General features: G+C 35.2%; 2 protein-coding genes and 1 non-coding gene across 14 annotated transcripts in view; 1 reads left to right on the top strand and 2 right to left on the bottom strand.

The window, feature by feature from the left end:
- Positions 1-1,045, top strand: part of LOC108465534 (uncharacterized) — an 8,434-nt gene extending 7,389 nt beyond the window's left edge. For all 12 annotated transcript variants that reach the window (XM_017765879.2, XM_017765877.2, XM_053023788.1 and 9 more), the window contains 3 exons: positions 35-175; positions 247-428; positions 794-1,045. In XM_017765879.2, coding sequence (XP_017621368.1) covers positions 35-175; positions 247-428; positions 794-860 — 390 coding nt within the window. In that variant the 3' untranslated portion in view covers positions 861-1,045. The remainder of the gene's footprint in view (positions 1-34; positions 176-246; positions 429-793) is intronic.
- A 21,235-nt stretch (positions 1,046-22,280) lies between these two features.
- On the bottom strand, positions 22,281-25,937 carry LOC108478848 (uncharacterized). The gene is made up of 7 exons (XM_017781303.2): positions 25,392-25,937; positions 24,985-25,039; positions 23,983-24,057; positions 23,581-23,672; positions 23,095-23,176; positions 22,701-22,784; positions 22,281-22,570 (listed from the first exon to the last, which is right to left on the bottom strand). Exons 1-7 carry the CDS (start codon positions 25,709-25,711, stop codon positions 22,448-22,450), a joined length of 831 nt encoding a protein of 276 aa, XP_017636792.1. The 5' UTR covers positions 25,712-25,937; the 3' UTR covers positions 22,281-22,447.
- A 20,661-nt stretch (positions 25,938-46,598) lies between these two features.
- Positions 46,599-46,705, bottom strand: LOC128287633 (small nucleolar RNA R71). The gene has a single exon (XR_008278332.1). It is a non-coding gene; the product is annotated as a small nucleolar RNA R71 (small nucleolar RNA).
- Between the last annotated feature and the right edge of the window lie 25,384 nt (positions 46,706-72,089).

Below are 72,089 nucleotides of genomic sequence, written 5' to 3' on the forward strand. Positions count from 1 at the left end.
GCTTGATTAACTATGATTTGTTTGTATTTTGCAGAAGCACCCTGCGGTAACACCTGCTAGTTACCCTCAAGTTCAGGCACCCATAGTGAATAATCCTGCCTTCTGGGAACGCATAAGCATGGATGGATATGGCACTGGCACTGATACACTGTTTGTTGCATTTTATTATCAACAGGTAAAATAAGTTAATCTCTCTCTCTTAGTACAGCTGTTGGTGAGTTCTCCAACATGTCAGAATTTGTGCAGAACACTTATCAACAATATCTAGCTGCAAAGGAGCTGAAGAAGCAATCTTGGAGATACCATAGAAAATACAACACATGGTTTCAGCGGCATGAGGAACCAAAAATTGCTACTGATGAATTTGAACAGGGAACCTATGTATACTTTGATTTTCACGTGGCAAATGATGACCACCAACATGGATGGTAAGTCAGCTAAGAATTACACCTTCTTTTTAATTAATCAACTCTATCCCTGGCTAGTTTACTTTCGTTCCCTTTCATCTGTTTTATTTGAACTTGGTTGTGTTTTGGATACGGGTATATATCTTGCAAAGGTATGTTCCGTTTTTTCCTAATGTCTTCATATATTTCGGAGGATTCTTCAAGGTTCATATCTTCCCATGTTCATATATGCATCTGACATAATTGTCGGATACTGAACACGTATTGTTGCAACATAATGTTTTGTTGTGCATTTTCACTTCATTTTATGATAGCAAATTGTTAAATTTCTTTTTATTTATTTTATATGCATATATGAAAAACATATAATGTGTCATGTTTTTCAGGTGTCAGAGAATCAAGACTGAGTTCATCTTTGAGTATAACTATCTGGAAGATGAACTTATAGTATAGGAGACTTATAGGTGCGTAAGGCTATACAACTCTAATCTGCTGTGTTTTGCTTTGTATATATAAATACTGTTTAACATCCATTGAATTTCATTGGAACTAGCGTCAGTCTGGGGGCACATGTGAAATACAAAGATCAAAGATGATATTTAAACCTCTGATTTAGAATTATTATTTTATGATGTCTATTCCTGACTTTCATTATTATTATTATTATTATTATTATTATTATTATTATTATTTTAATTATCCATTACTAATTTTCTTGCAAATGAGTCGTCCAAGTATAAATTGAATCTGTTATTTTATGGGGGTTAGGGATTTAAATGAGACTTGATTTCGTGTCGCTTGGGGTAATTGAATTATTGAGTCTGAATTAAGTGTTTTAGTGTCTGGTTTTTGAGTAAATTGCCTGATTTTTTTTAATTAGCATTTAAATATTATAGTTGAGGAAAAAATCTTAAGTCTCGTTGGTTGGTGTTGTTTATGTTGGTTCAAATCTCTGAATTTGCAATATGATATTATAGGTGCGCTAGTAAACTTGGAACCCAGAATATTGTACTAATTGTATTTTTCTATGTCGGTCATGTGAATATAAATATGGAATGTTGTATTTATAAAAAATAAAAAGTAAAACATATTATACGAAGACTGAGTTATCGTGTTACTCGATTTAATCTGTCATGGTGTTTTATCATTTTGTATTTATTAGAACATTATATTTAGAGTGTGTTTAGCACCGAGAAGCGAAAAATAATATTAAATGTATAGTTTTTCAAATCAAATCAATTGGCTTTAAGCAAAATAAAGTAGTCATTTTCAAAATTTCGGTTTAAATTTATAAATGTGTTTTTTTATTTATATTAGCTATAAAATAAAAATATTATTTATTTAAATTAAATTTGACACAATTTATATTAATTATTTAAAAAATAAAATTTATATTTCATATATGATAATATTAACAATGAGTTACTATAAATTATACTATATTTTATTATAGTTTTTAAGTAGAATATTTATTAATATTAATATTGTAATAATATGAAATCGTGACAATAATACAAAAGACTTGAAAATAATGATGTTTCGCATTTAGTTGTTTCATTACTTATGAAATTGATATTAATTTATGAGTTATGTTTATATGTAATGTTAATATTTAAAATATGTTTTAAGAGTAATGTTTGTATACGCACGGTAATGTAAGAGTTGTGAACCAACCTCTAAATTCATTCCCATGCTGTACGTTGGTTGGTCGTCATAGCTTTTTTGTTTCCAAACCACCATATTCTTGCTATGCCAAATACCTCATAACATCTCCAAAACAAGCCTTTTTTAGCCATCTTGTTGATCAGCCAAAGTCCTATGAACAAGCTCATCAATTGACATAACATCTAGTGCTAAACCAAGTTCCTGCCACAAAGGAATCGCAAAAGGGAAATATATAAAGATATGATCCAAATCCTTGTTAGTTTAATGATATCTCGGACAAAGAGGGCCAATATTTGTTCCCACGAGTCAAAAGCTGACTAATACAAGGCACAAAACAACAGAATAATTTCCTTAAAAAAAAAATTGATTTTTGCCAGAAGAACCTTGTTCCAAAAGGATTGCCAAGGACCATTGATGTGAAATTTGTAATGTTGGTGAAAAAACAAAAAAGCTACTTGATAACTCGATTTAACAGAATAATGATCATTAGAATTAAAGTGCCACATAAAAACATCCTTTGTTCAGAACCAACTCACAGGCATGCACAAAATTCTCTTAACATCATACAATGCAAACAACCCTTTCACCAACTCTTTAACCCTCGTTCCTTCAATAGGGAGAAAGAAATCACAAAAGCGTAGACTATCATGTCCATCAAAAGGAGCAGTGTTAACAAAAAAAAAATCATCATTAACCTAAGGATTGTGAAAGACACTAATAACATTTCCATTTCCAATTTGCTATCTAGTACCTTCGAGAATCATTGTATTAGCCTTATGAATACCCTTCCAAATAAAAGAGGGAGATGCACCCTCCATTGAATCAAGAAACCCACATAGTGGGAAAGATTTAGCTTTGAAAATCCTACACAAAAGAGAAAACAATACAGATTACAAAATCTCATCCCACCAAATTTCTTTGAAACACAAAGCCTGTCCCCTGATGATCAATGAGCTCTCCTCTGCCCTTCACTAGATCCCCACCAAAATGAATTCATCATCTTTTGCAAGTCGTCGCAAGAAATGTAAGGAAGCAAAAAAAAAAAAAAAAAACTCATACTATACACTGGAATAGCCTGAGCTATAGTTTTGATCACCACATCCTTTCCCACTCTAGAAAGTAGCTTGTTTAACACCCTATTACCCTATCACCAAGTCCAAGTTACAAGGTGCCACATTCGTTGCTGAAGCAACTATTGTCAATTTACATTTATTTTCAAACCGTTAAACATTCAAATATAACTAAAACAAGTATATAAGACGAAACATAATCATCTATGGGTCTTATACGAGCTTACAAAAGCTCTTATGCTTGCCTGAAGTCGAAAAAGGACGTAATTGTAAAGATTCTAAAATTTTGGGTTGATAACGTGACGTCAGGGTTTCCTTTTCGCGACGCAATATATTGTCTTGCCTCGTCCTGACGTTAAGAGCCCGTCATCTCAATGTGAATTTTTTTAGTGCTTGTCATGACCTTGAGCAGCAACGTCGCCACCTATAATTTTGCTCTATTTCTCGTCGTGATGTCAAAGGTTCCATGTCGCGATGTGACTCACTATTTTCACAAGAATCAACCTGGAACAAGTTTAAAGGGACCTAAAATTTCACAAAAATATTTCATACAACCAATTCACCTATTCCCCAATAACATATGATTCAAAACACACCAAAACGATACAATGAATTAAATTTAAACTACTAAGATTCCAAGTTGGACAATTTCTATAATAACTCAATTTCTAGTGGTGTCAAAAAATATAGTTTCAGGACGCTATTTCAGTAAATCGAGTTTGTAATTATTAAATAAAATTATTTATAAAATTATTATGTAGATGAATTGAATTTTGGATAAATAATTTTTCCAAACTAGTGATTAATTAAGGTTTAGGGACTAAATTATAAAGTTCAAATTGTTATAGATTTTTAATTAGGAAATGACTTGGGGATTTAAATTGCAATTAAACAAAGGTTTAAAATAACAATTAGACCATTTTAAAGTGGGTAACGGTGGACGATGTGTTAATAGTAGATTAACTAAACAATTGTTAATTTATTTAACATAAACTAAGATTAATTACTCTTAAGCTTGGTATAAAAGAAAAATTAAAAGGGAAAGTCGTCATCTTTCTTTCTCTTTCAATCTATCCAAATAAAGAAACAAGAAGAGAACACCATTTTCGTGAGGTTCAAGCTTTAATCAACAAATTGGTTAGTGCAATTAAGTCATTTTCTTATAATTTGTATATTTTTGAGGTCATGGGAGCTTGATTTAGCTAGTCCATATACCAATTTGTAAAAATATATAAGTTTTAGGAAGTTTCCATTGTTGATTTCTTGAAGTTCTAAGTGTTAAATTTATAGATTTTAAGCTTAGATGAGAAAAAAGACTAAATTGTAACACTTAATTGATAGTTTCGGACATCAGAGGCTTAAATAATTGACTGAAAAAATGAGAAATAGGAGGTCCCTAATGAGTAATAGTGAAATCAGAATTCAATTTGGAGCTTTAAATTTAAAGTTAAGTTGTCCTAGTTTTAGGGACTAAATTGAATAAATTAAAAAATTTGTACAAATTGATAGTTGATTGTAAATTGGCTGATTATTGATAACACCATACGCCTTTTTTTTTTTTTTAAATCCATAGCTAATATTGACCCAGATTTGTTGCGAGGGAAAGGAAAATCCAAAGCCGTTAATGAATAGCTCGGAATTTCTAGTTTGTAATTCTATGATTTGGGAACCATTTAATTGTTGCATATTTATATCATTATGGATTTGAAGGTGACTTCATGATTTCTTGAGCTGAAATGATTTGATTTAGATTGAATATTGAAGTAGGGGGTTAAATTGAATAGAATAGAAAATTTCATGACTTGCTTGAAATATGCAATTGGTATGAAAATTGAGCTAGTATGTTATAATATGTGTTGAATTGATAATTTGATGGTTAATTTAGCATTTTAAAGTATAAATATAATGAAATTGGAATTTAGTTACCCTATTAGCTGTTCGGACTTTGTTGGATATAGTTGGCATGTCATAGGATCAGAGTACTGGGTAAAACCATTATTGTCAAGCAATCTGGGGTGGTAGATGTGATGCTTTGAGTCATTGTTTTCGGTTGATCTGAGGTGAAAAATTGATTAAGTTGAGAAAACCATTGTTGTTGGGCAATTCGGAATGGTATTATATATATCATTATAATGTCATCGTTGTTGAGCAACCTGGGGTGACGGATTCATGTATCCGTACTAGGCTTGTGTTTGGTTAATAAGGTTAAAAATACAAGAATTTGTTAAATAGTAACGAAATGAAATGTGATGAAAATATGAAATGTGATACTATTCAATTTGAGTTGAAAACAAGCCTTAGGGGCTAAATATGTATGAAAGAGCTACCAGGCTCGGAAATGTTTGAAATGTTAAAGTGAAATGGGACTTATGAATTTAATTGTGATACTAATAAATGGATAAGTGTCCATTATTCATGAATGGATGTGGAAATTAACTAAATGCTAATAAATTGAAGGTTATATAAGAAGATAATATGTATATACAAAGAGTTGGTGTGCTATTATGAATATAAGCATGAATATATAAAAGTGAAAGTATTTTTCATGAGTTATATTATGAGTTGAGCATATGAATTTGAATTTATTTATTTATATTGATTTGAATTGTAGAATTACTATTGAGCAAATTGCTCAGCGAGCAATGTGTTTTCCATGTGCTTGTTAGGACCAGTATGTGATCCCGAACAATTGGCTTCAGCATCCAAAAACGACCCTAGACTCAACTATGTTTGTGAATTTTCTTTCTTAATTGCCTTGTACCTAATGTGTGTCAATCCTAATATCAAATTATGTTAAAATCCTCTTTTGATCTAAGAATGTTGGTGTGTATATATATTGATTAGTTGAGTTGTTTAGTTGTACGTAAATGGCTAATAGCTATGGTTGAAATGGTATAAATTCTAGAAATACTAATGGTTCTAGTGAAATTAAGTGTGAATGTTTAAGTTGATTAAATGTAATTAGTTGCTAGGTTATAAATGATAAGGTATTAGCTTAGTTAGGTAAATGTTGAAATGTTGCCCATTATAACTAACCATAAGGTATAGGAGTGTATGTAATTATGCCTTGGGAAAAAAGAGAGCGGGCTTTGGTGTACTAGAATTATAGAAACAGTATGTGACATCGTGACGTCAAACGTATGTCGTCCTGATGAGAAATGACCTATAATGTCATGGTGGGACGAGGAACCCCGTCGTCTCGACGAGGACAATACAACAAGTGATGTCATGACGTCAAGTGGCCTGACGTTGTGATGTGACAAACTATTTGGTTGACATCACGACTTGAAAACTATGATGTCACGACATCAACCCTGTATTTTGAAATTTTTTACATTTCAGTCCTAATTCGATCTCTGGCTAACTTGAGAGCTTTCATAAACTTGTATAAGACCCGAGATTGATTGTTATTTTATTGTTTACTTATAATTCTTTTGTTAGTATGCTTGATGATGTGAATTAGTATTAAATTTTATCATAGTTGCTATGGTAATTAATATGGCACCTTATAGCTCGGGTCTGACAATCGGGTTGGGTATCGGGTGTTACATTCAATACAAAACCAACTTAAACCCTAGGTACATGCCATTTACAATCGAAAGGGTACTTTAGAATATTTGTTGAGTTGTAAAGGACCATCTAGATGCTGGCTTTAAATCCCAGGGATTTGAAAGATATCTAAACCTACACATGGAGAAAACAAACCGTACACTGAGTAATAAGCTCAGCGGTACATTTATAATTCAAAGCATAAACATATAATATAACATTAATATTGAGCTTTAGCACATTCAAACATATATGTACCCAAAATTCAGTAAAAAATATATATCAAATGGTCAATTATAGTTCGTTATCTATCCATATATACATATGCATGACAACATGTCATTAGCCAACCAATTCAACAATATTCTTATATGCTCAATTCTAATTTGATTACTAATTCTCAATCATACAATATGATTAAGTATTAAACAGAAACACTTATATAACCATGTCATTTAATTCAATTTTGGAGTCTACGAACTCATCTATATTCGTTCTGGCCCCCATGCCTCGTTTTGACAAATTTACGAATTGGATCACGAACTTCTTCAAAATACAAAACATATCAATTATACCATTAATTTAATAACATTACCAATTCCATTTTCAACATTATAATAATACTTATCATTTATAACTCCTATTAACTTGACTCAGATCCAGACGGATACTTGGATCATCCAACCAACACACCAAACTAGTACAGAAGTGCATCCTAGCGAACAAAACGCATATCTAGCACACAAAGTGCATCTTGGCGCAAAAGCGCATAATCCCATACTGAATTCAATCCTATGATATGCCAACTATATCTGACTTAGCCCAACTAGTTAATAGTGTAGTGCTTCAAAATAAGGCATAGGAGTTTTAGGGGTATTTTAGGAATTTTGGCCCATATAAGCTTTGAATTTTGTAAGGTTGGTAATCGATAATGTTTTCAACTATGGCTTCTCAACTGTCAAATCAATTTTTGAAAAAGTTTTCTAGAAACCTTCAATTTTAGAAGAATGACTAATTTGTAACAAAGACACAATAGTAGGCATTTATGTTGCAGTTTCACCATTTTGTAAAATTGAACCTATTTCTTCCCCATCAACATGTTTTCCCGTTAGTTTCTTTTTCCCTTCATTGTGCTTGACGCTCCTTTCCATTCCTTTGATCTTTAACTCTTTTTTTTCCCAAACCACAATACATTGATTTCCTATCGTTCCTAAGTCATTTACAGTAAAAAAATCCTAAGAAAAAACCCAAAACTCCATAGATTTCATCTTCTCCTTCAAATGTGGGTTTTTCAAATTTACGTCGAAAGACGTTCATTCTTTCAAAAAAGGTAATCATTCATGTATCCATTGGTTTTTAATGTTATTTAGACTTTAAAATTGAATTATTAGCCTTCAAATCGCATGTTTTAAATAAAAGCTAGAAATCGAACCATTAATGGTGGATTTTAGGATTTTGAGACAAAACTTGGTTTCAAAGTGTTTTTCAATTTGTTTTAGCATGACTAGAAGGTTTTTAAAATTATCTCAAAGTTTTGTTATGGATTTCATATGTTTTAATGGATTTTGTGAAAATTGCCTAAAAGATGTCAAAAAATCTCGATACCATGAATTGAGTAGATTTGTCTAGTTTGAAGGTTGCGAATTAGGCGTAGATGATTAATTAGATGAATGGAACTAATTTTAGGTAAAAATATTGAGTATGGACCGAGATACTAGAATTTAAAGTTTATTATGTTAATAGTTTAAGTTATATTGGAACTTAGCTTGAGCTTGTGTTTTAGTTGGTTTGAGTGGATTATTGGTTGATATTTGACTATGGTTGTTGTATGGTTTATATGTGCAAAGCTTCGAATTTGTTGGAGCTTGCTATGAGCTAGGGAAGCATTAGTTGAGCTTTTAATTTTTCGACAAAAGCTTAAAATAGTCAGTGTATGGAATTGCTACTCGTAAACATGAGTCATGTGTTATTTGGGAATTTAGATGTAGCCTAAACCCCTACTCTAAGTTCCGAGTGTAAGTTTTCTTGAATCTATAATTATCTTGTAGATATATGTTGTGCATGAAATATGATCAGTGAATATGGTAATTATTGTGTAAAGTGCAATTATATACATGAAATGAATGTGTAATACATGTAATATGACTATGCTAGTGCTTTGCAAAAGATGCTAATATGCATTGATAATGCACAGATAATCGGTAAGTAATATGTGTTGTTTTCAGATATTTTGGCGTTGTGATCTTGGAACCACTGGATATAGTTGACATGCCATAGGATTTGAGTACTCATTTATATGTTTAGTGGTTTGGGCGTTGAGGCCCTGGGACATGTTGGAGGGATAAAGGAATGAGAGCTAAGCTCCATTTAACGGGACATGCGAGGGGAAATAAGGAGAGTTTTAGCTAAATGCTTCACTTTTGGGACATGTTTAACTCCATGAGTCTATATGGTAAAATAGAGATCCGTGTATCCAATGTGTGATGAAAGAGCTCACTATATGTTTCATAGTCCAAGTGACATCTTATCATATTTTATGTAATCGTGTAGAATATGTTCTATGATTGAATGAGTATGTATGCATTGTGAGAATAAACCATTAGATGATGCATGATTTAATACTATATGTTGTTAAACTTAAGAATAAATTACTTGTGATTAAATTATTGGTTGTGTTGCATGATGTTATGTTTGCGTTGTGGAAATTCCTTACATTCACTAAGCTTGTTGAAGCTCACCCACTTATTTCAAAATATGCAGATTAGTGACATCATGGTGTGGGCAGTGTGGTTATCGAGGGAGTGATCCAAGGAAGACTGGTTGTTTATCATAGGTGTTCTATTATGTATATTCGTATTGGGGAAATAGGCAATGTGGTAGAATTATTTTGGGTTATTGATGTTTAAACATTTTGATTTGGCTTGTCAGAATTTCATGTTATTTTTATGTTAGAATTTTTAAACATTGATGTTGGCATAACAATTCTTGCTTGGATTATTGGACACTTTGGACTGATAAATTTAGCCATAGCATGATGAAATAAACAAAGTACTTGATGAATGTTGCTTACGAATTATTGGAAATGAATTATTTTCTCTTCTATGTTGCATTTTTAGCTTTAGTAGCATAGGTATCGATAGTTGGCTTTGAAAGTTGATACCTCTTTGTATTAAAACATACTAGAAAATAGAATAGGGATTTGTTATCGACACCTTATCTCAAGTATCGATACTCGGGACTAAAGTATCAATAATTTATAGCAAGTACCAATAATTTTTAATAATTGGGGTTTTTGGCCGAAAAATAATAAGCTACTTTGGTATTATTTTTCCAAGTGGTATTGATACCATCGAAGAAAATATAGATACCTTAATGTTAGTATCGATACCTACAAGCAATTTTATGAATTTTTTTTCTAAATAGCCCTTACACATGATTCTAACTGTAAGAAAGACCGATTAACGAATGATTTGCATGTAAGAATGTTAATTAACTAATTGGATGACTTAAAACTTATACAGGTTAACAAAGGAAGATCGATTTACTTGGATCTAGTTTCTTGTTTGATGTACATGAGACGAGACAGTGGTGTGGCATCCCGTATTTGGGTTTGGCGACCAGGCTGGGTATAGGTGCTACAAATAGGGTATTAATATCCAATTCCATTACAATTTGGTACACATATCATCTTTCAATCATACACACTATTACATTTCAATTCTGTAACATAACATATATATATTTCATGTCATTCAATATATATTCTCACTCAATTCCATAACATATATCATATTCCAAACAATTCATGCTATTTTCTATTTTATTTAATTTAGTCCTTTACACCGAGAACTCATATTTAAGCTTAATCCAACAATTGATATCATTATTGTATACTTACCTTGTTAGTTCCATAAGCAAGTAACATGAAAATGCAAGCAATTTATACGAATTTAAATTATAAATGTACAAACCAAAATTTTTGGCTACTCATTGATCACTTTCATTTTTCCCTCTCGATGATTCAGTGTTATCGTTAGTTATGAATAATCATAAAACGCATCCCATTGTCAGACTTTAATCGAAACAAAATCAAATATCAGTTTCTACAAAATTTTTAAACTATTCAATTCAGTCCCTATAACTGAGACAAGCATAACTTCCAATTTAAAGCCTCTGATGAAAATACGATATCACCAAAGCCCATTAGAGACTCTATATTTTCTACCCCTACCAATAATTCATGAAAATTTTTCATTTTATTCAATTTGGTCCCTAATGTATGGAACTAACACTTAAGCTTTACAATTTAGTCATTTTCACATACTAAGCTTAATTTTTGACAATTTAACACCAAAATCATTCAATTCTCTATCATGGAAAATTTCTAAAACTTTAATTTTTTTGCAAATTCATACGCGAGTTAGCTAAATCATGCTTCCATGATTCAGTTTCCATAAAAATCAAAGAAAAATGGCTAGGGACTTGAAATTAAAGCCAAAAAGCTCAAAACCCTTGGTTATGGCGTCAAGCTCTTCTTCCTTTCTCAAATCGATTGAAAGAGATGTCATTCTCTTTCTTTGCACTAAAAATTAACTTATACACTTGGATTAATTTATAATCTAGCTTAACTAACCTAAATTTAATTAATTAAATCTTATCTTACTTAAGTTAATGGTCCCCTAATCATACTGTCCACTTATATGACATTTAAAATGGTATAATTGCTATTTTGAACCTTTGGTTAATTGCAATTTAAGTTCCTAAGCCATTTACTAATTAAAAATCTATAGCGATTAAACTTTACAATTTAGTCTCTGGGCCATGATTAACCACAATTTTGACTAAATTGGCTATCTAAAATCCAATTCAACAATACACTAACTCCATAAATGTCTCTATTAAATATTTACAAACTTGGTTTATAAAAATAAGGGCCTGAAATTGCCTTTTTTGATATCATTGGAAACTGGGTCATTACAACTTGTTTTCCCAACTCAAAATTTGCTTAGTCAAGCATTCCTTGATAAAAGAAAAAACTTGCTTTTTTGTTCCGACTAGTTAAAGATGGTAGACCCAAATACCTCCCATGATTAAGAGGCATGGTAACTCCAAGAACAACAAAAGCTATATACCTTAGCTATTGTTTAGTGCTAAAACTAAGCATGAAACCGGATTTACTGAAATTAATGGTCTACCTAGAAACTTCCTTGTATAAATTAAGACATTCTTAACCACTTTAGCCTCAGAGTCACCAGCCTAAAAGAAAAGAAAATTATCATTAGTAAAAAGCAAATGGGACACTGTCAGACTACCTTGACACACAGAAACTCCATGCAAAGCCCCTCTCAACTCAACCTTACGTAACAAATAACTAAGGCCTTTAGTATATAAAATAAGCAAAAATACGGAAAGCAAATCCCCCTGAAAAAGACCTTTATGAGGAATGATAGGCCCAAGCTCATTGCTAATAAAAAAAATAACATAACTGATCGAAGAAACATAAAGCATCATCCAATTCACCCAACGAGAATAAAAACCCATGCGCTCCATAATGAATATTAAGAAAGACCAGTCCACCCTGTCATAGGCTTTGTTGATATCAATTTTCAATGCTGCTTCTCCCATAGAGCCTTGACTTTTATTCTTCATATGATGAATAAGCTCGAATGCAACCATCACATTATTCGTTATAAGGCACCCTAGCACAAAAGCAAATTGTGACTAAAAAATAAGATTGGGCAAGATGAACTTCATCCGGTTTGCCAACACATCCACCAGTAACTTATACACCACATTACATAAAGCAATTGGTCTAAGGTATTTCATAGAAGAAGGCTTTTGCATCTTAGGAGTCAAAAAAATTATCGCATCATTAATGGTAATAAAAAATTCACCACAATTAAGCCAATCACAACAATCTTTGAAAACATCCTTATCTAAAATATGCTAACGTTCATGAAAGAATGCAACATTCATGTCTTCTGGTCTTGGAGCCTTATTAGAATGCATCTCAAACAACACACTTTTAAACTCCCCCAAATCAAAAGGATAAAGCAGAGTATCATTATCAGAATTAGAAACCCAAGACTTGAAACTACAAAGACTTGAAAACCCATAGCCACATAAGTAGAGTACAAAAAATTGAAATAATCTAAAACAATTGCTTGCATACCCATTCATCTATACACTACCTCTTTCATTTTTATAAAATAATGAAATGTGATTGATACATTTGCCCTTATTAGCTTGCACATGAAAAACTTTTGAGTTGGCATCTTCATGATGCATCCAGAGGATCTTAGCACGTGCCTCCAAAACACTTCTTCTCAAGCTAACAACATACCTAGCTCAAAACGAAGATGAGAAACATCATCATCAACTCCTTCAAGGTCCCTTTTACATAAAAGATATTCCTTTACATCTTTAATTCTTTTTTGAAAATTACTATTTAAAGACGCCTTCTTACTTGTAAGACAAGCTGCACAAGTATTAAGCTGACTAGTAAGGGAACCATCAACATCAATTGCCAACACTTCCTTAATAACATTGTAAAATCCAGATTTACTAAACCAAGTATTTTTCAAATGTGAACCTATGGATTTTAAGCTTTTGAAAAGTCTTATGCGCCACTACCTTCATTGGTGTGGGGATAAAAATGAACTTATGAAAAATTAACGAATGTTTCAAGGCGTGTATCAATGCCACTTTCTTTAAGGTTCTATTCACCCCACCAATATTAGGGTATGCAAAAGAGTTATTGGAAAATGAATCTCGGGGATATAATAAAGCCCATTGACTGTCTATGTTTTTCATTGACGAAAACAGTCCATTAAGCACTGAACGAAGCATAGCAAGGATATCAATTTCGATAAAGAATTTTTGTAGTAATTCTTTATAGAACAATTTAGGAATATAAAAGATGGCTGGAGAGTAGAAAGAATATTTGTTTCTATGTTTTTGAGTGTGTCATACAATGACATTTCACTCCTATTTATAGGAGTTCTCATGTCTCTTCATAGGAACACAACTATCTAGATGGATAGTCACATATTTTAATGATAAACATAATTATTCAATAGATGTATCCTTGAATAATCATGATTCATTATTAATAATAAAGTGATATAATTTTTGAATTTAAGAGACATAATTCATCACTATGAAATGTGATAACTCTTGGTTAATAACCAAGCAATGTAACATTTGGTTACTTATAGCTTTTCATTTGCAACTATTGGAACACTGTATATATTTTGGAAATGTTGCAACAATCCCTCCCCATTTTCAAAATATTCTAGATTTTGATAATGTTGAAAATCAATTGCATAAAAGAAGGTGTCTTACGATTGAACATTCAGTTAGTGAATACATGTTAAAGTTAATCAAAATTGCATGGTAGATTATGCTCTGAAGCAACTTTTCCATTTGATTAATTGAACACATCCCACACAATGATTTCAACAATAGTCAAGGTAGAGTATCAAGGGACACTATTGTGGCCATGTGTCTGTAACCTCTTTTCATGAGTGCTGTCAGAGCCAAACCTTTGAGCTCCACGAAGCGGCCATACTTCTACTCATATAGTTAAATCCCATCAAGAGTGTTAGATCTAGTGCCTTAAGTGTAGTATTTTTTTTAAGTACACTTATAATTTTTTCAAACAAATTGGTTAATAAAATTATTCATGAATTAAATTACTAATTTGTATAATTTTCCTCATGTGGTTTTTGTATGCAAAGGAAATTAGAAGCAAATGTTACTCATTGGTTGTTTAATGTTTAAACTAATATTAAGCAGTATTATATAGTCGGATCGTAATACGAAAAGAGAACTTATATTATTAGACGAACCTAAACATGCCCTTAGTCTAATTGAAAATGAGCAAACCGATTGAAAGATTAATATGCTGTGTATCAAGTCCATTTGGGGAGATGTTTTGTCTTGGTCATCTGAGTGGATGACTCCCAAAAGATGAAGACATAGATGTGACTGACTGGACTGATAGTACATCAGATTGGACCTAAAAAAACCAAAGATGAATAGATCCTAAATCTGTTTATGGATTTATTGGGGAGATGTTTTGTCTTTGTCATCTGAGTGGATGACTCCCAAAAGATGAAGACATAGATGTGACTGACTGGACTGATAGTACATCAGATTGGACCTAACAAAACCAAAGATGAATAGATCCTAAATCTGTTTATGGATTTATTCACTTGTTATGTTCATAGTGTGCCATACCTAAATCTTGAGTGGATGATGAATTATGTATGCGTGACACGTACACTTTGATGTAAGTAAAAACCTAAGTTCCAATAGATAAGGAATCGAAAGCTGGTGCGTTGGGTGTATGACTTCTATAGTATGTAGCGTCATTCATAATAGTGGAGTTCATAACATGAGACATGGGTAAATGATAGCCTATCATTGGCATTACATGGTTGATGAAAAGTAAACGTGCATACGGGTCATTCGTCTTTGTGATGAATAACTTGATTACTATTTGATAGTTATTGACTTTTCATGAAGAAAGATGTAATTATTACCATGAGATAAAATAATATCATATTTAGAGAATGAATATTATCCCAAAGATATTAAGGATATCCTATAAGGGCCATACTTAAGACAAGGTCATTGGACGAACACTGATCAAGTTGCTTTCGTAATGGTATGCCATTGGGTAGAGCTCAATCACAATACTATACTGGACTGACTTTTGTAACAGTCCGTTTTTCAGTGGTGTCAAAAATAGTGGTTTTAGGATCACAAATTCGACGAGTAAATTTGTATAATTAGTATTTAAATTATATGAGTCTATAATAATTTTTATAATGAATTTTGATTTGAGGATTTTAACTAATTGAATTAAAAGTTAGAATAAGTGGTTCGGTTCAAAAGGCAAGAGGTTATTGAAAATGAGGTATTAGGACATCGTTTTCGTAATTTAAGATCGTAAATTTTTTTATTAAATATTTGTAGGTCATATTATATGTGAATTAAAGTTTGGTCGGTAATTTTGATGATTTATTACTTAATTACGGTAAAATGATAAAATTGTAAAAGAGGTAAAAGTTAATTGTTTTTATTTAAAATAGTAAAGGGACCAAAATGGTAATTAAACCATGGTTAAAAAGTCCAAGCAGTTGTGGATATTATTAAATCCACTAACTTTTGGGATATTTGCTCATTTAGTCCTAATTAGTTTAAGATTAAATTGAAATTAAGCTTGTCTAGTTAAAATTTAAAATAATTGAAGGACTAATTGTGCAATCAAACCCTCCTTGATTGGTAATTATACCATTTGAATAGATAATGGATGGTTTGCAAGGCTAATTTCATGAAATTTTATTGAAATTGTAAAGTTATAATAGTAAATTATGAAATTAAGTAAAATGTAATTAAAACAAAAACCAAAATGGCTATCATCTTTTTATTTCTTCCTTTAAAAGCCGATTCCACCATTGTTGAAAAGAGAAACCTTCGTCCAAGCTAGGTTTCGTCGATTGAGTAGGTAAATCTTGCCCATTTTTAGTAATTTTTATGTTTTTGAGCTCGTATTAGCTTAATCTAGCTGACTCCGGGACTAATTTATAAAACTTTCAAATGTTATGGATTGTGCCATTGATGAATTTGAGTTGTTCTTAAAGTTTTATGGTAGAATATTAAGCTTGGTTGCTAAATAGGACTATTTTGTAAAGTAGTTTTTGTTGAATTTAATGTTTAACGACTAAAATGTGAAAATAGTAAAAGTAAAAGGACTTGATGTTAAATAACAGTAAATATGGGCTGTAGTGAAGTGTTATATTATTTGATTGACTTCAATTTTAGTTAAATTTGGTTAAATTACAAGATTGGGGCTTAAGAACTAAATTGTATAAAAGTAAAATATTGGGGGCAATTTCATAAAAAAATTAAAAGGACTTAATTGTATAAATTAAGTTAATTTTGTTGTTGGAATTAGTAAATTGAATGAATTTTTTATTTTAGATCAAGAACGAGTGGAAAACTGAGAAAAGAGAAAAATACCAAATAGTCCTTGGACCTTTGTCATTGCTGCAATTTAGTTAGGTAAGTTCGTTCGATTTAGCTTTAATACATTTATAAATCTATATGAACCTAATTGCATAATGTTGGATTATATTGATGTGTGTAATTGAAATTGGAAATAATGAATTGAAATAGTGCAAATCACTGATTGAGATATTCTGAGTCGTTACTGCAAATCAATTCTGTAAGTTCATACGATTATTTATACTTCTAATGATTTTTATATTCTATGTTGATATAATTTTATTAAATATTATATTGTATAATAGTATGATCTTGAAGAAAAATGAGATACTAATTCTATTGAAAGTATGCTCAATCGAGCCATACCCACTGATTCTACCCACTGATTCTACTGAAAGTATGCTCAATTGAGTCATACCCATTGATTCTACTAAAAGTATGCTCAAACGAGCAATACGTGAGTCATATCTATTGATTCTACTAAAAGTATGCTCAAACGAGCAATATGTATTGAATATACTGAATTTGCTCAAACGAGCAATGCCTACTGAATATACTGAATGAGCTCAAAAGAGAAATGTCTATTGATTATACTAAATGTTTGCTTAAACGAACATTATCCACTGATCATATTGAATAGGATCTTATGTACCGATGATCGGAAACAAACATTGAAATACTGCACTGAATATCAAACATTCGACAAAGGTTGAGGTTCACGGGAAATTCATTGTTTTATTACAAGTTGATTATTATGTTTAAATTAGAAAGGTTTATTAATTAATCAAACGAACTTACTAAGCTTTATGCAAGCTTACTTGTATTTTGTTTATTCTTGTAGATTACATTTTGTGAACTCAGAAGGTCGGATCAACATGAGAAATCACACTATTTGGGAATCTTGGTAGACCTTGATTTTGGTTTGGGTTATATGGCATGTAATATGACCTTTTTGGATATGTAGTATTAGTACTTGGTTTGTGTAAGTTTATACTTTTAACTTGTGATGATATGTTTGAATAACCTATTGAAAATGCATGTTTTACTTTATTTGAATTTGTTGGTAAAAGATTATCTATAATGATACTAAGTTGAGTTACGATATGAAATGAAGAGAATGTAGACGTTGATATGTAAATTATGTCTTGTATATGCAATTATGGAAGTGATATGTTATGAAATATTGTGGTGTCAATGATGGCACATTGGTTAGGCACTTAGGTCTATTGTATTTTCATGAATTGATTGTTATTAGAGGTGTTTAATGAATTATGAGATTGAATGATTGAATATGCTTTAGGTACCTAAGCAGATGGATGAAAATGAGCATGATTTAGGTAAACTTTGGGCACACACAGCTTGAGACATGGGCTATCACACGGTTGTGTGTCACACACGAAAAACACACACGGGCTTGTGTTCTGAGCGTGTTTAGGTGCAATATCCACATGGGAAGACACATGGCCTGCGACACGGCTGTGTGATTTAGCATTGAATATTACACGGGCTAGCATACAGCTAACGACACGACTATGTAGTGTCTTTTCAAAAGGTGCAGGGCTTGGCACAATAGTAGAGACACGACCATGTCCTTGCACCACACGGTTTGGTAGCGCCACATGGCAGTGTGACCCCTGTTTTGAAAATTTTCAAATTTTCCCTAAATGTTTTAATTTATTTTGATTTGGTCCTTGAATGTTTGTAACTTATTTTTAGGGCTTTGAAGGCTCGATTTAGGGCCCATAAGTGTATATTTTCTCTGATTTGAACTTGTAAAAAAATATTGTTAATTATTTAGTGATCTTGATGCTATTGTTACTGAATATTTTGAAATGTACAGTAATACTCCATAACCCTAGTCTAGCAACAAAAGTGGTTATGGGTGTTACAACTTCATGACTAGTTAAGTTTATAATTAATAAGCAAAAAGCTGGAACTTAATTATAAATCATTTGCCTTAATTGCATATGTCCAATCGGTCCCTCCGCTAGCTCATTGATTCCAGAAATGAATTGCATATTGAATTAAATGAACATAAATGAATAAAAATGGTAAAATAGATAAATGGGAAACATTTGGAAATGATTATGGTTTTTTTCCAAAATGAAAATAAAAATGGAGAAATAGAGTCATTTGGAAATAAATGTGGTTTTCTCCAAAATAAAAATAAAAATAAAAAGACTTGAAAATTAATTTATGGTTTTCAATTAAATGAAGTTCGAAATAGAAATAAATCATATGATCATAGTGAACCATTGAATATTTAAATATTAAATATATTTTCTCATAGATTCTTTTCTTGTAAAGTCGTTATGATTTTAATGAAATTAGAATTGGGTTGAGAAAATTATTTAATTGAAAAAAAGTTGAGATGTTTACTTTGGGAAATAGAAAAATAAATATCAGGTTGGATCGAGTTATAAAGTATTAGGTTAAAAGTTTAAGAAGTACTTGTAATTGAACCCGATATGAGAGAGACCCAAAATACCCCTAATGGTAAAAGGAGAGATGACAAACCCTAGTATTATTAACTAGGGTTGCTGCCCCCTATATTCCTAGATAGAGTAGGAGTTCCTTTTTTTTAGTTGAAATAAACTTTGACAAATAAACAATGGTTCTACATCCTCTCCTTATAAATAAATGACACCAGTAGCGATATTTACCAAATTTTAAGATAATGTTGTTTTGCCCAAAAATAGAGAACATTTATTCTCAGCCATTAAGTCTATTTTTCGAAATAACAATTTTTGTCAGTTTCTATTGAGAAAAGGTTTTTCATTTTCACACTTAAGAAATAAAACTATTTCTGGTTCTGTGTTTGATTCTAATTGTTTGAGCCCACACTCGAAGCAGTTCGTGGTGTGAGGATAGCAGAGAAGGTCATTCGATTAAAAGTCAGAAATGATAAGGATCCATCTAGTTGAAAACACATGTGCAATTTTGGTAAAGGGTTTATTAATATAAATATCACAAACTGTAATGACTCAAAAGTCAGTGGTGTCGAAATCAGTGGTTTTGAAATCCCATTTTCGATGTTTGAGTTCGTAAAATATTATTATTTAATATTTATGAGGTTAGTATGAAGTTTAATTAAAGTTTGGTTCTTCAATTTTGTTAATTGGATAGTTAGTTAAGGTACAAGTGATTCACCCCTACAGTCAATGTTATTGAAAAAAGAGGTATCGTAATCTCGTTTCTATAAACTGAGCCCATGAATATTTATATTAAATAATTTAAGTGAATTGAATTTTGGATAGCCAATTATGTTGAATTAGTGTTTAATTAAGGTTTAAGGACTAGATTATGAAACTGGTAAAGTTCAATTGCTAAAGATTCTTTAATTAAAAAAATAGACAAGGGACTTAAGTGGCAATTAAACCATTATATTAATAACAGTGGATGGTAGTAGATAGATTAGTGATGATTAATAGTATAAATTTTAATTAATTAAATAAACCATAAAATAAAAATAAAAATTAAACAAATAGTAAGTTAAGTATAATGGGGAGAAAGAGAAAATCATTTTTCTCATCTTCTCCATGCAGCCATACCACCATATGAGAGCTTCAAGCACTTGGCCCTAAGATTTTGAGATTTTAAAGTTTCTGTTGGTTAGTATAATTTAGTTATTTTCTTGTAATTTTTATGTTTTTGAGATCGTGAGAGCTTAATCTAGCTAACCCATGTCTTAGTTTGTTAAGCTGTTAAAACTTTGAAAGTTTCTATAGTTGAGAATTAAAAGATTTAGGTGTTAAATTGATAGATTTTAAGCTTAGAGGTGAAAAATGACTAGTTTGTAAAGTTTAATTGCTAGTTTTTGAATATAGGAACTAAAGTGCATAAATTTCAAAATTGGTATAATATTTATGTAATTATTGAAAATAGAGGGCTGTATAAGGATGTAATTGAGATCGATTTTGAAATCGAAGCATCAAATTTGAAAGTTATGGAAAATTCAATTTTAGGGACTAAATTGAATAAAATGAAAAAATTTAAGGGCATCTAGACAATAAAATTGAAATGATATATACACATAATAAGATGATATAAGATATGTGGAATTGATAAATTAAATTGAATAATTGTATGGATTGGAAATTAGACTAAATAAAAAATAATCGGAGAAAAAATAAAATTGTTGAATAGTCTTTAAAGTTTTGACTTGTTTGTTGATTTAACTAGATAAGTTCACATGGTATGATTATATTTAAATTGTTGCATATTTAAATTGTGGAGTCAATCACCTTGCTATCATTGAACTGGTCTCCAAGCAATCTAATGTTGTTGACCACTGCTGTTATTCTATTTGCATATTGTTTCACTATTTTAGCCTCCCTCATCTTCAAGTTCTCAAAATCTCTTCTAAGATTAATAAGTTGTTGCTGCTTGGTCTTGTCTGAACCTTGAAACTCCTCTTTTAGTTTATCCCAAGCTTCTTTGGGAGTCTCACAGACCATAATCTTGGTGAATATCACATTTGAAATACCACTTTGTATGCACGACATTGCCTTGTACTTCTTAGCATGATCATCACTATGCTGTCTAATTTGTGCTATGGTAGGATTCGCCCTCAACGGTGGTGACTCAATATTGACATTCACTACCTCCCACAAGTCAAAAGCATGAAAGTAGGTTTTCATCTTTACTACCTAAATATGGTAGTTTTCACCATTGAACACAGGTGGTAGAGGAGGTGAAAAAACTTGCTGAAGACATTCTTGTAGAAACACAAAAAAAATGGTCCTCAAAGATCAATGGCTCTTGATACCAATTGTTGGTGTTATGAACAAATAAAGAAAGCAAAACAGTGAATTAGCAATCCAATTTGACTTGCTATTTCTTCGACTCATTTTTTTCAAATATAAGTAATACAATATATATTAGTTGATTCATGACAAAACTCAACTAATCCCACTAATACAATCTTGAAAATATAAAAACTTAACTTGTACATAACCTAAATATGTCATTCATCACCTAAATACGTAAAAATCCTACCAACTAAGATTGATTTTATCAAACACGCGTAACATAACTTATGCACCATGCATCAAAATATTTTCATGGATTTGCGAATACAATCCGCAAGCATTCTCTGCAGATATACTTCGCATGTGTTCAATTTGCCAAGCTCTTCGTAGCTTATGTGCCCACAAACTTGTTCTTACTTGGACAATCTGCTAAGCTTTTCGTGTATGAAGAATCTGCCAAAATTCTTGCACTTGAGTTGTTCACCAAACAGTTCGTATATTGACAGTCCGTGAGACTGTTCACCAAATAATTGTTCGTCAAGTGATTCGCATTTGGATTATTCACTATTTGTGCGAGTTGTTGCATGGTTGGCCATCTCACAACACATTTGTTAGGTGCATAATGTGACAAATACAAAAACAAAATTTACACACACACACAAAAAAAAAAAAAACTATAATAGTGAAGAAAAACGAAAGAAAAATAGAGAATGATCATCAAATTTATTTAGTCATCTGTTCAATTTCTATGGATAACTAGTTTAGAGGATCGTGTTCGGCCTTAAAAACATTGCCAAAGAAAATCCCAAAAGAAGAAGACGCAATTTAGAAGTGATCATTGATTTGGAAATGTACCGTACGAAATATAAGAGAATGTACAGCAATCGGTATGTATGGACCTATGTTACTCTTGATTATTGTTTTTTGACGAAAACATATCTGTATCCAACATTTACATCCAAATCTAAGTAACATAGGTAGAAATGAATGTCTAAGGATCAGTAGTGGGGAAGAGATATTGACGCCATTCTTCAGGTGTGCCATTTCTCTTCCTCAACATCCTCATTGCTGAGCTTGTTAAGGGTATGGCAAGTATGTCATAATCCTTTGGGGCCTGAAACCAACCGAATCAAAGATAAACTTAAATCGTCATCATCAACGTAAAGTACATGTACGAAACTTATGTCCTGGACATATATTTGTATCCGATATTCAGGCTCAAATCCAAATAATAATAAAAATACCTTAGGGACCTTAATCAGCTTCATATTTGCTTCCACCAGAGTTTTCTGACCTTTCTTTGAATTGCATTTGGCACAAGCGGTGACCTGGAACCAGGGAGACAAGGAAAAGAAAGAAACTATCAACATTGTGAATTAAGGGTGGTTAGAACCATGAAATCTTAAAACTCTCTTTTGATACAGTCCAAGTGGCATAGAGGAGAAGATATGTTGCTCAGATTCTTTGTTTTACCCGTATCCAATGCACATGCAGACATGGTAATGAGAACATGAAAGTTTTAGGGAAAAAAAAATCAAACAAACCCATAGCCGTGTTTGACAAGCACACCCGAATTCAAGTAACACAGACAGACAAGAAGAATAACTGGAGTACTCTAGAAATACCGAGTCAACTTACCAGATTTTCCCATTTCCATTCCCCTCCTCTTGCAACTGGCAGAACATGATCTATGGTCAAGTCATCACGAGCTGAACAATACCTTTTTCACAAAAACCAAAAACCTCTTTGTAAGATCCTTTGAAGGCCAACACATAATCGCTATTCAACTGAATTCTAATAAAAATAGCATATAATGCGCCGTTACTCTTCCTTTTTGTTTGAAATATCTGCATCCGACATATATCTGGATATAGGTTTTAAGATATACCCTTCTAAGAATTCTTTAAAAGATATTGAAAATATGCTGCATCAGACATATATCCATATCCAACATTTACACCTGAGCCCAAGTAAGAGATTTCAGGTACAAGTACTTAGTTTACAGGACAAACTGTGATATAAAAGAAGATTGTATGATTGTATCGTGTCCTATCCTATTTATTTACATCATTAGGTTGACTTATGAACACTTTACGACAAAATGAAAATTGTGAACGAACTTACTGACAAGTGAAATTGTCCCTAAATAGAACATTTTTGCGGCTAAGATTGGATCTGATTCTTCTTCTCTTAACAACTTGCAATAGATGGGGAACCTGGGAGAGGAATATTGAGGTTACAAAAGAAAAAGCATTAAACAAATAGGTTTGTAAGTAGAGTAACAAGAACTATGTTGCTTTGGTTCTTTGCTTTCTTGGAGTATTCGTGTTGGACATCCAAGTAAAACACAGATAAAAACATAGTATAAAAATAGACTTTTAAAGATATTTCAAATATATGAAAAAAGTTCAAAAAATAAAATTAGAACACATTTGAGTTGGACACGAATGTCCGACACTAGTATGTAACTCCCAAGTGACATAAAACAAGGAATGCAAAAGAAAAATTGAAAGACAGATTTCATACCCTTAACACCGCTGGTATGTATAAGCATCCACTTGGGGAATTTACAGTCTGATCATAATATTCTAGAACATCAGCCTGGATTAAAAAAAGAAAAGAGGCAGCAATGCAAAGGAACTTAAATGTTGGTAACAATGTAAGGTCTCATCTGAGCCAACGCATACATCAAAGAGACAAAACAAGATGATCAAAAGGTATTACTTCATAAGTGATTGATCAAGAAACTGGTAAGAAGGTAAAATTACCTATATTACTTAGACTCGGATGTATGCAGGATATGGATGTGTTTGAAATGTGTTTTTTTTTTTCTATGTTTTTCATATATTTGCAATAGATTAATCCAAACACATTTTAGGTTCATACATATTTTTTTAATTTTAAAAAATATTTATATTATTTTAATTTAATATTTAATAATTATTTTAATTTATTAAAAATTTATATAGTCATATTAACATTATTTTAATGTTTACATTAAAGTAGTATTATATATTTAGTATAGGTTTATATTAAGTTATAAATTACATAATTTATAAAGATAACATAATATAAATTATTGTAAACTTAAAACTGGTTGGGTCGGGTGGAGCTCGAACCTTAAATGTTTAAACCCGAACTCAACTCATATTTTAAACAGACCTAATATTTTTATCCAAACTCTCTCAAATTTCAGACAGATTTTTAGACCTAGACGTATAGTCCAACTTTTGAACAAATCTAGCTATAACACTTCGATAAATCTCTGAATACATAAAACCGCTAAAGATTTTAAATAATATAAGAATTATCTAAAATCTAAATTAACCTGACACCATACATTTCAAAACACTAGTGCTCCCATACAACGACATGGTAAAAAGAAGGACTCCATAATCAAGGATTATGGTTAAAATTTTGGATAATTTTCAGTTTTCTAGATTTGATTTTTCCTCAACCTTGGTAAACAACTTCAGAAGTTGCATTCAAATATCTAAAATCGAAGGTGAGAATCCACACTTATCCAACCTTTTCCATGAACTCCAAACATATAGCTCGCCTCCAGCACACAACATTGACTGGCCTGGCATTGAGTGACACTAGTCAGATCTTATCCAAATTTATCAAGGAGAACTCATATTTCGCATTGAAAAAAAATAAAAGAAAAAGAAAAAAATGCTGATAATGATGATTAGAGAAAAATTGAATATTGTCAAATAAGAAAACGAGTACATGGTTTGGTTATGGTTCATAATATTGAAAGAATCAAACAAGAATATCGTATTGTATTTGTATTGCAAACATACATATCCAGTTGAGATACCCATAGTTCAAATGATTCTAAACAAACACCCAATTGAAATAACAAAAGAAAGGATAAAAATAAAACAAGGAAAGATGGGTAAATTAAGAAGTTTTTCATATATATATTTGACCTGTAAGAGATATCCAAAACAAGACCTCTGAAAGAAGCCAAATCATCAGTCTCAAACTCACTATCATAGTCCTCTTCATCACAAGTTCCTTCATCATTCACATTCAGACTTGCCTTTGCATAAAATTGGCTGCCTTTCTTCATACTAGAAGAAGAAAAGTAGAGCCTCCCAGTAGTACTTTTATGAACTCGAAGGGATTTTAGCTTACCAGAAGCACCAAAAACATTGCTAATAAGATTGTAATGAAAAGGGTCTTTGGGTTCCACACCATCCCCCTGAAAGAGCAGCTTCAAACGCCCTTGTGGTGTGAATTGAGTCATTAATTCAACCCAAGATTTCGTTTTAGCTCTCGACGAAATCTGCTTTATGGTAAGTTTAATGTAGTTGCTTTTGGTGGTGTTTCAGTATTGCGAATTACAAAGAGAGAAAAGAAAGCAAGGAACCGTGTTTGTTTCTTGGAAGAAAGAAAAGGCTGATTTTCATGGAAACAAACCGTTGCCACAAAAATAATTCGGCATGTGCTCCCGCTTCGCAGCCAATATCTTCTTCATAATCAGTTTAAATGACAATTTTACCCTCTTTTCCTTCCATTTCATTCCATTTCATTATATGCAGAAGAAATAAATATAAAAAGTATATGTCAACTTTCATTTTACCCGATTTTATTATATTATCAAATCAATTTTATTTTACAAGAATAATTATATTAATTTAATATAAAAATAAATAAATAAATTTATTTATTTAAATATGTATAATTAAATAAAATCAAAATTTTATATATACATATTAATTATAATATAAATTTTATATATATAATTACACCAAATAAATATTTATATATCAAATTGTATACTAAAATGAAGTTAATGTATAAATTTAATATTAATCCTATGTAGAATAAGTAAATAAAACTTGAAATTTCAAGAAGCAAGTGTATGACAGTTATCATGTTTTAAATTGAAACTCAATTTTTTGCACTGTCTGGGGGTTGACTAGATGACAATGGATTCTGCCATTCGCAGAGTTGTTTTCCTAATCTTTTGGGACTGTTGTTTTCCTGTTCTTCATCAAATTGGATTATTGATGAAGATGAGATAAGGGACTTCATTTCAGCGCACTTTATAACTTTTTCTTTTTTGAATTATCACACAAGTATGGATAATTGAGCGGAGGAATGCATCGAATGTGTGATATCTATGGATATGAATGAATGATTCAAACAAGAAATTTTAGAAGAGGAAATCGATGCAACTATTTTCAATCTGGGTGCAATGCGGCCCTTGGCCTGGATGGGTACTCTCGACATTTTTCTTTTTATCATACTTTCTGAGAAGAGATCAAGGTAAAGTATTTCTTGGTACTAGCAAACTACTGAGGAGGGTTAACTCCACCAACATTATTGTATTTCCTAAAACTCCTTGTGCAAAGGGTATTAACCAATTCTTCCTGATAGGTTGGTGCAATTTTGCTTACAAAATAACAACAAATATCATGTGAAATCATATTAAAATCTTTTTGAAAGTTATAATTTCCCTAGCTCAGGCTGTTGGATTAAATTCCTCAATTATGGGCACATATGTATAATGTATAATGCTATTATAAAGTGTGATGTAAAATTAAGTGACCAATTATGTCATAAGTATCATAGGTATTAAAGTGTTATAGAAATAATATGTAAATACCATAAGTTGTATTTATAATTTGATGATGAGCTAAATTATAAATACCCAAAAATGATTTAACAATTAGTTATTTAAAGAGGTAGTGGTCCCAAAAAAATAGGGTTATTTTGTATATCCCATCAGAGAGTTATACAAAAAAAGAAAAATTATTTTTTTGGAAGATAAAAAATCGTAAAATGTAAAAATTTTGAAGAATCGATGGGTTCAGGTACGTTTCCGCATCTAGTTTTGTTTCTTAATTTATTCTTGATGATTTTACATGACAAATCTTAATTTAATAAAGTTTTATATTAGATATTGGTTTTACGATTTTAACAAGTGATATTCGAGTCTCGTCATATCGAATCATTGGATTTGATTAATTTTTTTGAAATAATTAATTCATGAAATTTCATGGGTTTATATTAATTTTTTTAAATCTTTATTATCTTGGATTTATATTTAAAGTTTTAGGGTTTGAAAAAATATATAATATTAGTTGACCGAATCATCACGTGGAATTCAAGAATTTAGTTTGAAATTCATTCTTGATTGGGTCCTGTGTTTCAATTTCTATTTGCAAATCTAGTGTTTCAATTTCTACTAAAAAATCCTATATGGCATTTAGTTAATAAAAAGAAAAATAAAAATAAAAGAAGTTGACAGTATACAAATCGATTCATATATATAATATATATTAAATATATAATATATAATATATGCATGTTATGACTGACTCAATGTATGAGATACCTACTTAGTTCATATATATGTTTCGATTATTTATACATATATAATATATGCATCTTTTGATGGGTTGAATTTATATTGTTTTAGAAAATTATATAAATATAAAAATATATATATACGATTATTTTTAATTTGATTGAAAGATAAAATTAAGAAAAATATTTTAAAACAAATAAATTTAGATTTTTACTTTGGGTTTGGGTTTGAGTTTTAATTAAAGATGTCTAATATTTTAAGTAGATTAGTTGAAACAAAGTGATGTTTTTATGTAGATTAGTTTATTTAAAATATCAAGATGATTTTATATTTTTTGTGATTTATGTGTTTATTAATTGACCCAAAGGTAAGTTAATATTTGACAGAATTTTAACATCTGTGGTGATAAATGTGTGACAATTATAAGGTATTTTATGTGAATAATAAGTTAGTCTAAAGATTAATTAATTATTTGACATAATTTATTGTCAATGTTTGATTGCTACAACAAGAGTATCGCTTACTGTTAATAGTACTGTCCAAAGACTTAATATTAATGTTGTGTTTGATATCTTGAGATGGGATTAGCCATTATTTTGAATTTATTGTTTACTTATGAATATGATGTGAGCTTGTTTTTATTTATTTTGTTTTATATTCAGTTAGTTCATCTTCTGTTGCCACAATATTTGCTAATATAAATTCTATACCCATGCTTAATGAGACCAATTTTAAGGAATGGAAAAGACACTTATAGTGCTTAGCTGTATAGACATAGACCTTGCACTAAGGGAAGAACAACCTTACTTCTCATTGTGAAAAGCACCCCTGATATTAAAAGAGATTTTGAGAGGTGAGATCATTTAAATCGCATGAGTCTAATGATTATAAAATACAAACATTCTAGAAACCTTTAAGTGCACAGAATCTGAAAAGATTACTTAGGCCAAGGGTTTCCTTGACAAAATTGAGAAACGTTTTGCTAAAAATGATAAGGTTGAGATGACATCACTTCTGACTTTTTTGATGTCTATAAAGTATAAGGGTTAAGAAAACGTGAGGAAGTACATTATGGAAATGTTCTATAACACCCCAAAAATTAGGACTAGAAATTTCGAGGGTATTTTAAGAATTTTAGCTTATATGTACTTGGAATTTCGTAAGGTTGGTAATTGATAATGTTTTCGACAATGGCTATTAGGAAATTAAGTCAAATTTTGAAATGAGTTTTCAATACCTTTAATTTTGAAAATAGGACTGATTTGTAAAAGATTCAAAATTAAGAGTTTTTATGAAGAAATTTACCTAGAATTTTAAATTCAACCTAAAAACCCCATTGTCTAAATTGATTTCACGATGGTTTATTCCCCATAGTTGTTCTTACCATCCCTTCTACTCTACCAACACTCCCAATTGGTTTTTTACTTCCAAATCCTAATCCCTTTTGATTTCAAACATCCTTTGAACCATAAATCTCAATTAGAACCAAGAAAAACACCAAGAAATCTCACTAATCTCATCATCTTTTTCACGAGTGAGTTTGCTCGAGTTTGCATCAAAGCTCGTATTTCTTTCATTGAAGGTAACCATTCGTCATTCTAATAGTTTTAAATGATATCTATTCTCTTAAACTGAATTCTTAGCCCATAAAATGCAAGTTTAAAAAAAAGTCAAAAATTTGGTTGTTAATGGTGGATTTCAGGATTGTGGATTAAAATGTGGTTTCAATGTAACACCCCCAAACTGCACCCGTCGTTGAAACAGGGTTTAAGAGTATTACCAGAATATTCAGAACATTTTTCCATTAATCTACGTAATTTACTATTCATTTACTGAGATAATCCATAACGTCCCTTGATTGGGCCCTCGAGGTCCAATACGAGCTTTAGAATCGATTCGGGACTTAATCAGGACATTTAAGAATTTTTCGAGAAATTTTAAAATTTTTCCAAGGTGTAGAGCTCACACGCCCGTGTGGTCTATGGGACACGCCTGTGTTGGAGGCCGTGTTCGACCCCGTGTAACTCTATGACTTACACACACGGCCATGCCACACGCCCGTGTGGTTAATTAATTTAATTTAAAATTAGGTGCAGGTTTCACACAGCCAAGACACACGCCCGTGTTCTAGGTTGTGTGGCACACATGGCTGAGACACGCGCCCGTGTCTCTGCTCATGTGCCCAATTCTGAGCATTCTGTTTCTCAAAATTAAGGTGCAGGGGACACACGGCCTAACCACATGCCCATGTTACTATGCCGTGTGTCACATACGGTCTAGACACACGCCCATGTGGAAAAAATGAAGCCATTTCTAGCTTCATTTCTCACCCAAAATTTCACCCAAGACCTGCACTTGAAACACATATCCAAAACCAACCAATTCAAGCATTCAAATTGGGCAATCATCATCATTCAACAAGGCATACCATTACATACATAGGTGTTTATAAACTTACCTTGGATTAACTTAGGCAATAGCAACCTTTGATAACATATTCATAACATAACACATGTGTATATGTATAACATAATAATCTACTTAGTAATACCAAAATGAACCATTACTAGCCATTCCAATGGCTAGGTTACAAAATAACATTTCAAGCCACTATTGGCCAAGTTATCTTATACATGCCATTATACCAAAATAATTTTACTAAATATACCCAAAATGACTAGTTGATAGTGTGACGATACTCTAACGATCTCCAACCCTCACGAGCTTCTGAGCACTACAAAATAGGAGAAAAATAAATGGAGTAAGCATTACATGCTTAGTAAGTTTGTATAACGGAAACTAAACTTACCAATCTTGCTTATTAAATCTAGGCACACAATGTTATGTTTCCATCCATTTGGCTAAATTGCCTGATCACATACATTCAATCAAACATGTTAGTCACCAAAACCTTCATATCAAACAAGTAACATAGATGAGCTCATCAAGCAATATTCCTTCAAGTCATTATCATTTCATCTCAAGATTTTCATGCCATGTCTAGAGTTATATGTCCGTTGACTCATTGAGTTCTGATGGATGCTCAAGTAGTACACTTGAAGTGTACGATTCAATAATCCATCAATTCCTTATTCAAGGGTTCCCCTTAGGGAACTTAACCAAGAAACACTCTCTCGAGCCACATATCGTATAACATGATTATCAGTCCAGGCTAAATCCTTTACACAAAGTAAGCTCAGAGGAGCTCGATTAGGATTACCAGTCTAGGGTAAACCCTAATCATAACATATGCTCGAGAGGTATTATATAGGAATTACCCATCCGGACTAAATTCTTTATATAACAAGGTCAGTGGGATTACTCGTCTGAGCTAAATCCCGTCTGCAACAAATGCAGTACTTTATTAATTTCGGGAAAGCACATAAAATCATCAGAATTCAACATTCAATCGGGACTTAACCCCTTTATCACCATTTCAAACATGTATCAAATTTTCCATCATAGTATACAAGTAAAGCACATCAATGTAAATCACGTTACATACAAACACAACCTTGAATTAACAAAATTACATGCTCGATTAAGTTATACGAACTTACCTCGACACTTGTTCGGGTAAAAAGTCTACTAATCTGAAACCTTTTCTTTTCCCCGATCTAACCTCGAATTAGTGTTGTCCGGATCTATATAAAGAATTTAACTATCAATTTCACACATTTCATATTTAAATGGACTCAATTTACATCCTAGGTAAAATTACCATTTTGCCCCTAACTTTTCCACAAATTCTGATTGTCCCTAAGCCTGGAAAATGAAGCTTGTGCAAATTACTCCTTATTCCAAGCCTAACCAAAGCCCTATTACAAACTTTCCAGCTGTATTCATAAAATTTCAGAATTTTTCATCAAATTTTACAACTTTTCATTTTAGTCCCTAAATCATGTTTTCATAAAAAATCACTTTGTAAAAGTTGTTTATCTATCAATAATCTTTCATTTTCTACCATAAATTTCTAATTTCCAGCATATATATCCATGACCCATTTTCATACCTTGGTAACTTTTCAAATTAATCCATCAAATAGAGAGATTATGTAACACCCCAAACCCGGCCTAGAAGTTATGGCCGAATCTGTGATGTCACATTGGAGTGTTTTTCGAAACAATAATTGATGAAAAATATGTTCTTGATAAATGCTTCTTTAGATTCATGAAAAAAAATTAGGAGGCCTTGTTCATTGTGAAAACTCAAGTTGTTAGGTAAAATATTATTTAGACCAGTTTATTACTAACTTTAAAACCGTATTTGTTATAAAAGCTTTTAAAACGTGTTGTGTGAGTGTGATGTTTTCAGAAAACATTTTTTTATATTTTCACGGAAATCAGTGTCTTATTACTAATAGGTGTAATATAAAAATAGGATAATTAAATCTCCCAAATTAAGTAAAAATTAAATCGGCCTTATTACATAATAAAAACCCAATATAAAAATATTTATTATATATAAAAAAATAACTAGGTTGAGTGGCAACCTCTGAGTCCTTTGTCGCCTTGATCCGTCTAAGCTTGGGGATCTCCTGCACAGATGACAGATGGGTGAGGTTACGAAAACTCAGTGTGTGAAAACCCAAAATAACAAACAATCAGAGTAATGCAAACTAGGCCTAAGTCCTTTTTATTTCGGTTAGGAGCATTAACCTCTTTTCAGTAACAGTAACAGTCTGGGCCTTAGCCCATTTCAGTGATGAAAGCAGTTTGGGCCTTAGCCCATATCAGTACAGTATGCAGACAAAGAATCCTACCCAGTCCATCCGCTACACACCAACTCTGCACCAGCCCTACACACCATGTGGGGATAAAATCGACCCATCCAGCCCTATACACCAAAACGTACTGTATTCGGTAATAAATAGTATTTGCACTACCAGTAATAGGCTTATAGCCTTACAGTACACTTCCTCCAAAACATATATCCCACCCTATGTAAAGCAACATAATATCATAGGTGCATGCAGAAATGTCATGCTCAAAAACAGTCATACATAATACAGGGGTATTTCAGCCAATTTACCTCACAGAGGTATATAGGGGTCATTTCATTAGTATAGGGTTTAAGTATACTTACCGACCTAACAGTAAGTCCACAGTCAATTTAGGCGACCCGCGCGACCTTAATAGTCAAACAGTGATAATGGGCCTTCATCCCATATTGCGGCCCACGTGGGCCCACAGTCTCATATGGCCCATTTAGCCCAGAAATGGCTTTAATCGTGTGGTTTACACAGGCTAGCCCACGATCTAAAACACTTTGTGTGATTTCTTCGAGTGGGCCTGCAAGCCTATTGGGCCTACATAACTCGGTTCGACCCAAAATGGCCCAATATTGTTTCGGCTCATGAAGTCGCTCATGGCCATCTTATCAATAACACGGCCTCGTTTTACCACTTGGCTGGCCACATGGGCAGTCGCTTGCCCGTGTGGTGTTGAAAATGCACTCTTCGATTTTGTGGCTTTTCAGCCTTTGTAGTTTCACATCCAAAGGCAGTGTTTCACACACCTGTTTGCAAAAAGTGCCAAAATCCCACGAGTGCCAAACCTTTATTCATTCAAGATCGTTCCATTAGTCGCTTATCAATAGGGTAAAACACCCTCTTTTTCAATACATAACTTAACTAATATTAAAACTTTCCTTGACTTAAATGAGTGACCTAGCCCACTTGAATCGCTAACAGGAGTTGATTTCCAAGACCCTTAGCAAAGCCTGCACAACCATCCATTTTGGTTACAACCACCACACATGTAATCCTCCTAAACCAAAGAATGACTTATCAGAATGTAGACTAAGAATGAAGGATAACAGTATTCAGCCTACCATAGTACACACTACAATCGAGGCACGCGAAGCCACGGACACCCTCCTGACAGTAACCGATAGAGAAAAGAAGAGATTAGAGAGGAAGACTATTATAGTACAGAAAAGAAAGAGACAGCACAGCCGTGAACCTGCACATAGATGACAACTATAGCAAGATTTTGCTATAGCCAAGAATTCGACAACCCCCAAAAAAGAAACCCAATTACCTTAGTCAAAGCAGAAGAAGATTCGGCTACAAGAGAAAAGATATTCGACTAGCCAAGTAAGGGAACTAGCACAATTGAAAGGAGAGGAAGAGATGGAATAACCATAAATGCTGAAGCTATTCGGCTAAAAGGTAATGTTGAAGCCAGGGAGAGGAAGGAAAGAGGATATTCGGCCAAGGCAAAAATAGAGTGAAGGGAAAAGAAAGGATGAAAAGAAGTAAAGAAGCACTTACTCAAAATCAAAACAAAGGCTAGGGTAATAGGCCTATTTGACAAACTTGAAAAGGAAAAAGAAAGAACCTAAGCACACTACCGAAAGATGCAAGAAAAGAAAAATAAGGCTTGAATTTAGAAACGAAAAGTGAAAAGCATCACAATTTGCAAAAACCCAAAATGTAATGACCACTTTTCACCCATAGTCGAATTCTTGAGAGTCAATGCCCTATTCGGCCAAAAATCCTCTTGTAACACCCTAAAAATCCCGAAATCCAAAAATCTCGAAATCTTGAATTTTTCTTTTTGTGCTTAATAATTCCGGTTTAGTGCTAATTACACAAAGCTAGGTCTTGGTCAAGGTTTGAGTTTGAATTAAGGGGTAGAAGAAATTATAAGTTAATTATTAAAGGAATCAGGGTTGGCAAGTAGTTGGGCTTTTAAATAAAGATAGGGGAAAATAGCAGCAAAGAGCCTAGTATAGGAGTGGCTAAGTGACGCCACTTAGAGTGTAGGGAGGTGGCGTTAATAGTTAGCAAGGAGTTCCAAGGTTCGAATCCTAGCTTAGTGTTTTTAGTAGTTTAATTTTGACTTTCCAGAAGGATGGAATTGGCATGAAAGTGGACTTCAAGGGAAGTGTTCAGGAGAGAAAATTAAGGAAAGGATCAAGGGGTTATCAGGGAGAAAAATAATGAGATGAGAAGGGAGAAGTGATAGAGCCGAATGGGGAATTGGGCATGGGAAAATTTGGCTATAAGGCTTATAAATAGGTGCTGAATGCTAGGGTATAAAGCTAATGACCGAATTTCCTTCACCCTGTTACCAGAAACTCTTTTCTCTAAAAGCCGAAAACCCTCTGCCTTTCTTGTCTTTTTCTCCTTCCTTGTGCCAAATTTTATTCTTCTTCTACCTCATTGTTGACTTTTCTTTCTTTTTCTTTAGAGCCGAATAACTCTCTTTTACTATACAAATCGCACGGGTAGAAACCTTCTTGGCCGAATACTCTTGGTGCCATCAGTAACCTTTCTAATTGGTCAAGCCTAGTGTAAGTGCTTTGTTCTCATAATCGGGTTTTGCTAAGTATTGAGTATACATCCCCTCACTTCTTCTAATCTGTTTTGGGTAGGAATAGGTAACGAATCTCAGTCCTTGGATCTCTATCGATTTGCTCCTCCGGTGAGAGACTTTAGTAAGTGCTCTTGATCTTGGTTGGCCGAATGTTCATAGTTAAGGTAAGGGGACTTTTGTTGGATATGAGTCATCTATTATTCCGATTTAATAGTTAAGATTAATATAGATCTAAGGAGTACGTGATTAAGGAGAAGCTATTTGGGATTTGTGTTCAAGGTAATGTTAAGGTAAGATTCTAGCTTTTGGTAAAGTATTCGATAAGTATGTAAGATTAATCTTTGAGTGATATCAATTGTAGGTTTGGGCTAAGGTGATCGCATCATGCTTGCTTACTAGGTGTGTACATACACTGCATACACAATGAATCGGCAAAAGCCGAAATGCTGAAAAGCCGAAAAGTCGAAAGTCGAAAGGCCGAAAAGCTGAAAGTTGGGCTACGATAGTCACACGAGTGCGCGAACACTCGTGGAGAGGAAACCGATAGGTTACCTGAGGCCCACGGGTGATTCTGTGGACTTGGGTTGAGAATTGGCAAAATGGGCCAGAATAGGCTAAATGGGCCTAATGGGCTGTTGGGCCCATAATAGGCAAAGATTGATAAGTGAAGCTATGTGTTAGAAAATTTGTATGTGAGCATGAGTATAATATGATTTGGGCCTAATGGGCCATATGAAGGTCAATTGGGCCTAGTAGGCCATAAGAATATTAACTAGGCTAGATAGGCCATTTGAATAAGATTGGGCCTAGTTGGTTATATACATGTATGTAGGGGTATTGGGCCTAGTATATGATGACTACATAAAAATTAATTAATTAATTGAGACTGTGAATAAGTCATAGGGTTAAGGTGTGGCAACGGGTATATGCATGTCTTGGATTAGATCTAGGGAGAGCTTGGTACTTAAGCGGTCGTAACGATCCACCTTCTCTTCTCTAGAATCCTACCTGGTGTATAGTATTCGTTCACCTTAGCTCGCGGGGCTTGTTCATGGGCCAAGGTATATGGAAACCGTAATTAAGGAAAATTATTGAAATACCCCTAAGAGAGAAAATGACCAAAATACCCCTAGGTGGTGAATGTAAGTTTTGTGGATGTGACATGCATACATATGATGTTCTGCTTAGGTTGCATATGGGGTGGGAATTATGGTACAGAGGAAGTATATGAGGATCGCATGGTTGCCTGACAATCGTGGATCCACCGACGGCTTTTAAAGCCCAATATGTAAATGAAGGTAGTTCTGCAATCGGGCTACCATTGGTGTGTGGGCTGGGTGGGTCGATATTTATATCCCCACAAGGTGTGATGGGGGACGGAGCTCGTGTGTAGCGGATGGATAATTTGAATGGGATTGCATTACAAGTTTGATGTATGATGATTTTTGAATGCTTGTTTTCTGTCGAGGGTTGTACACGCTGAGTTTGCGAAAACTCACCCCCTCTTTTATTTTATTTTTAGGTGAAGCTCAGTAGACGATTCGATGTTTGGAGGGACTCTGGATGGCCAGCTAGCAAGACAAATTTGGAAAGTTTTATTTTATTAAGTATGTTTCAGACCAGATTGTAATAAGGTTTTCATTATGCTATTATTACTGGAAGTATTATTATTTCTATTGTAATTACGAGAAGTTGAACACGGGTTTCCTAAATTATAGTATGTTTTCTACATTTCATCAACTTAATTTCTAAATGATAAGTTTTCTTAAATCAAATGCTTAAAACAAGGCTTTTGCAACTGAAAGGTGTGTTTATTAAGGTTTCTTTTGTTTAAGAAGGGTTTTCAATGAAAACACGATTTTCGCTAAAACACTTCAATGTAACACATCAGATTTGGCCATAGTGTTTGGGCCGGGTTTGGGGTGTTACACCTTTACAGCTTACCCTCCACTTTTTCCTCTCCTAAAATCTCTCCACAATTTTGGTAACATGATCCCTTACTTCCCTCAACAATCCAACCGACCAAGTAGAAGAGTTCTAGTGATACTCAATCATCCACACGGCAATAGGCCAAAATAAAACACACCTGGATGTGGCAGGTCCTAAACTCAAGACCTCTACACACCCCAACACGCCACACACCACCAGACTAGCAGGCATTTCATGTCCTGCCTTACCCTAAAAAATTTAAGAAGCCTACTATCAGAAAACCAAGGTTTATTCAAGTAAGAGCAAAAATTTGCCCAAGCCAGGGTTCGAACCCATGACCCCCCAAATACTCCCAGAGTACTAAACCATTAAGGCAACCATACATCCATGTTGTGCATGCACAAAATAATTTTTAACAAGGTTCTCGGGATTTGGGGCATTACAGATTAAGTTATCTCGGTTTCAAAAATACCAAAATTACTAAAAACAGGACAAGAGAACTTACCCAATTAGGCCTTGAAAGTTTCTTTTCTCTCTCCTAGGGTTTCCATGTGTTTTAGGTTGAAGATGACATAAAATAAGATGATTTGTTTTATCATCTTTTTAATTAATTAAGTATTTTGGTATTTTCAATTTAGTCCTTGGCCTTTTTTTATATTTCCATGGATGAGTCATTAAGAAAAATCTACATACTTTTCTTAATGGTCTAATTACCATATAAGAACTTCAAGTTTTGAATTCCATAGCTATTTGATACCTATAGCTACTAGAATTCAACTTTCGCATTTTATGCGATTTAACCCTTCTCGTAATTAAGCACTTAAGTGATTTTTGATGAAAACATGATTTGGGGACTAAAATGTAAAGTTATGAAAATTGATGAAAAATTTTAAAATTTATAGAAAATATTTGTTGTAAATTTTATGTTAAAATTTCAGTTAGGCTTGGAATAAGGAGTAAATTGCATGAATTTTATTTTCCGAGCCTAAGGACGAAATTGGAATTTATTGAAAAGTTGGGGGCAAAACGGTAATTTTACCTAGGATGTAAGTCCAAATGAATATGTAATGTGTGTAATTGATGATTAAAGTTATTTATGTAGATACAGACAACACAAATTTAAGGTTAGATTGAGGAAAAGGAAAGGTTTCAGATTAGTAGCCTCTGATCGTCAAAAGTCCTACGCTGATTTGAAACGAAAAGAAATAGAATTTCAAGTCGGTGACAAGGTATTCTTGAAAGTATCACTTTGGAAGAAAGTTCTCCGGTTTGGTCGTAAAGGAAAACTGAGTCCACAGTTTATTGGACCATATGAGATTACAGAAAGAATCAGACCGGTTGCATATCGGTTAGCTTTACCTCTAGAACTTGGTCGGATTCATAATGTTTTTCATGTGTCTATGCTACAATGGTATCGATTCGATCCTTCACATGTTCTTTCTCCAACAGAGGTAGAGATTCAGCCTGATATGACATATAGTGAAGAACTGATGAAAATATTAGCTCGGGAAACAAATGAGTTAAGAACTGAAAAGCTAGCATTAGTAAAAGTTCTTTGGCAACAACATGGTATAGAAGATTCTACCTGGGAACAGGAGGATACTATGAGGAAGCAATACCCGAATCTTTTTACTGGTAAGATTTTCGAGGACGAAAATCCTTAAGGAGGGAGAGTTGTAACATCCCAATCTCAGTGAAATCGGAACAATGGTTTTGGGACCACAAATCCGATCCGAAAATAAGATTTATTTTTATTCTATTACAAAGTCCATAATATGTTAGAAATGTCATGTGAAAATTCCGATAAGAAAATTTTATTGATTATGTACTTGATTATGGGATGGACTAAATCGCATAAAATGCAAAAGTTGAATTCTAGTAGCTAGAAGGATTAAATAACTTTGGAATTCAAAACTTGAGGTCCTTATATGACAATTAGACCATTAAAGAAAAGTATGTAGATATTTTGGTGACTCATCCATAGAGATTTAGAAAAAGGGCAAGGATTAAATTGAAAATTGACTTAACTTAATTAATTAAAAGATGATAAAAGAATTATCATCTTATTTTTCTCACCATCTTCCCCAAAAATACATGGAAACCCTAGGAGAGAGAGAAAAAACTTTCATGGCTTAATTGGGTAAGTTTTCTTGTCCCGTTTTTAGTAATTTTGATATTTTTGAAACTGGGATCGCTGAATCTATCTATTTGGAGGATCAATTTGAAAAGTTATCAAGGTATGGAAATTAGGTCATGGATGAATATGCTGAAAATTTAAAATTTATGGTAGAAAATGAAAGTTTTTTGATAGATAAACAAATTTTACAAAGTGATTTTTGATGAAAACATGATTTAGGAACTAAAATGTAAAATTGTGAAAATTGATGAAAAATTCAAAAATTTATAGAAAATATGTGCTGTAAATTTTATGTTGAAATTTTGGTTATGCTTAGAAGAGAGAGCAGATTGCATGAATTTCATTTTCCGAGCCTAGGGATGAAATTGGAATTTACTGAAAAATTGGGGGCAAAATGGTAATTTTGCCTAGGATGTAAATCGAGTCCAAATGAATAAGTAATGTGTGAAATTGATGATTAAATTTATTTATGTAGATACGGGCAACACAAATTTGAGGTTAGATCGAGGAAAAGGAAAGGTTTCGGATTAGTAGATTATTTACGTGAACAAGTGTCGAGGTAAGTTCGTGTAACTTAATCGAGCATGTAAATATGTTAACTATGATTGTATAAAATATGATTTACATTTATGTGAATATTATAAATGTGTGAATAATTGCATGTTCGAAAATGTTGCAAAAAGGGTAAAGTCTCGTTTGAATATTGAATTTCGATGAATATATATGCTTTTCCAAAATGAATGAGGTCTTGCATTTGTTGCTGACGAGATTTAGCTCAGATGAGTAATCCTATTAACCTTGTTATAGAAAGGATTTAGCCCAGACGGGTATTCCTGATATAATTCCTCTTGAGCATATGATATAATTAGGATTTAGCCTGGACTGGTAACCCTAATTAAGCTCTTCTGAGCATACGTTACATAAAGGATTTGGCCTGGACTAGTAATCCTAAAATTTGATATGTGGCTCGAGAGTGTGTTCTTTGATTAAATGCCCTAATGGGTACTCTTGAATAATAATTGACAGGTTATTGAATTGTACACCTTGAGTGTACTACTTGAGTATCCATTGGAATTTCAATCATTCAACGGTCACAACTCTTGGCATGATAGGAGAGTTATGGGATGAAATGTATAATGTCATGAAGGAAAATTGTATAATGAGTTCATCTATGTTTCCTTGATGTATATGAAAATTTTGTGACTAACATGTTTGATTGAGTGCATGTGTTTAGGCAATTTTGCCTGGTTGATGGAAAACATGATTTTGTATGCTTAGATTTAATAAACGGGATTGGTAAGTTTAGTTTCCGTTATACGAACTTAATAAGCATGTAATGCTTACTCTATTTTATTTTCCCCTATTTTATAGAGCTCGGAAGCTCACAAAGGTTGGAGGTCATTGGAGCATCATCACATTATCCAATAGCTTATTTTGGGTATATATAGTGAAATCATTTTGGTAGTTTGACACTTCCAACCATACAATGCCTCATAAGGTGCCATTTTTAGACTCGTCTGAAAATTATTGTTATAGGTAAACTCAACCAAAGGTAAGTACTTTTACCAACTACCTTGGAATTCTAGAACACAACATCTCAACATGTCTTCCAAGGTTTGAATCACTCTCTCAGATTGGCCGTCGGTTTGTGGATGAAAGGCGGTACTAAAATTCAATCTCATGCCTAGGGCTTCTTGCAACTTTTTCCAAAATCATGAGGTAAACCTTGGATCTCTATCCGATATGATCGGTAAGGATATTCTGTGAAGTCCCACAATTTCAGAAATATATAACTGAGCCAATTTATCAAGTGAGTAGTTTGTATGTACTGGGATAAAATGAGCCGACTTCGTCAATCGATCAACAACGACCCACACCGCATCTTTCTTACTCAGTGTCAAAGGTAAGACTTTTACAAAATCCATGGTAATTCGATCCCATTTCCACTCGAAAACCATGATAGCTATAACAATCCTGAAGGTGCTTGGTATTCGGCTTTCACCTGTTGACAAATTAAGCCGTTATACATTTTTCTTCAAGTCATTATACATTTTGGTACTATTGAGGTGTACTAACAGACGACTATTGTATGCTTCATGCAAAATCTTATGAATCAACTTGGTATCTTTAGGGACGCAAATCCTATCTCGAAACATTGAACAACCATCAAAATCAATCCAAAAATCAGATTCAAAACCCGACTCACACTGAGCTCTCTTTGCTTGTAAATCATTGTCATTATTCTGAGTTTCACAAATTTCTTGAAGAAATATCGGCCTAGCTCTTAACTCTGCTACAACCATACTGTCATCTAACAAAGCCAACCGAGCATCCATAGCTCTCAAAGCAAATAAAGATTTTCTACTTAGGGCATCGGCGACCACGTTTGCCTTTTCCTGATGATAGCTGATTATTAACTCATAATCTTTTATCAACTCTAACCATCTCCGTTGCCTTAGATTTAAGTCCTTTTGAGTCATCAGGTATTTCAAACTCTTGTAATCAGTGAATATTTGGCATGCCTCACCATACAAATGGTGTCTCCAAAAGTTTAATGCAAACACAATGGCGGCTAGCTCCAAGTCATGTGTCGGGTAATTTTTCTCATGCAGTTTCAATTGTCTAGATGCATAGGCTATCACTTTGCCTTCTTTCATAAGAACACATCCCAACCCATTCAAGGATACATCACTAAAGATCACAAACTCCTTTCTCGGTTTGGGTTGAACTAGCACCGGAGCCTCAGTTAACAGCACTTTCAATTTCTTGAAACTTTGTTGGCACTTCTCCGTCCACTTGAACTTAACATCCTTTTGCAATAACCTCATCATTGGAGTAGCAATCACTGAAAACCCCTTAACAAACCATCTGTAATAAATAGCTAAGCCCAAAAAGCTTTTGACCTCTGTTACATTCCTCGGTGGTTTCTAATCAACAATGGCTGAAATCTTATTCGGGTCAACTCTAATACTGTTTCCCGAAACAATGTGTCCTAAAAACCCAACTTCACGAAGCCAAAATTTTCTTTTACTGAACTTGACATACAACTGCTTGTCCCTCAAAGTCTATAAAATAGTTCTCAAGTGCTCGGTATGCTCTGCCTCATCTCTTGAATTAATCAGAATATTATCAATGAACACCACAACAAACTTGTCCAAATATGGCTGAAATGTTCGATTCATTAAATCCAAAAACACGGCAGGAGCATTCGTTAACCCAAATGGCCATACCTCATTTTGAAGCCAGTTTCAGGCACATCTGACTCTTTAACCCGCAACTGATAGTAGCTGGAACTTAGGTCTATCTTTGAAAATATCGTGGCTCCTTTCAATTGGTCAAACAGATCATCAATCCTTGGCAAAAGATACTTATTCTTTATTGTCACCTTGTTGAGTTATCGGTAATCTATACATAGCCTTATCGAACTATCTTTCTCTTTCAAAAATAAAACGGGAGCACCCCAAGGTGAAGAGCTCGGTCTCGCAAAGCCCTTGCCAGTCAACTTTTGTAAATGGACTTTTAACTCTTTTAATTCCATTGTGGCCATCCTATACAGAGCAATCAAAACAGGTGTAGCACCAGGAATCAAATCAATTTCAAACTCTACTTCCCGAATAGGAGGTAACCTAGGCAATTCTGCCGGAAACACGTTCGGATATTCATTTACTATTGGTACCGACTCAATTTTTGATTCAGACTCTTTAGTGTTCAACACAAAGGCAAGGTAAGCTTCATAACCCTTTCTCACACATTTCAAAGCAGACATGGAAGAAATCACCGCAAGAATGCCATTTAATTCATCTGGTTCAACCCAAAGAACATTACCATTCTCACATTTTAGTTTAATAAATTTTCTTCCACAATTCGCTACCACATCATGAGTGATTAACCAATCCATACCAAGAATTACATTAAATTCATCAAACGATAATAGTATGAGATTAGCCGAAAAACAATGACCTCTAATCATTAAAGGGAAATTTTTACACACTTTATCAACTAACACATACTTGCCTAATAGGTTTGACACCTTTATCACGAATTCAATAGACTCAACAAGAAAGTTCATATCAGAAACCAGTTTCATGCAAACATACGAATGGGTAGACCCCGAATCAATCAAAGCAACAATAGTAGTATCATAGATAGTAAATGTACCTGTAATCACATTAGGAGATGAGGCCTCTTTGCGAGCGCGAATGGCATAGGTCCTTACAGGTGCCCTACCCTCGGGTTTCACAGCGGACTCCCTAGGTGCACCCTTACTACTTGTTCCACTACCCAGATTCCTCTGAGGTCTTCCTCTATTAGTAGCACTATTTGATCTTGTTCATTGAAAATTTCCCATTTCTGTCCTCTCGGGACAATCTCTAATAAAGTGGTCAGGGGAACCACATTTAAAACAAGTTCTATCACCCCCTTGACACTGGCCAAGATGATGTCTCCTACACTGGGAACATCTAGATTTATTGGGTCGAGCATTCCCAACACTAGCAATCGAAGTAGTCTGAACTTTCGAAATCGTGTACTGTTTAACCCTGTTCTTGCTCGAATACCCAATAGAAGCACTAGATTGAGTAGTGAACTCTCTCGACTTTTTAGATGAAGATTGGAAGGTTTTGCTTAGTTGTCTCTTCCTCGAGTCTCGAGACTCCAGATTAGCTTTTCGCTTTTCTTTAGTCAATTCTTTAGCCTTGTACGCTCTCTCGACCTACACAACAAACTTCTTCAACTCAAGGATACCAACCAACAATCTAATGTCTTCGTTCAACCTATCCTCAAACCTTTTACACTTGATGGCTTTAGTAGATACACATTCCCGAGTGTATTTGCTAAGTTTCACAAACTCACGTTCATATTCGATAACTGTCATTTTACCCTATTTCAACTTGAGAAACTCCTTCCTCTTTTGATCCATAAACCTTTAACTGATTTACTTCTTGCGAAAATCCTCTTGGAAAAACTCCCTAGTCACTTTCTCCCTCGGCACAACCGATATGAGGGTGTTCCACCACTGCTAGGCCGAATCTCTTAGAAGCGATACAACATACTTCATGCACTCTTTCGGTGTGCATGACAACTCATCAAAGACCCGGATAGTGTTCTCGAGCCAAAATTTTACTTTTTCTAGATCATCATCAATGTTAGCTTGTAACTCTTCGGCTTCTTGTTTTCTAATTCGGTCAACTAGGGGCCTTTCCCTTCTCACCATCTCAACAACTTGGGGGGCTACAAGGGTAGGCTGAGGAATAGGCAGGGGTGGGGGAGGTTGAACACCTGGGTTTGTCCGAACAAACTTGGTGTACCAAGCATTCATCATGTGGAGAAAGGCTTCTCCATATCCTTCTCCTCTACTAACCGTCTGGTAAACCATAATATATACATATTTTTTTACCCCATGTTTAACATATTTATGAATGATTTTTCCTTAGTTTCATTGAATTCGATGCTCCTAATCCTTTAATTTCATGTTTTATACTTAGGAGAGCTTAGGATAGCAAAAGGAGCATGAAACGGGTGAAAAACGGACAAATTGGGCCTAATTCAGTGTTTCACACGGCCTAGGCATTTTCACGCGGGTAAACCACACGCCCTTATGTGACACACGAGCAGGCCACACGCCAATGTGTCATGGCCGTGTCGACATTAAACCAAGTCAGAATTTCACACGGCCTAGCACCTGCACACGGGCGTGCCACACGGTCGTGTCCCTGTCGAGCCCAAGTCCAATTCTACTCGGAAAAGGCTCATTTTGAGGGTCTTTGAAGGAGTCCAAAGACTATATAAACACCCTAGAAGACGATTAAAGGGGACACACAGAGTAGAAGGCAAAAAATACTCAAGGATAACCATCGAAATCCGCTCAGAAGCAGGATCTACTTCAAGCCTGAAGATCTCCATTCAATTTCCTTAGAAGTTCTTTGGGTTCTTTATGTTTTGTTATTTTCCCAATTTTGAGATGTTTTCCATTATTATGAACTAAACTCCCTAAATACCTAAGGGAGATGAAACCTAAGACGGATCTTATTACTATTTGAATTATATGATAAATACTTGTTCTTATTCTTAATTGCGAGTTCTAATTCTTGCTTTAATATTCCAAGATATTAATTCAGGTTTTTGATGTGCTTATTCAGTGGAGCAAAAGTCCCTGTTTAAGAGTAGGTCATTCATATTTAAGCGGAGTTGCACGCAATCCTAAAGATAGGACGACATAAATCAGCCAGATTAGAGTCAAATCTAATAAGGGAATCCATAGATCGAGTTAATACAACAATAGGGGTTTTAATTAGAAAGAGATTTCGATTAATCAACCTAGAGTCAGTTGTTTTTAGTCTCAAGAGAGATAATAACATAAACTAGGGATTTCTACGGATTAAGTCAAGTGATAAATCGTCTAATTCAGAAGTAATAAGTGAAGTCTAGGTGGATTCATCCTTGGGTATTGTCTTCTCCATCGATTTTCCAGAAAGTATTTCCCAATTTTAATCTCTGTTGTAATCTTAGTCAATTAGATAATTAGTTTTAGTTTAAAAACATCCTTTAATTCTTAGGTTAGATAATAAAAAGATAGTAATTACTAGTACTTTTAGTCCTCGTGGATACGGTATTCGCGGTCTCACCATAACTATACTATTGTTCGATAGGTGCACTTTTCTTAGTCAAATTTTTAGTTAGTTTCACGACCATCAAGTTTTTAGCACCGTTGCAGGGGACTAAGATATTAGGAACGCTTTATTTTTATTACTTTAGCCATTTTTACTTTTATTGCAATTTACTTCTTGCTTTTAGTTTAATTTTCCTTAACTAAATTTTTCTTTTCAATTGCTTTTTGCATGTGTCTCTAGTTTATGACTAGGAGGAACCCATCAGGACCTTTGCTTTTTGACAGTGAGATCGAGAGCGCAGCTCGCAGAAACTGAAGAGAAAAAAGGTGAAGCCTACAACACATATAGGAAGGGCACAAGGACGACGCCAATAACACTAAGGAGATGGCTAATAATCAGAATAATCCGTTACCTCCTGTGGTTGCTGCAAATCCAGTAGATCAGAATCCTGCTCCTCGTACTATGTATGATTATGCTAAACCTAATTTAAAAGGAACTGAATCGAGTATAGTTAGACCTTCTGTTGCTGCAAATAATTTTGAACTGAAACCTAACACGATTCAAATGATGCAATAGTTTGTTCAGTTTGATGGTTTGTAGGACGAGGATCCAAACACTCATTTAGCAAATTTTCTAGAATTCTGCGACACCTTTAAGATTAATGGTATTTCTGACGATGCCATTCACCTTCGGTTGTTTCCCTTTTCATTAAGGAATAAGGCTAAACAGTGGTTGACCTTGTTACCACGAGGGTCAATCACCACTTGGGAATAAATGACCAAAAAAGTTTACTTAAATATTTTCCGTTGGCTAAAACGGATAAATTAAGGAATTATATCTCTTCTTTTGTGCAGATGGATTTAGAAACTCTTTATGATGCATGGGAGAGATACAAGGATTTATTGAGAGGGTGCCCTCACCATGGGTTACCTCTATGGTTGTAGGTTCAGACTTTTACAACGGTGTGAACCCTTCAACAAGGCAACTTATCGACGTAGCCGCCGATAGAACTTTAAACAACAAAAAACCTGAAGAGGCTTATGAATTTATTTAAGAGATGTCACTGAATAACTATTAGTGGCAAGTCATGAGAATGAAGCCGATAAAAGCAGCTGGTGTTTTCAGCCTCGACGCGGTCACTATGCTGTCTAACTAGGTAGAACTTTTAAATAAAAAGATTGATGGTTTGTATGGTTCTACTCAGGTACATCTAGTGATGAGCTGTGATTCAAACAGAGGATGAGTACACAACACAGATTATCCATCCTTCAACTCTCGCACTAAAGAGGAACAAGTCCATTATATGGGTAATACTTCTAGACCTCAAAATAACCCGTACAGTAACACTTATAATGCCAGTTAGAGGAACTATCCCAATTTCTCGTGGGGTGGTCAAGGAAATCAAAGACCATAACATCCTTTAGGTTTTCAACAACCACCTTACCAACAAGAGAAGAAATCAAACCTTAAAGAGATGCTCACAAAATTCATCTCGGTGTCAGAAACTCGTTTTCAGAATACCGAAATAGCGTTTGAAACTCATTTTTAGAATACCGAAATAGCGTTTAAGAATTAGAAAGCGTCGAGTCAAGGGCTCGAAACTCAAATAGGACAACTTGCTAATTTGATCACTGAACGACCATAAGGTAGCCTACCAAGTAACACTGAAACTAACCTAAGGGAGCAACTTCATGCCATTATGTGCACAATGATGAAGAGTTAGTCGAAGATGCACCGAAACCAGGGCAAGACAATGTGGCAGATAACTGTAAGGTTGATGTAAGAAAAGAGTATAAACCTCGTGTGCCATACCCCAATGTGACAAGGAAAGACCACACAAATGAACAATTAGGTAAGTTCCTTAAATTATTAAAAAAAGTACATATTAACTTACCGTTTATTGAAGCTCTTTCGTTGATGCCAAACGCAGTTAAATTTTTAAATGAGCTTTTAGCAAATAAATGAAAGTTAGATGATTCATCACACGTGGAGCTAAACACAGTATGCTCAGCCATTTTACAAAATAAGCTACCTAACAAACTAAAAGATCTAGGGAGTTTTACTATTCCTTCTTTAATTGGTAGTTTTAAATTTTAAGAATGCGTTGGCTGATCTAGAGGCGAGCATTAATGTCATGCCTTATAAAATGTTTAAACAACTCAGTCTTGGGAAACCCAAACAAACTGCGATGAACATTCAATTGGCAGATAAAATAATTAGATTTTCTAGGTGTATTATTGAAGACGTGCTTGTCAAAATTGATAAATTTATATTCCCAGTTGACTTTGTTGTTCTAGACATGGATGAGGATAGTGATGTACCTTTAATTTTAGGAAGGCCCTTTTTAGCAACTACTAGAACTATCATAGATGTTGGCACAAGTGAATTGATACTTCGTGTAGGAGATTACACGATTAAACTTCAAGCTCGTGATTTAGCTAATATATCTAGTAATCAAGGCAATTGTTTAGGTTGTATTAACTCGAGTAATGTTAAGGCGCAAACTTCTTTTCAGGAATCCCCTAGGAAGAACATGATAGAGCCTCATCCTAATCCATGCGACAAAAATAGAACAACTCATGAAGAACGAAGGCTTTAGATCGATGAACTAGACGAATGGCGAACACATGTCAAGGAAAAACCAAAAGCACACGATGAATCAAAGCGACACCACGATAAGCGTAGGGATGAAACAAAGAAATTTAAGGTCGGGGAAAAAGTATTGTTAGATGAAAAGGACCCTAGAATTGCTACTTCAGATCTAATTACAAACAGAGTGACTTTTTTTATGGTACTTAATGTTTTCCCATAAGGCACAGTTGAGGTACATCATTCTGAATTTGACACTTTCAAGGTAAATATTACTCGACTTAGATTGTATGTGGATAATAGAATCGGCAGTAAGAAAGAGGGGTCTCAACTCCTCAAACCTCCATGACCGTGCAAATATAAGGTAAGTCGAGCTTAGACTTTAAATAAGTGCTTCTCGGGAGGCAATCCGAGCACTAACACCACTAACCTATTTATTTTATCTATTTTTCATGTTTTTATATAGGAACAGTAACCTACATGGCCTGGACACATGGGCGTGTCCTTGGCCATGTCGAAATAGGGCTAAAAATCCCCAAGTATCGAGCCATACAACTATAAATTCAATCAACACGGCCGTGTGAAGCAGACAGCCAGTATACACGGGCGTGTCTCAAGCCGTGTGAAAAGTGGAGATAAATTTTCAAAGTTTAAACAAGTCAGAGAGTTACACGGGTCAGGCACACGGTCGTGTGTATGGACACCACACTGGCATGGGAGAAGCAAACAACGTAGCACATGACCGTACGATACAGCCATGTGAACCACATAGACTAGACACACGGGCGTGTCCCAAGCCGTGTGACGAATGGACATTCAATATTCATGATTAACACGGGCTAAACTCGAGCCACACGCCTGTGTGACATAGCCGTATGGCCCAACACAGGCCTCACACGACTGTGTCCCTTTTAAACCCCCCAACCCTAACATTTTTTGTCTTCTTCTTCTCAAATTTTCCCCCCAAGCCCTAGCCGCTGTAGCCCCCTCTCCCCTTACACCGGCCACTACCTAGCTCCTCTTCTTGCTCTCCCTTTCTTCTTCTTTCCTTTCTCTTTCTTTTCTTTCTTTCCTTTCTTTCTTTTCTCTTTCTTTCCCTTTCTTTCCCTCGTCCTCTTTCTTCCTCATTTTTCTCTTAACTGTACAGCCACCAGCCCACCCCCTCGCCACCGTAGCCCCACCGTCTGACCCTTCGCCCGTCGACACTGCCTTTCGTCCAAAGTCTGGTCACTAACCATCACCGTCGGGTCCCCCTTGATACTCATTACTCTTTTATTCTTATTATTTATTTATTTAATTATCTATTTTATTATCCATTATTTACTGCATAAATAGTATTATTATTAGTTATATAATCGGTTTTAGCATTATTGATTTACCCTCTGATTAATTTGGGTACTGTTTTAGAGTAGTCTACTATATACTTATTGGTTGAATTCATTGTTCCTCATTCTATTCCAATTTGTTCCTATCATTAGGTTCATTCTCTCATTTAGGTATTGTTACTTATTTCTATTATAATTAGCGTATTATAGTTCCTTGTTCCTATCCTTAGCTATTCTATCATGACTTATTTTTTTTCCGTATTATTTTATCCCATTTTCCCATACCAATATCACCATATTATTTTTGCATAATAGGATTTTAGTACACATTGTTTAGAAATAAATTATTATTTAGGATTACTTATACTTTGCGTTATCAGCTCTCATTTAAATAATTCGTGATCATTTCCTTATTTACTGACAAACTCCTCTACTTTTACAAGAATACCGTGACGAACACACGAGGCAAGAAGACTGTCGTCCCCGCTTCGAAAAAGCAGAAGGGTCCTGTCGCAACCTCCTCGAGCGCCTCGACCAAAGCTCGTCATCCTTTGCTTCGATTTTTTTCAGGCCCACAGGACGACTTGTTTCAGCTTCTTCGAGTATGACCATTAAGAATGGGTTGATGCATTGACTGGACTGCATTCGAGCAGGTCGGACTAGCTGATGAGGTCTATGCTTTCGTTACCATTGCCCCATTGGAATGATTCTTTACGATTATCGAGCCCACCTATTCAGAGCTCACCCTGGAGTTTTGCACTACGTTCCATCTACAACATGTGATGAATACCCATGATGAGGCCGGTACTATCACTTTCTGACTTGGTGGCTTAGTGCAACATATGAGCATCATCGAGTTTGGCGCAGCTTTGGGCATATACATGATGACTTTATAGGTGCCAAAAACTTTCTCCACCTCTACCGTTACATCCATTACTCACCTTCATGCTGTTGGACCGATCTCATAGCTAGTCAGATCTGTTATGACGTGAGTCGCTCAAAGGCGACATCTCTTTCTTCGGCTTTACGATATATCCACGCTTTATTAGCTTACACGTTGACTGGCAGGAGAGAGAGCACAGGAGTTGTAGGCACTACTGACGCATACTATCTTTGGAGCATGGCGACTAGTCACATCTTTGATTTGGCATACTTTATTACCCTTTCTTTTCGCCATTAGATTGACCGCCATAGAAAGGGTCCCATCTACTTTAGTCCCTACGTGACTCTTATCGTTTGGCACTTTGGCCTCTTCGACACTCCAGAGATGTCATCAACACTCACACTAGTAGGCCAGATGACTCCTCAGGGAATTTCTAGTATGATCCACATGAGGATGATAGAGCAACACCGTGGATTTGACCCTCCTCAATACAGACTAGTTCACTCTGATGACTAGGATGAGCTAGAGGATATTAATGATGATGTCCCTCCCCCTCACGAGGACCCACACCCACTGCCACCACCAACAAGTCATCAACCTCCCGCTACCACTTTGACCGATATATCCGAGCCACTCATTCACTTTGAGCAACAACATTTTGTGAGGTTTGACAGCATCGAGGCAATGTTGCAGCAGATCTGCCAGCACTTCCACATCTCGCCGCCACCACCACCAACTTGTGATGTTGACGCATCCGATGATGAGGACCTTTGAGTCCATTTATTTTATTATTATTTTTTAATTTTTAATTTTAATTTTTTTCCTTTTATTTATTTTTGAAGACTTATGTTTTATATTATGAACTATGTTTTTTTATGGTTATTATCAAGTAACCCATAATTCCCTTCCACAGTTGTGTTTATTTTCTTACTAGTAACTCAGAATCATGCCTTTCATTAGCCTTATATACAATTCTAGCTTCCCCTATTCCAAAGATTTCATCCAAAAATTCAGGGCAGTTTCGCTTCTCTCCCTCTCTTCTGATATTATGCTTATATTGTTATTATCTATCTTTATACATTGAGAACAATGTACATCCTAAGTGTGGAGAGTTATTTTGATTCTTAGAAAATCCCTGAATTTTTATCTCATTCTCAATTAATTTCCTCAGACTATTATTAGAGTAAATTCTGATTGATTTATAATTTTTATTAATATGTTTTGAATTTAATCATAGGGAATTGTGCATTGATTGTTTAAACTTTAAAGGCATTAGAGAATCAAGCATGATAAGTTGACTTTTGAGAATTAAAATTGCTAGGTTGTTAAGTTAACTTTTGAGAATTAAAATTGCTAGGTTGTTTACTTGAATTGAGGTATTATCTTGAAGTTTTGAATTTACAGGATTGACATCAAATACCCATAATTTTCGTGAGATTTTGAGCCTTTTAGAGCATATAACTTTCTTGCTCACTGATTTTATTGGTTATGGGTGTGTCAACATTGATTTGTTATTCTAGAACTTACTTCGATTATGCGTGTCAAGACCACACCTTTGAGTTGATATATTGAGATGATACAGGCACTTAGGTTTTTTCCCATTTACCCCATAAAAAGCCTACTTACATAATTGACCCCTAGTGAACCCCTTTGAACCTTAACCATTGTTTCTTGATTTTTCATTTAATGTTAACCCACAACTTAACCCTTTTTGATTCGTTAAGAAATTTTTCTTTTTTATTTATTTATTGACTCCCTTTTTATTGAGATTTGATTTGATTAGTTACCTAACTATGTTCGCTCATTTCATTTCCTAAATTATTTCTTATTATGTACTTTCCATTATTGTACTTGTTCTTATTCTAAAAAAATGTATATTTATATTCATTCAGTTACATATTGTTCTAAAGAGCTTGGATAAGTTAAAGTCATTATATTGAGAGAAAATGTCACTTCTTTAGTTTTGGATAGTCTTAATTTTAGCAATTTGTTTTTTTAAATTCAGTAATTAGCTTAAGTATTCTAAGTTTGGTAACTTATTAAATTAATCTTGATTCTAACCCTCTCCTTTTCAGCCTTTATCCACACCTTTAACCCAAGCCCTATTACAACCCTGTTAAAGACCTTTTGATTTGTGTATCTGTAATATCCTGAATTAGGGCTTAATCGGAATAGTGGTTTCGTGACCATAAATCTGAGATAGAAATAATTATTTTACAATGATTTTAATGTTTATGATATGATTGCATGATTGTGTGAAAATTTCGTGATGAAATTCTATGCCTAAAGTGCTTAAATTGAAAGTAGGGACTAAATCGAATAAGTTGCAAAACTTGCATTCTAGAAGTTTTTAGTATGAAATTGTTTTGGAATATTAATGAGGAGGTCTTAAATAGCAATTTGACCAATTTTAAGTTCATGGACAAAATTAGGACATGGAAGGAATTTTTGGAAAGTTTAGTAGTAAGGGTATTTTGGTCATTTAGTTATTAAAATGAATTAAAAACAAAATTAAAAGCCAATTTTTGTCCATCTTCTTCATTAGGCCGAAATTTCAAGGGTTTTCCATAGCTAGGGTTTGTTTCAAGCTTCCAAGCTCCATAGTAAGTGATTCCAAGCCCCGTTTTTAATGTTTTTTACGTTTTTGGAATCTCGAAAGCTCGATTAAGCTTATGCTAGCAATAATTCAACCTAGGGTTTATATTTGGAAAAATACCCATAGGTGAAATTTGTGTATTTTGATGTTTTATGATAGAATATGGGGTTTTAAATTATGTTAGACAACTTGTGCTACTCGGTTTTTAGTGAAAACGAGTAAAAGGGCTTAATCGGCAAAAATACCTAATAGTCACAAGTATATGTTAGAGAGAGAATTTGATGTTGACATAGAAGGGAAAAGTGATCAGCATGTTATAAAACATAAGAATAAGGAATAAAGTTTAATTCCTGAGCCTAGGGGAAAAAGTGTAATTATGCAAAAGTTTGGGGGCAAAAGTGTAATTTTTTTAAAGTTCGTATTAAATGCTGTTTTGATAAATGTATGTATTAAATAAGATTAATTTGGTATTATAGATCAAGAAAAACGAGATTCAAGTCGTGATCGAGGAAAAGAAAAGATTGTGGACTAAATTGCAAAATCTTTATATTTTGGTACCAAGGTAAGTTCATGTGTAAATAATGTAGCATAAATGTTATTTTTAAGTTATTAATGTTAATTATATGATATGCTGATTTTTAATCGTGAAATATTATGCTTTGTGGTTAATGTTGAGTAATATGCAAATTATGTTTACTACTTGATAAATATGAATTGCTACCGAGTATCGGTTTCGATATTCCGTGGAAGACGGCAAAGATGTGTGATCGAGGAAAATGCCCGTTTGAACCTTAGGAATAGATTAGGATACAAGTGACATGTCACTAGGATGGTTGAGCATCCGAACTCGTTGAGTTGAGTCCGAGTTCACCTATGGATGCGAATGTCCGAACTCGTTGAGTTAAGTTCGAGTTCGTGAGATGTAACTAGGCATCCGAACTTGTTGAGTTGAGTCCGAGTTCACTTATGGATGCGAACGCCAGAGCTCGTTGAGTTGAGTCCGAGTTCACTTAGGGGCGGGTTACATGATTTCTTGATTACATATGAGGCACTTATGTGCAAATTATCCGTGTATCCGAAGTTGTATTCGATGTGTTCAACGGGTGAAATTTCTAGTGAAATGGAAGAACACTTAAGATGCAAGTGACGTTTTGGTAAGTGTTGTGAAATGGACACTTTGGACAGGTATGTTCTTAACCCTCGGGTTGAAAATAGATACAACAACGATAAGGTGGTAAGATGATGAATGATGTTTAGAAATATGACATATGTTTTGGTGATACCATGCTAAAGTTGTTTGGTATATTTGTATTGTTATGTTACTTGTTATTTACGTATGAACTTACTAAGCATTTATGCTTACTCCTCCTCTTTATTTACTGTAGTTTTGAACAAGCCATTTCGGAATCGGACGGGTCAAGGTTCGATCACACTATCCAAAGGACTTTTATCTTGGTAAATGGCTTGTACAACTACTTAAGTATGGCATGTATAGCAATATACCTATTTTGTGTAAATAATTTTATGATATGACCATGTTTGGTTGAGAAAATGTTTGATATTGATAAGTCATGGTGATGGCTAATTTAGATCTGTTTGATATCATGGAAGTTTAACGAGGTTATCTAGTTCATAAAAATTCATGGAAAGATGAAACTTGCCTTAAAAGCAGAATATTGTCTGCAGCAATGACATGAAATTGAAAAAATCACTAAAAATATTATAAATGGAACTAATAATGAGTAAGTTATGAAATTGAAGCTTAATGAGTCTATTTTCATGTGGATTGAACAAAACAGGCATATAAATTATATTTTATGAGATATTTAAACTTTTGTGAAACAGGGCCAGAGTGATTTCTGGATCCCCTGTTATGACTTTAAAAATTCATAATAAATTTTTAAAAAATAATTAGAAGTTTTTATTTATATGTACAGATTCCTTATTGAGTCTAGTTTTAATAAAAACAAACCTCATAGTCATTGAAATTCTGTATAAAGAGATATCTGATTCGTAATACACAGATGTCAGAGCAGTCAAACCCTGAAATAGGGGAGACTTTAACTAATAAAATGTACTAATTAGCTCAACCAAAAATTCTAGAAAAAATTAGTAAATATATATATGAGTCTAGATTTAGGGAAAATTTACGGATCTTTATTTCGAGTTTCGTAACTCGAGATATGATTTTTCTTGTAACTGTGATGCGAGTAGCTAGAAAGCTGTGAATGTAGAAACAAATGATTTGAAGTTCTTAAATTGATAAATTATGTTCGGTAACCCCTCAAGCTCGACTCCGGTGATGGTCTCGGGCGTGGGGGCGTTACAATATCATCTCATTTATAGTGGTGGAGATTAGATTTTCATGCAAGCCTATGGTAATAGCTTTTCATGCTTGACTGTTTAGGGCTAATTACTAAACCTTAAACACTTTGAGTGATTTGGGTGAATCTTTAGTGAGGATGCCAACCCTCGTCGATTTGGAATTAAAGGTATTTACTTAGATAAAGGGGGATACCTATGATTTTATGATTAAAATGCTCAACTTGGATTGTGTGAAACTTTGATGTTCTTTTAGTCAGACTCTCAATATATGATTACTTGTGGTTTACTTAGATACATTATTAATGATAATTATAAGCTGAGAAGAATTTATTTTAATTGAGAGTTGAGGATTTTGCTTGAGGACAAGCAAATGCTTAAGTGTGGGGATATTTGATAAACCATGATATATACATATTTTTTTACCCCATGTTTAACATATTTATGGATGATTTTTCCTTAGTTTCATTGAATTCGATGCTCCTAATCCTTTAATTTCATGTTTTATAATCAAGAGAGCTTAGGATAGCAAAAAGAGCATGAAACGTGCCAAAAAAGGGGCCTAATTCAGTGTTTCACACTGCCTAGGCATTTTCACACGAGTAAACCACACGTCCGTGTGTGACACATGAGCAGGCCACACGTCTATGTGTCATGGCCGTGTCGACATTAAACCTAGTCAGAATTGCATACAGCCTGAGCACCTGCACACGGGCATGCCACACGGCTGTGTCCCTGTAGAGCCCAAGTCTAATTCTACTAAGAAAAGGCTAATCTTGAAGGTTTTTGAAGGATTCCAAAGTTTATATAAATACCCTAGAAGAGGATTAAAGGGAACACGCAGAGTAGAAGGCAGAAAATACTCAAGGATAGCCATCGAAATTAGCTCAGAAGCAGGATATACTTCAAGACTGAAGATCTCCATTCAATTTCCTTAGAAGTTCTTTGGGTTCTTTATGTTTTGTTATTTTCCCAATTTTGAGATGTTTTCCATTATTATGAACTAAACTCCCTAAATACCTAAGGGAGATGAAACCTAGGATGGATCTTATTACTATTTGAATTATATGATAAATACTTGTTCTTATTCTTAATTGTGAGTTCTAATTCTTACTTTAATATTCTAGGATATTAATTCAGGTTTTTGATGTGCTTATTCAGTGGAGCAAAAGTCCCTGTTTAAGAGTAGATCATTCATAATTAAGCGGAGTTGCATGCAATCCTAAAGATAGGACGACATAAATCTGCCAAATTAGAGTTAAATCTAATAAGGGAATCCATAGATCGAGTTAATGGAACAATAGGAGTTTTAATGATTAATCAACCTAGAGTCAGTTGTTTTTAGTCTCGAGAGAGATAATAACATAAACTAGGGATTCTACGGATTAAGTCAAGTGAATAAATCGTCTAATTCAGAAGTAATAAGTGAAGTCTAAATGGATTCTTCCTTGGGAATTGTCTTTTCCATCGATTTTCTTAGAAAGTATTTCTCAATTTTAATCTCTATCGTAGTCTTAGTTAATTAGATAATTAGTTTTAGTTTAAAAACATCCTTTAATTCTTAGGTTAGATAATAAAAAGATAGTAATTACTAGTACTTTTAGTCCTCGTGGATACGATATTCGCGGTCTCACTATAACTATAATGCTGTTTGATAGGTGGGCTTGCCTTAGTCAAATTTTTAGTTAGTTTCATGACCATCACTGTCTCAGGTCTATTACCAGATGGCACTGCTCCTTTAGTGGGAGTAGGCACGTTACTTTCTACGTCATCCGTCGCAGCTCTGTCGGGATCCATTTAATATATAAAACACAATTTAAATTATTAGGAGTTGTCACACTATCATAATATACATATGGCATGTATAGCTAAACTTTCACACTCGCTACATAGTCTTAGAATTGACTAGACCTTAGCTTTGATACCAATAAATGTAACACCCCATTACCCATGTCTGACGCTGAGATGGATACGGGGCATTGCCGAATTAAAGCATAAACGTACACACAGAACCTAGCCATAAAATTTCTTTGAATACAAAGCTGTATATACACATGCAACTCATCCCTATTACGGGCCTACAACGCCCAAAACATACATCGGGGGTGGTTCGGGACTAAACTGTGAACTTTAGAAAAATTTTCATAAAACAGGGTCACAATCTCATGTGGACACAAGGACACGGCCGTGTGCCTTTGACACGCCCACGTCTCCAGGCCGTGTAACTCTCTGTTTATGACGTCAACATCATTTTAAGATCAAACGGCCAAGTAACATGCCCGTGTGCTAGGCCGTATGACGATTTTAATTTTTGCATTTAAGGTCGTGTCCCGTACACAGCTGAGACATGCGGCCGTGTCTCTACCCGTGTGTTTACTACCATGCATATTGACTTGTAAAACTAGGGTGCAGAGGACACATGGTCAGACCACACACCCATGGGGCTGACCGTGTGTCACACACGGCCTAGACACATGCCCGTGTGTCCACCCGTATGGACCACTTTGAAGCTATTTTCCAAGCCCTCTTGGCACCCTCAACAACCCATATACACTCTCATATGTCAATGGTGATTATCATGGCATAAATGGACTACTTAGACATCCATAGCTTTAACTCACGCATGATAAATTTATGTTAAGTATACATAATGGGGACTGCATGAATTGTTAGGTTCATTCAATCCATTTCTTTCCCTTTATTCATATTATGACCATGCCAATTAACATCCTTTATCCATCAAGCATAAATTCCACATTTTATCATCCATTGTTAACAACCAATTTGGCATACACCACAAGAATAATAACACATCTCATGCATGTATCAATATTTAGGGATTTCAACCCAATAATCAATATGAGCCATATTTCATCGCCATATACAAAATGAAATAATATACCAACTTGGGCCATCACTTTGGTTAACAAATATGACATATATAACAAAATACTAAGTCCCTTATACATGCCATACTTAAATGTATCAAGTCAAATATACCCCAAAAGATTCGTTGATAGTGTGACTTGAGCTCCGATGTCCACGATCCTCGAGTTAGCTTGGTGATTCTAAAAGAAAAAGAAAAAGAGAGAGGGGTAAGCATAAAGCTTAGTAAGTTGTGTGACAGCCCTAAAGTGACCCTAGTCGGAAAGCGGTTTCGGGACCGCTAAACCGAGTCACCAAATTATTTGAATATGATATCTATTGTCTAAAATATGTGATTATGAATGTGTGAAAGTTTGAAGCTTCGATTTAGTAAATTGCATGTGAAATTAGTCGATAGGACTTACGTGTGACACTTTTGAAATGTAATAGGTAAATCTATAAGGATCTATTAGTGCTGTAATCAAAGGGGAGGACTTGCATGTCAATTTCCCCCTTTTTATTTGCTAGTGGCCGGCCATGACAAAGGGTGATGGGCAAAACATGTCATAAAACATGTTGTGACAATGGTGTATGTTAGGAAAAATAAAATAAGGAGTATGGGTAATAAAGAAATGGAAAAAAAAGAAGAATGGTGTGAGTGTTCCCCCCCCATTGCCGTGAGTTGAGGGAAAGAAGAAGAAAAAAAGGTGTCCATCATTTTTCACTTCTTTTGGGTGAAAATTCTAAGGAAGAAAGAAAACAAGTTGTGTTCTTTGGTTCTTCTTGGCCGATTTGAGAGGAGGAAGAAAATAGTGAAGCAATCGGTCATCTTAGGTCAATATTAAGGTAAGGAAGTTGATACTAGTTCTTGAAATCCTAGTTGATTTTGAGTGAGATATCAAGTTATTGTTGGTAACCCATGTTGAAATTGTGATTTTGGAATAAGTAAGGTTTTCGGCTATGGAGATTAATAAGGGTGATGGTTGTGTTTCATGCTAAATCTAGATAAACAATGGTAGTTTGTTTACATCTTGATGATTATGAGTTCCTTTCTTGAGTCTACCCTAGATCCATGAAGTATATTTTTATTTGGTGTTGTTGGAAGTATCGGCCATGGTATATCCATAAGCATGATATATGCTTATTGCATGATAGGTAAGATTTGTGTTTTGGATATATGTTTATATTTGGTTATGATCAACTTGTGATTCGGTTCTTGCACATATATATATATATATATATATGTTTGCACATGATGTATTGGTATGACATATATACTATCTCAAGGTATATATTTACATATGATGATGTTTCGGTTATGAAGTAAATGATTGATGCGTATTGAGTTACAATATGTAATGCATTAGTTAGTAAAATGTATGCCATTTATGTGTGGTATTAAGTATATAATTGGCCTCAACATAGACATGCATATTCGGCCACATGAGGTGGATTGGTGTGCATGTATTCGGTTAGAGGCAAGCATATTGATGCCTTATCTTGGCTTAGATAATCGGCTAAAAGAGAGTGTGGACTATTGTGTTGAGTGAGATTCATGATTTCGTACTTATGCGACTTTAATGTCTAATGAATATATATGGGCTAAGCACCTTGAGTTCCTCTTTTTAATACTCAAATGATTAAATCAATTTATTTGTCGATATTAAGCTCAAGAGCAAAGGGGAACTAAATCCGATAAAGGGAAGGAAAAAGTGGTCGAATAGCCATCGAAATCGTTCGACAACATCCGAGGTAAGTTTTCGAGTAATGGAACTTAGATTATGATTTGATTAGATCATGTTTTAAGCAAATCAAAATCATGCTCTTTAATGTGTGGCTATTGAGCCGAAATTGCAAGTGTGATAAGTGCCTTGTGTTTGAGTTTTGCTAATGAAAATGAAATACGAATGTGTCATGATTTATTGATAAATGTGCATGGTTATTCGAATGATGTCGGGCTAAGTCCCGAAGGCTTTGTGCTAAGTGACTATATCCGACTAAGATCCGAAGGCATTCGTGCGAGTTACTAAGTCCGGACTAAGATCCGAAGGCATTTGTGCGAGTTACTAAATCCGGTTAAGTCCGAAGGCATTTGTGCGAGTTACTATAACGGGCTATGCCCAAGGCATTTGAGCGAGTAGCTATATCCGGTTAAACTCAGAAGGTGCGTGATTCGAAATGAATGATCTTGCTGTAAAAATTTCAGTTAATACGCTTGAAATCCCAACAATGAGGTATGTTTTGTATGTGCTTTGAATTAGTTGAGCCCTTACAAATAAGTATTCGCTCAGTTGATAAATGAGCTACCGGCCTTTGGCTAAGTTGATCTTTGTGTATGAATATAAGGGTTGGTAATGTGAAGTAAGTATGATATTGAGAATTTGTGTATATGAAATTATCTGTTTAGCTAGATAAATGCTATACTTTGGTTGTGTCTAAATTCATGACTCAAACTTACTAAGCATTAAATGCTTACTTCGTTTCTTTGATTCTCTATTTTATAGATTTTGGTTCTTCAGCTATCGGACTCGGGATTTTGAAGTCGAAGTCGCCCACACTATCAAAGCTCCTTTCGGTATATTTTTGGTTGGACTTTGAAATGGCATGTATAGGACTACCCTTTTGTTGTAGGTCATGTACCTTTCGGTTTTGTGTAAATTTGGATAGCCATGCGAAAATGGCTTAAGTATACTTTGGGCATGGTATTATAATCATTGTATGTTGTACATTAAGAGGTATGGAAATGTTTGGAAACGATTAGCCATTGGGATGGTTAATCATGATCATATTTTGTGCTATTTATGTTAAAGGGCTAGTTGAATCATGGAAACTATGAAATAGGTAAAGCCTACCTTAAAGATAGATGCTAACAGCTGCAGTGACGTGGATGTGAAAAATCACTAAAAATAGTAGGAATGGAATTAAATAGTGAATAAATTATGTAAACGAACCTTTACGAGTCTATTTTCATATGAAAGTAACGAAACGATCACATGAACAGTATCTTAAGAGATATTTAAGTTTTCGTGAGACAGGACTAGAACGGCTTCTGGAGTCCCTGTTCTTTCTTTGGAAATTCATTATAAATTGACCAGAGATAATTAGAAGTCATGCCATATATGTACAGATTCCTTTCTGAGTTTAGTTTCTGTAGAAACAAACAGAATAAGTATTGAAGCCTTGTATAGGGAGATATCCAAGTCGTAATGCGCAAAGGTCAGTGTAGTCGATCCCTGTAACATGGGGGACTTTAACTAATAAACTGTACTAATTGGCCAGAGAAAAAATTCTAGAAAAATATTTGTAGATGCATATATGAGTCTAGTTTCAGAGAAAAATCACGAAACTGATTTTCGAGTTGTGGAACTCAAGATATGATTTTTAAGGTGACATAACACGATTAGCGGTACTGTCTGGAAATTTTAAAATGAACTGTGCAAGTAAGTGGTTTAAGCCGTTAACCCCTCGTGTCCGACTCAAACAACAGTCTCTGCACGGGTGTTACAGTTTTATAGGTATCGAGCTACGGTTTAGTCGATTCTAGGACTACCGTAATGCGTTTGGGTCTAGCTATACATGCCATTATATGTGATTATTTGATAGTGTGGTGATTTACGACATTTGCAAATGTGTTTAATTATAGTAATGGATCCCGATCTGACCGAAGCGGTGGTGATGATCTTGAGAGTGTAGCGCCTACTCCCTTTACAAGGGACAGCCCGGCGGACTCTCAACCTAATGCTAATAATCTGAATGATGAAGCTAGACAAGCTTTCTATAGCGTGATGAATGATTGGTTCAACCAATACATTCGAACTAATAGGGCTGTTCCACAACCTCCATTCTTGACAAATACCACCCCCGTACCTACAATGCCTCCGATAACTGACCAAATAAGGTCAAACAAGCCCCCAGTTGATAGAATCCGAAAACATGGGGCTACTGAATTTAAGGCTACGGATAGCGATGATGCCGAACAAGCTAAATTTTGGTTGGACAACACTATTCGGGTACTCGATGAGCTATCTTGCACACCCGATGAGTGCCTAAAGTGTACTATCTCCTTGCTACGTGATTCTGCCTACTATTGGTGGAATACGTTGACTTCTGTTGTGCCTAGAGAGCAAGTAACTTGGGAGTTTTTCCAAACCGAGTTTGAAAAAAGTATATCGATCGAGATTTATGGATCAAAAGCGAAGGAATTTCTTGAGCTTAAACAAGGTTCCATGTCGGTTCACGACTATGAGCGAAAATTTGTGAGGCTTAGCCGGTATGCACGAGAATGCATTTCCTCGAAGCCGTAATGTGTAAACGTTTGAGGATGGACTAAATGATGATATAAAGTCGTATGTTGGCATCTTGGAAATCGAGAATTTGTAGTACTTGTTGAGCGAGCTTGCAAAGCCGAGGAGCTCAGTATGGAGAAAAGAAAAGCTGAGGTGGAAGCAAGGGAGTTTCGTACGAGGTCTTCGGGGAAGCCCTTCCCACAGTCATTGAAGAAATTTAGAGATGGCTTGGGCCGGTCTAGGGACACTTCGGGCATTTCTAGACGAGATCGCGATCGACCCCCTGTGAGCACACGAGTCACTTCGATCGCTAGTGTTGGAAATGACCGTCGAGACAGAGCGGAATGCCAGTATTGTGGTAAATGGCATTCGGGGAGTTGTTGTGACAGCCCAAAATTGACCCTAGTCGGGAGGTGGTTTCGAGACCACAAAACCGAGGCATAAAAATAATTTATAATTTATTTTGATGCCTATAATATGTGTTAATTCATGTGTGACATTTTGATGTTTCGATTTAGAGTTATAAATGTGAATTTCATTAGAAAGGACCTGGTACCACCTGGATGTTTTCCCTGAAGAATTGCCGGGATTACCACCTGTTCGGGAAATAGAGTTTGGCATCGAATTGGTACCTGGTACCACCCTAATTTCGATAGCTCCGTATCGTATGGCACCAACGGAATTAAAGGAGTTGAAAGCTCAGTTGCAAGAATTGGTGGATAAAGGTTTTGCTCACCCGAATTTTTCACCTTGGGGTGCACCAGTGTTGTTTGTGAAAAAGAAGGATGGAACCATGAGGCTGTGCATCGACTATCGTCAGCTTAATAAAGCGACGATAAAGAACAAATATCCGTTACCGCGTATCGACGATTTGTTCGATCAACTGTAGGGAGCTTCAGTGTTCTCGAAAATAGATTTGAGATCGGGCTATTATCAGTTGCGAATTCGAGATTCAGACGTACCCAAGATTGCCTTGAGCGAGATATGGTCACTCTGAGTTCCTAGTGATGCCGTTTGGGCTTACTAATGCCCTACGGTATTTATGGATTTAATGAATCGGATCTTGAGACCATATTTGGATCGGTTTGTAGTCGTGTTCATTGATGACATCTTGGTCTATTCAAGAAATGAGACCGAACATCTTTGAACACACGAGGTTAGTCTTGCAAATTTTACGGAATAAGCAATTATATGCTAAGTTGAAGAAGTGTGAGTTCTGGTTAAGAGAGGTTAGCTTCTTGGGGCATGTGATATCTGCATCGGGTATTCGAGTCGACCCGAACAAAATTTCAGCCATACTTAACTGGAAGCCTCCGAGAAATATTACCGAGGTTCGGAGCTTTTGGGGGCTTGCCGGTTATTACCGACGATTTGTAAGAGGTTTCTCGACGATAGCCACGCCAATGACGAAGCTACTCCAAAAGGATGTTAAGTTCGAATGGACGGAGAAATGTCAAAAAAAAAGTTTCGATCAACTGAAAACTTATTTGGCTGAAGCCCCAATTCTAGTGCAACCCGAATCGGGCAAAGAGTTTGTTATTTATAGTGACGCATCCCTACTCGGGTTAGGTTGCGTATTGATGCAAGAAGGTCGAGTTGTGGCCTGTCGTCGAGGCAATTAAAGCCACACGAGAAAAATTATCCGACACATGATCTCGAATTGGCGCCATCGTATTCGCCTTAAAGATATGGCGACATTACTTATTTGGTGAGAAGTGCCATGTGTATCCGGATCACAAAAGTCTCAAATATTTGATGACTCAAAGAGACTTAAATCTGCGACAAAGGCGTTGGCTCGAGTTGTTAAAGGATTATGAGTGGTCATTGACTATCACCGGGAAAGGCGAATGTGGTTGCGGATGCCTTAAGTCGTAAATCATTATTAAACTTACGAGTGATGAATGTACACTTATGCATTCTACGACAATGTGTTAGTAGCTGAATTGAAAGCCAAACCATTATTGATACGTCAACCGTGAAGCTCGAGAAAGTCGACGATGAGTTGGTTGCAAAAGCGAAATTTGAGTGTGTTCCAAACAAGGACTCGGAATTTCAAATCGATGATGACGATTGTTTGAGGTTCAAAAGTCGTCATGTGTTCCAAAGAATTGAACTTATTTCGATAATTCAGATGAAGCCCATTGTAGCCGAATGGCAATCCACGGGAGTATCGAAGATGTACAACGATTTGAAGCGTCGGTTTTGGTGACATGGTATGAAGCGAGACATCTCAGACTTTGTTTTGAGATGTTTAATATGTCAACAAGTGAAAGCGGAACATCAAGTGCCTTGAGATTACTTGACCGACCACGATACCCGAGTGGAAATGGGATCGAGTCACAATAGACTTTGTATCTGGACGCCATTGTCGACAAGTAAGAAGGATGCGATTTGGGTCGTGGTAGATAGATTGACTAAGTTGGCTCACTTTATCCCGTGCGTCGGATTTTTCAATGGACAAACTAGCCGAATTATGCGTTTCTCGGTTGTGAGATTACACGGGTGCCTATTTCCATCGTGTCGGATAGAGATCCGAGATTTACCTCGCGATTTTGGAAGAAGCGCAAGAAGCTTTGGGTACCAAGCTACATTTCAGACCGCCTTTCACCCCCAAACCGATGGTCAATCCGGCGGATAATTCGAGATACTTGAGGATATGTTAAGATGTTGCATCCTCGAGTTCGATGGTTCATGGGAGCGATATTTGCCTTTGATTGAACTCGCTTGCAACAATAGTTTTCAATCAAGTATTAAGATGGCACCCTACGAGGCTTTATGCGATCGTAAATGCCGTACACCATTGTTTTGGACCGAGCTCGGTGAAAGCAAAATTTTCGGGTGGATTTAATTAGAGATCTTTGAGCAGAAAGTGAAAGTAATCCGTGAAAGTCGAAGATAGCCTCCGATCATCGAAGTCGTCTGCAGCGTGCAAAGCGAAAAGACATCGAGTATCGGTGGGAGATAAAGTGTTTCTCAAGGTTTCGCCTTGGAAAAAGATACTCGATTCGGCCGTAAGGGCAAGTTGAGCCGAGGTTCATTGGGCCATATGAGATATCCGAGTGAGTCGGTCGATGGCATATCATTTGATTTTGCCCCGAACTCGAAAAGATTCACGATGTCTTTCATGTTTCGATGCTTGACGCTATAGATCGATCCATCGCACGTGATTAGTCCATCGAGGTTGAAATTCAAACCAATATGAGTTATGAGGAAGAACCGATTCGTATCCTATCACGTGAAGTGAAAGAGTTGCGAAACAAGCGAGTTCCGCTAGTGAAAGTGTTATGGCTCAAACACGGGATAGCGAAGCTACTTGGGAAACCGAGAACTCTATGAAAGAGCGATACCCAACCCTATTTACCGATAAGATTTTCGGGGACGAAAATTTCTTAAGTGGGGGAGAGTTGTGACAGCCCAAAATTGACCCTAGTCGGGAGGTGGTTTCGGGACCACAAAACCGAGGCATAAAAATAATTTATAATTTATTTTGATGCCTATAATATGTGTTAATTCATGTGTGACATTTTGATGTTTCGATTTAGAGTTATAAATGTGAATTTCATTAGAAAGGACCTAGTAGTAAACTTTGAAAGTATGATGGGGAAAGGTGTGATGACTAGTTGAACATGCATGCAAAAATAAGGATTTGCATGTCAATTTCCCCAACATGAAGTGGCCGGCCATGGCAAGAGTGGATGGGCAAAACATGTCATGAAACATGTTTTGTTGGTGCATTAGGGTGAAATAATAAAATAAAGAGCATGGGCAAAGAAAGAAAAAAAATGGTCTCATCCATGCTTCCCCCCCCCTTGGCCGTGAGTTGAGAGAAAGGAAAAGAAAAAATTTGGTTCATCCATTCTCATTTTCTTTGGGCTGAAAATTCTAAGAAGGAAGGAAATTTTGCTCCATTTTTAGTTTAGAAGAGATCTAGAAGGAGATTTGGCTATACTTGCATCAAGATTAAGGTATGTTGAGGTTGTGTCATGAGATTCATGCTTGTTTTGGTTGCTAACTTGATGTGCATGTTAGCCATGGTTCAAATCCTTGCTATGCCATGAAAAATGGTATTTGGCCAAGGTTGATATTGTGTTAAAGCCATTGCATGCTAAATGTGAAGCTTGTTGATGATGCATGTAATGATGGATTGACTACTCTTGAAATTTCTTTTTAGTATTCTTGAGTAGGACATTGAATTCTTTGTTTAACCATGACCGAAGTTGAAAGAGTATGGTTGTGATGTATTGACCATGGTGCATTCATGAGCATGATTTATGCTTGTTACTTGATTGGTAAAATTTGTGTTTGGATGGGTATGAACCCCTTGAGATTGACCTTGCACCTATATGTGTATACATGTTTGCACATGATGTATTGGCATGACATATATACTATTTCAAGGTATATATTTGCTTGTGATGATGTTTGGTTATGAAGTACATGAGAGATGTGTATTGAGCTACAATATGTAATCGTTAGTTAGTAAAATGCATGCTGTTTTTGTGTGGTATTAAGTGCATAATTGGCCTCAACATGGACATGCATATTCGGCCACATGAGGGGAAATTGGTGTGCATGCATTCGGTTAGAGGCAAGCATATTGATGCCTATTCTTGGCTTAGAAAATTGGCTAAGAGGAATATTAACTAATGTGTTGAGTTCGATTAGTGATTTCGTACATATCGACTTTGATGCCTAATGAGCATATATATTGGCTAGGTATCTTGAATTCCTCTTCGATGCTCAAATGATAAAACCAATTTATTTGTTAAATTAAGCTCAAGAGCAAAGGGAGCTAAATCCGATAAGGGAAGGAAAAAGTCGTCGAATAGCCGTCGAAATCGTTCGACCACGTCCGAGGTAAGTTTTGAGTATCGAAACTTAGATTTTGATTCGATTGAATGAAGTAATAAGCAATCGAAATTGTGCCTTTGTATGTGGCCATTGAGCGAAATGATATTTTGCTAAGTGAATTGTGCATAAAAGTTGTGTTATGAAATTGAAACAAAGATGTGTATGAATGTTCGAGTGATATCCGGGCTAAGCCCAAGGCAATTGTGCGAGTTATGATATCCGGGCTAAGCCCAAGGCAATTAGGCGAGTTATGATATCCGGGCTAAGCCGAAGGCAATTGTGCAAATTGTGATATCCGGGTTAAGTCCCAAGGCCTTTGTGCGGGTTACCATAACCGGGCTATGTCCCAAGGCGTTTGAGCAGTAGCTATATCCGGATAAACTCGAAGGTATGTGATTCGAGAACTTTGAACTTGCTGGAAAATTTTCAGTTAATGCACTTGTGAAATTCCCAACAACAAGGTATGTTTTGTGTGTGCTTAGCACACTATGAGTAAATGCGTATGAATATTCGCTCTAATGATAAATGAGCTATCGGCATTAACTAGGCCGTTATTTGTGTATGAATATAAGAGTTGGGATTGTGAAGTAAGCATGTCTTTGAGAAATTGTGCATATGAATTATTGTTTAGCTACTTGAATGCTATGCTTTGGTTGTGTGTATATTATGGCTCAAACTTACTAAGCATAAATTGCTTACTCCGTTTCTTTGTTTCTCTGTTTATAGATTTTGCTCGTTAGCGATTGGATTCGGGATCATAGAAGTTGAAGTCAACCACACTATCAAAGCCCTTTTGGTACTCCTTTAGTTGAGTTTTGGATATGGCATGTATAGGACCACCCTCGGTTGTTTTAAGTACTTTGTGATGTATATGTGTGCGGCCATGCGAAAATGGTTAAGTAAAAGTGGAGTATGGAATTTGACCATATGTGGTTTGTAATTATATTTGGTTTCATGATGTGATTATGGTTTGGAATGAGAGTGTTGGTCACATGATCAGCCATTGGAATGGCTAAATATGATCATATGTGGACCTAAGTATGACTAGACTATAGTTGGTCCATGGGAACTACAATATAGGTAAAGCCTACCTTAAAAACAGAGGCTGCCAGCTGCAGTGACGTGGATGTGAAAAATCACCAAAATTTGTAGGAATGGTGTTAAATAGTGAATAAATTATGTGATCGAACCTTGACGAGTCTATTTTCATATGAAAGTAACGAAACGATCATATGAACAGTATACTGAGAGATATTAAAGTTCTCGTGAGACAGGGCCAGAACGGTTTCTGGGTCCCCTGTCGCGACTTTGAAAATTTACCATAAATTATCCAGAATGAATTAGAAGTCATGCCTTATATGTCCAGATTCCTTTTTCAGTCTAGTTTCATTAGAAACAAACGGAATCAGTATTGAAACCCTGTACAGAGAGATATTCAAGTTGTAACGCACGAAGGTCAGTGTAGTCGACCCCTGTAACATGGGTGACTTTAACTAATAAACTGTACCAATTGGCCCGACCAAAAATTCTATAAAAAAATCCAGGGATGGATATATGAGTCTAAATTCAGGGAAAAGTTACGGAATCAGTTTCCGAGTTCTGTAACTCAAGATATGCTTTTTAAGGCAACAGTGACGCAGTTTTCCAGCTTGCCTGGGAATGTCAAGTTGGTCGGTGCTATAAGTGGTTTTGGCTTGTTAACCCCTCGTGTCCGACAATCAACAGCGGTCTCGGGTTGAGGTGTTACAATTTATTGGTATCAGATCTACGGTTTAGTCGATCCTAGGACTACCGTGATATGTTTGGGGTCTAGCTATAAATGCCATTAAGTGATAATTGATAGTGTGGTGATTTCTGACATTTTGAAATTTGTGTTTGTTTATAGCCATGGATCCCGATCCCAACCGAGTAATAGCTGATGATGTGGAGAGTGTGGCGCCTGCTCCCGCGCAAGGGACAGCGCCGGCGGACTCTCAACCTATTGCTAGCAATCCGAATGATGAGGCTAAGCAAGTCTTCTATAGCGTGATGAATGATTGGTTCAACCAATACATTCGAACTAACACGGCTGTTCCACAACCTCCATTCCTGACTAATGCAACCCTCGCACCTACAATACCTCCGAATGGCCACCAAATAAGGTCAAGTAAGCCCCGATCGATGAAATTGAAAACATGGGGCTACTGAATTTAAAGCTACGGATAGCGGCGATGCCGAGCAAGCTGGATTTTGGTTGGACAACACTATCCGGTGCTCGATGAGCTATCATGTACACCCGATGAATGCTTAAAGTGTGCTATCTCCTTGCTACGCGATTCCGCCTACTATTGGTGGAGTACTCGACTTCATTGTGCCTAGGGAGCACGTAACTTGAGAGTTCTTTCTAACCGAGTTCGAAAGAAGTATATCGATCGAGATTTATGGATCAAAAGCGGAAGGAATTTCTTGAACTTAAACAAGGTTCCATGTCGGTTACCGACTCTGAACGAAAATTTGTGAGGCTTAGCGTGATGCAGCGAATGCATTTCTTTAGAAGGCGTGATGTGTAAACGCTCAAGATGGACTGAATGATGATATAAAGGCGTATGTTGGCATTTTGGAAATCAGAGTTTGTGGCTCTTGTCGAGCGAAGCGTGCAAAGCCGAGGAGCTCGATATGGAGAAAAGAAAAGCTGAACGGGAGCAAGGGAGTTTCAGTAAGAGGTCTTGGAAGCCCTTCCCACAGTCATCAAAGAAATTTAGAGATGGCTTAGGCCGGTCTAGAGACACTTGGGCTTTTCTAGACGAGACCGCGATCGACCCCTATGGGCACGCGAGTCACTTGATCGCTAGTGTTGGCAATGATCGTCGAGACGAGCGGAGTGCCAATATTGTGGCAAATGGCATTCGAGAGTTGTAGACTCGTGACCGCTCTGTTACAAGTGCGGATCGATCGATCATTTCATTAAGGATTGCCGAGTTTATCTGAACAAAGCGTAAATCAAAGTGGGAACCCGGGTGCTACCACAACTCGAGGTAGGCCACCTAGAAATATGGGCAATGCTAGTGGTTTGTGAATACCGGATGTTTTCCACGAAGAATTGCCGGATTACCACTGTTCGGAAATAGAGTTTGGCATCGAATTGGTACCGGTACCACCTAATTTCGATAGCTCCGTATCGTATGGCACCAACGAATTAAAGGAGTTGAAAGCTCGGTTGCAAGAATTGGTGGATAAAGGTTTTGCTCACCGAATTTTTCACCTTGGGGTGCACCAGTGTTGTTTGTGAAAAGAAGGATGGAACCATGAGGTTGTGCATCGACTATCGTCGACAATAAGCGGCGATAAAGAACAAATATCCGTTACCGCGTATCGACGATTTGTTCGATCAAGCGTAGGGAGCTTCGGTGTTCTCGAAAATAGATTTGAGATCGGGCTATTATCGATTCTGAATTCGAGATTGAGACGTACCCAAGATTGCCTTGAGCGAGATATGGTCACTCTGAGTTCCTAGTGATGCCGTTTGGGCTTACTAATGCCCTGCGGTATTTATGGATTTAATGAATCGGATCTTGAGACCATATTTGGATCGGTTAAGTAGTCGTGTTCATTGATGACATCTTGGTCTATTCAAGAAATGAGACCGAACATCTTGAACACTTGAGGTTAGTCTGCAAATTTTACTGAATAAGCAATTATATGCTAAGTTCAAGAAGTGTGAGTTACGGTTAAGAGAGGTTAGCTTCTTGGGGCATGTGATATCTGCATCGGGTATTGAGTCGACCAACAAAATTTCAGCCATACTTAACTGGAAGCCTCAGAAATATTACGAGGTTCGAGCTTTTGGGGGCTTGCTGGTTATTACCGACGATTTGTAAGAGGTTTCTCGACGATAGCCACGCCAATGACGAAGCTACTCCAAAAGGATGTTAAGTTCGAATGGACGGAGAAATGTCAAAAAAAAAGTTTCGATCAACGAAAACTTATTTGATGAAGCCCCAATTCTAGTGCAACCCGAATCGGGCAAAGAGTTTGTTATTTATAGTGGCGCATCCCTACTCGGGTTAGGTTGCGTATTGATGCAAGAAGGTCGAGTTGTGGCCTGTCGTCGAGGCAATTAAAGCCACACGAGAAAAATTATCCGACCCATGATCTCGAATTGGTCGCCATCGTATTCGCCTTAAAGATATGGCGACATTACTTATTTGGTGAGAAGTGCCATGTATCCGGATCACAAAAGTCTCAAATATTTGATGACTCAAAGAGATTTAAATCTGCGACAAAGGCGTTGGCTCGAGCTGTTAAAGGATTATGAGCTGGTCATTGACTATCACCCGGGAAAGGCGAATGTGGTTGCGGATGCCTTAAGTCGTAAATCATTATTAAACTACGAGTGATGAATGTACACTTGTCATTCTACGACAATGTGTTAGTAGCTGAATTGAAAGCCAAACCATTATTGATCGTCAACCGTGAAGCTCGAGAAAGTCGACGATGAGTTGGTTGCAAAACGGGTGAGTGTGTTCCAAACAAGGACTCGAATTTCAAATCGATGATGACGATTGTTTGAGGTTCAAAAGTCGTCTGTGTGTTCCAAAGAATTGAACTTATTTCGA

The sequence above is a fragment of the Gossypium arboreum genome, chromosome 13, assembly GCF_025698485.1.
Source record: "Gossypium arboreum isolate Shixiya-1 chromosome 13, ASM2569848v2, whole genome shotgun sequence".
In the NCBI taxonomy this organism is placed as follows: domain Eukaryota; kingdom Viridiplantae; phylum Streptophyta; class Magnoliopsida; order Malvales; family Malvaceae; genus Gossypium; species Gossypium arboreum.

Bases quoted from the DNA above. Each gene is read 5' to 3' on its own strand.
- LOC108478848 (XM_017781303.2), bottom strand. From the start codon at position 25,711: ATGACTCAATTCACACCACAAGGGCGTTTGAAGCTGCTCTTTCAGGGG. The intron at 23,177-23,580 runs GTAAGTTCGTTC...TTTGTGAAAAAG, and splicing joins AGGGACAATTTCACTTGTCA to GTATTGTTCAGCTCGTGATG. The intron at 22,571-22,700 runs GTATTTTTATTA...GGTTGGTTTCAG, and splicing joins AGCTGATTAAGGTCCCTAAG to GCCCCAAAGGATTATGACAT.